Source organism: Solea solea, chromosome 16 (assembly GCF_958295425.1).
Source record: "Solea solea chromosome 16, fSolSol10.1, whole genome shotgun sequence".
NCBI classification, from domain to species: domain Eukaryota; kingdom Metazoa; phylum Chordata; class Actinopteri; order Pleuronectiformes; family Soleidae; genus Solea; species Solea solea.
In genome coordinates, this window is record NC_081149.1 from 1747204 (window position 1) to 1815000 (window position 67797).

Sequence of the window (67797 nt, forward strand, 5' to 3'; positions counted from 1 at the left end):
AAACCATCAGAATGATGGGTGACATACATCAGTTAAAGTGTTGTGCTGGTTGAGAAGTGTTTGTGTTTACAGTGACATGGCCACGCCTCGTGATATATTGTACATGTTTTGGAGATAAAGTTGAAATGCTCGTTTGGAGTGGCATTTTTTAAATTTAAAAAAAGTGGTCATTTGGATTATAACGGGAAGACTCCGAGCAACAAATAGAGTGTGTGTTGTTTTAAAGTTGTTGTTTTTTAAATATTTGGCATTATAGATATGTAATGTTGATTATTTGAATTCAGAAAATAAGACTCATTCTTTGCATAGGTGCATTCTTACTCCACTGTGTTTATTTTATACTTGTCATGATTCATTTTAATTATTTTATTCATATTATCTCTTTGACTTTTTTGGTTTTGTGCAATTAGCAAATTCCTTTTTGCACCTTTAGAAATGATAATCGGTACAAACATACAGTACATACACACCATCAGGAGTCAATACATGTCAATACAGTAAAATACAATACAGAATACAATAGAAAAAACATTTGTAAACTAAAATATTATTGACAAGAGAAATAAAATGTTGCTACAGTAATGCAAATAATTAAAACATAATAATACAGCTACTAAAATTGTGGTTATACTGCATTTAATGCTCCAGCATGCGCCTCATATTTTCATCAAGCACAAACTCCCTGATTTTTCTCTTTTAAAATGTGACGTATCCTCCCAGTTCACAGCTGATGTTTACAGGTATAGTTGGTGCTATAATGAATGAAGAAGTGGAGCTTTAAGGAGCCGGTCCATGTTTTTTAGGAGCATGGCTGTATGAGGCACCGACAGCACTGACAGCGTGTGAACTGCCAGTTTTCCCCTTATCCATATGTCGCTATAAATAAATCAATAAACACTAAATCATACTAGAAGATGTTAGCGATGTTCACAAACATCGATTTCTTTCAATATTTAGTCCATATTAAAATAACTCAACACTGGACTCATGTTACGCTTGTTGCCACCTTATATATTTAGATTTAAAATATTAATATTTAAACATCAAGCACATAGTTGATTATATTTTGTGTCCTGGGATTATGCACAAATGTGGCAAGAGGTCAGTGAATATCACTAAAGATCAGCCAAACGGTTTAAACACTTCCAATATTTCCCGTTCTTGTTTAACGGTAAAAGAACAGGTGGACGTCAGTTAGTGCACGCTGGGCCAGTTAACAAGTGTCCACGTCAAGCACTGTGTGCACAACCAGCCAGTGAAAATAGAACCTATGGGGGACGGTGAGGACACAAGGAAAAACAGATCTTAGTCACTTAACACAGAAAAACATACTGACATTGCGTTAAATGGCTGTCCAACACATTTATGTCGCTATGGTAACCGCTCACTGCCCCTCGACCATAGACTAAATCAGTACTGAAATAGCAGCGTCGTTTTTCTGTGGAGCACGTTATTTAAAATGGAAGCAACGGCCAAAGCAGAGGCAGCTGCTCCTCTGTGGCCACGATGTCGCTTCTGTTGTTGCACTAAGACCACGTCTCTACACCGGGGTTTGTGATTGGTTCCCTTTTTATGGAGATTCTGTCGTTGGCCGAAACGCCGTCTTTGCCAGAAGTATCTGCAGAGTGAAATCAAACCAGGCTAGCAACTTACAAACTTGATTTTCAAATCAGAACAGGGATTTAGCCACAAGAGCAAAGAGTGAAGATAGATTCAAACAGACATACGAGTCTTTTGTTAAGTGACTAAAACCTCGAGGATTCCACGCATTTTTGGATGTTTCTATCTTGGACGAGGAGGGTGGACGCCCATGTTTTTCCTCGTGTCCCCACTGACAGATCAGAGCATCTGTCTCTCAACGCAACCTCAACAACTACGCTTTAAAAAAACAGAACCATCTCCTTAACACAGTCATCACGTAACAGGAGAACCAAGCTGTGGTCCCGGTGTGTTGCTTCCCATGTCCGTACAAGAACGTTAATGCTGATCAAAAACAACATGTCTGTCTGTCCGTCTGTCTGTCTGTCCTTGTACCCACTCATGAGCGCCTCCCGGTGCCGACTCCAGTCCCGTCACGGCACCAATTAATCTACCAAAACACATGAACACACCTGTTAGTTTGGTCAAATACACGTCGCGTCCTCGTTTGTGGAGCCAGCAGCAGCAGCAGCAGCTCGACAGTCAAAGCCTTCACGACGGCCTTTAGTTCAATGACCTTTCAAAATGTCAATGTCATAAAGTATGATCCTGCTTGTCTTCACTGGGTTCACAGGGTGTTACGTCACATTTACACTGTCTTTTGATGAGTAGAACAGAAGATTATTAGATCATTAGCTTTATCACTGTGAAGATCTGAGCTCTAACTCGACAGCAAAGTGTCACTGTTGCTATGTTTCCATCATGGTTGGGTTCAGTTTGGTTTGGAATGGTAAAGCCCTGGTTCCGGCTGAGAACAGTCAGGTGGGGTGTGGGCGGGGCCTGATGGCACCAGTGTGAGGACAACACATAATGACAAACAACAATGGAGGATGACGACGTCCAGGAGCTGGAGAATAGACTAGTTTAGACTTTTATTCTAGTGTTAAATACGTAAAATAACCCGCTTAGTTAACTCTCTGTTATCACTTTCATTATTTCTGTTAATGTGCTGGATCTTCAGGTGGGACAAATGGAACATGGAGGGTCGACACAAACTTATTTTGAGATTGACCAATTTTATGGATCGTTGCAGGTTTTATAATTTCAAAGATGGATTTGTTCAGATTTGACACACACACACACACACACACACACACACACACACACACACACACACACACACACAGTTTCCAGGGTCTAAGTCAAAGTGAGATAAGGATTCGGTCATGGCACGGTTCAGATTGGCACAGTTAAGTACGGTTTGGAACAGTAAAGCTCCTCGACTAAGAGTTCCTATAGACAAGTTCCTATACTCGGTGGGCGGGATGTGGGCGGTGCCTCACGTCACAGTGATGTCGTACCGGTGCGACGATAACAAACAATGACAGTGAACGCAACACATCAGACAATCACAGAGGAAATCCAGCAGCTCAGTTTGTATGAGAATAGACTGCAGGCACTGACGCTTTTCTGTCAACCAATCAGCTGACTGTCGTGGGTGGAGTCAGTCTAGCTCCACCCTGACTGTACCGTATCATTTTACTCTGGTACCCCAAAGGAAGGGTGCCAAAAACAGTTCTTTTGGTACTATTCCTACCATCATTTTCTATTATATAGAAACGCACTGTACAAAACGGAACCGTTCCACTTGCTATTCAGAACTGTGCTAAAGTCTAAGGCCACCATGACATTTGTTTCTCCATAACTTTATTGGAACACATCCAGAAGATACAGGAAACATGCATGTATGTATGTTTCTTACATTTTATTGTAATAAGCTTTTCTGACAGAACAAAACAGCTTCTACATGTGTCAAGTGTTAAGTGTGACCTGTATATGAGACCAACTGTCAGTGACATCGTTCAATCTAAATGACAAAGATGGCAGAGTTAAATAAATAACTAACTAAAAGCTGGTGGTGCCCTGAGACTTTTGCACAGAACTGTAGAATGAGGCAGGATTCGCCTCTTGTTTTGAAAATCTGCCACTCAACAAAGTGAGAGCTGACACTGTGTTGACATATTCAACAGCTGCACATAATCCTCACCACCGCTGCTCTCAGGCTCATCCCATGCAACTGTTCGCTGCTCTAACCTGATAATGTGGCGCTCTAAATAAACAACAACAACAACAGCAGTTTTAGAAGAGGACTTGAAACATTCACACAATGTAACATTTTCAAACTCTTTTCCTCGTTGCTGTTTTAAATGTTTTTGGTTTTCATAATCTATCTTGGTTTTATCCCCTTTAATGAATGTTATGCTCTAAACCTGTAGCACTTATAAATATTATTAATGTATTATTGTTGTTATTATTGTTCATTATTATTACATTATTTGAAAATAGTTGACTTCAAACTCTTGAAATGGGCATCCAAGGCCATTGTTATTGTCACCTTAGCTCTCCTCATTTTAAGAACCAGTGTGTACGTTTTACTGGCCTCTTGTGGTGAGTTTGCAGATTGCTGTCGTGAAAACACGCTCGCCTCATTGACCAGCAGTTAAAATTGTTTTTTTTGGCTTTGTGCAACATGAAGGACGCATTACAAAAACAACTTCTAATGCAGCTATTTTTCTTTCAAAGTATAACATGATAATTATTAGTTTTGGATGATAATTTAATTTTTTTTTAAATTATATACATTAAATACTGAAGAGATGCACAGTATTATTGGCACAATATCAGAAATGGCCGATATTGTGGCCGTTATTTTTGTATAAAAAATATTATGTTTCTTTCACTACAGAGGAGAATACATAAGCTATGCAGTTGTGTGCAGAGAAAAACATAATAGAACAACGGTATCAGTATCGGTTATCGACAAATCTGCAAAAATATCCTGTGTCACATTTATATCAACAGATCTTTGTAAATCCCATATAATGGTCCTTAAAATCGATTGCAGTAAAAATCAGCAATTCAGTTATCATCATAGACAACAGCCTAAAAATGATCTTCTCTAAACGTGATCACTATCAGCCCCACGAGCAGATATGTAGAATCTGGCATTATTTTAGGTTTGTGGTGTGTGAGCAGGCTTTGGTCTGCATTCATGTGCATTCATGTGCATTCATGTACAGAAAGCTGTGAACAGTCAAACACGCGCTTTGCTCGCAGTGTAAATGTAACTTCATTGTCGGATGACAATTGTCAACAATTTACAGCTATTGTGTATCTATTATAGTATCTGACGTGATATTTTATTTCAAAAACCAACGTTAATATTGCATCTTTCATGAATTGTGCCAGACAGCCAGATAGCTAGCTGCCTCCGTCTATTAAGTTTGAATGAGGTGTTTAATTATTGAATTATTGAATTATGTTACACCTGTCATAGACAAACGAGCTGTTGCTAACAGTTAGCACTTCTGAATGCTCACAGGAGGAAACTCATTCTCGTCGTCCAGACACACGGGGCCAGCAGCAAACTCGTGTTCTGGAATGACTTCGCCTTTCTTTGCTCCTCCATCTTCAGAATAACCTGTGCAGAGACAGAGCAGAGAGACACATCGTGAGAACAGAAGATTCATCACATGAAAGCATGAGACGTTTCACACCTTCACACCTTCACACCTAACGCTGGAGGAGACACACATGTTTCACTGATGTCTGAAATTGATCTCAATTGAAAACTTTTCTTTTGAGTCAAAATGAAAACCTGTGGTGAGCTGATGCAAACAGGCAGATGAACTTGAAATGCACTTTTCTTTCTTAAATGTCTTCAACGTTTCTGAGAATAAAAGAAGTCTGCTGCAGGTCACAGATGCCACACACTGAACCAAGCCAGACATTAGTGAAATGGAGAACATGGATCAGCCAGAGCTTTTTGGGATGTGACTGACCCTGATGAACCTCCTCAGACCAGATGCTTTCATGACACCTTTTATGATGGAATTCTTAATGTCTGCAGTAAGCATTTGACGACATCACTAACCAGTAAGTGTGGCAGTGACTGGTCCAGAGGCTGGTAAGGCAGCCGTGGCAGCATAGGACGGACAGGTTTGTGCTGGACCTGTGATCTCTGATCCCTCCCACTCTGGTCCTTCATCCTGGTCATCATCAACGCCAAAGAGCCTCAGAGGAGAAGAGTCAGACGCAAGGAAGGAAGGACATAGGAAGACAAAGGGTAAATCAACTGAACACTTAAGACGATTGGACAGCATATGGGATCCCAGCTCTGTGAAAGGCTCACCTGTGTTTGTGGGCCAACACGCACTCGCCTCCATCCAGTGGATCCACATCATAGATGAACAGCTGGCCGCTGACCGTGGCCACGAGCAGCCGAGGAAGCTTCTGGATCCTGAAACATTAGATAACGTTTCCATTACAGCTGTGTGAAGGAATTAGCCTCTCATATCAGAGAGAAGAACAAGGAATCCATCAGTCAACTCACATCTACTGTACGCCCTCAGCTGGATTCATTCTGAATGACTTTTCTAGTTTTTAAAAGATATTGTAGCCTGGTTAAAGACAGAGTGCATGAATATGAGTCTGAAAAGGGGGAAGTCGTCTCTGACGTATGCAGAGTGACAGACGACAAACGTGCCTGTCGTCATTTTCTAGAAACAGCTGAAGTGACAGACAGTTTCGGTGGTCGCCATGTTGGATGTACATCACCTCTCTGTCAGCATCTCGTCATCATCACATTAATCCCAGGGCACCAGGAGTTTGTGTGCTGGCAGACTGAGGAGGGTTCACCCAGTAAAATTTGTGTTTGTGAGTAACTCAGATCAGTTGCATCAGACTTGGGTTTGGACAGAAAAACACAGCCTGATCCATAATCCAAAACCATGATCAGAACCAATCTCTTTTAAGCCTGGGTCATACTTGCAATGCTCACAGAGGTCCACTAATGTCCATGTGATGTAAGTGTATGTGTGGATGTGAGAGCCCGTACACTTACTGACTCTCTGGAGCACAAGACTTTCCAAAAAAACAGGAGGTCCATCAATAAAAACACCCAAACATGTACGACAAGGACATACAAGCTCCTGACAAGAAGGAGCTGCTACAGGAGGAGAATGTGAGAATGAGTAGACTGACACACACCGACAACATGATCCGGGTCTAAGACGGTGAGACAAAAACAGAAGAAGTCCTCTCCACACTGTCTGTGTTTCCTGTGCATTTGTCCTGCTGTTCCATTCACACTAACATTCAATTGTACACATTATTCTACTTGACACATGCACAGTCATCGTGGACAGCCAGAACTGTGCTAACGCCAGACCACATTTCAGTACCTGTAGTCACCTCCCGTTTTCAAGAGGCGTGACCAGCGGACTTAGATCAAAATTGGATAGACCGACAACCCATCAGACCAATGAACCAGCTGACCTATGATGGAAAACTGTTGCAGTTTTCGGAGCGATGGCTATGAAGTAATAGCGTTAGGACTTTTGGGTGGATATAGTGTGGATATAGAGTGGATATAGTGTGGATATAGAGTGGATATAGAGTGGATATAGTGTGGATATAGAGTGGATATAGTGTGGATATAGTGTGGATATAGAGTGGATATAGTGTGGATATAGAGTGGATAAAGTGTGGATATAGAGTGGATATAGTGTGGATATAGTGTGGATATAGTGTGGATATAGAGTGGATATAGAGTGGATATAGTGTGGATATAGTGTGGATATAGAGTGGATATAGTGTGGATATAGTGTGGATATAGAGTGGATATAGTCTGGATATAGAGTGGATAAAGTGTGGATATAGTGTGGATATAGAGTGGATATAGTGTGGATATAGTGTGGATATAGAGTGGATATAGTGTGGATATAGAGTGGATATAGAGTGGGTATAGTGTGGATATAGTGTGGATATAGTGTGGATATAGTGTGGATAAAGAGTGGATATAGTGTGGATATAGAGTGGGTATAGTGTGGATATAGTGTGGATAAAGAGTGGATATAGAGTGGATATAGTGTGGATATAGTGTGGATATAGTGTGGATATAGAGTGGATATAGAGTGGATATAGTGTGGATATAGTGTGGATATAGAGTGGATATAGAGTGGATATAGTGTGGATATAGTGTGCAGTCATGGACACGGGGATAAGGCAACATTGTATAAATCAGCCTCAACTAGTTCCCACAATGATAGTGAAAAAAGTAAATGCAATTGAAAAGATTTGTAAAGAGCACAGAGATACTCACGTAGCCAAGGTGCACACGTTCCTCTGGTCTGACGAGAGGAGATGGACTGTGGCAAAGGCCCGGTCCTGGCTCATCATGCCAGACACCTGAGCAGGGAGGTAGCTACTGGCTGCGGAAAACACCTTCCCCACATAGGCTGTCCAGGTGGCAGCCTCCTCTGCTCCACTGTACAGTACATGTACACAGGGTAACAAGTTCACGCTACAGCTGCAGTGTTTTCTATAACGTGTAAACGTGTTAAACGTGTTGCAGTGTGTGTTTGTATGTGTACCTTGGTGCCTGTTGTTCCAGTTTAAATATGTGTACTGTCTCCGTGTTGCTGGAAGCACAGAGGAACTGACCATCCGGGCTGAAGGATAGTGATCGTATACTGACGTACCTACAGACAGATAAGTCAGACATAAAGCAGAGAAAGCACAAAGCTTCTGCACCCACATCTGCTCCATTTCCCACAGCGTCCATATAGATGAAGATCAAACACACACACACACGAGGAATAATCAATAATGTCAAGAGATCATAGTGTGCCATTAGCTGAGGATGTCCTGAGGATTTAAACAATAACTGTAACCATGGCTATCCAGACATATAATAACACCTGACGCATGTTCACTAATGTGTCTGCAACGCAGCTCTGGAAGATCGACTGCTGTTAGGCTGCAGTCTTCAGAAAGATCAGATCAGCAGTAAGGATTGTGGGTAACTGAGTTGTCATGTTTGTATACAATAGTTTGTATTGATGCTCTGTCACTGACACTGTAGCTGAGAGAGGAGGTCAAGTCTGACCTCTTCATGCCTCGGCGGAACTCAAAGAGACGCGTGCCCTCAGGAATGGAGAAGACTCGGATGACGGTGCCCTGTGGAGACAGTTGGACTTTGGTTTACAAGAGCTTCAGATGTAGCGTACTCCTCCATCCTCAGGTCAGGAGGTCAGGAGGTCAGGAGGTCAGAAGGTCAGGAGGTCGTCACAATCACAAGGATTCATTCTCTGATGACCATGAATATCATTATGTCACCAAAGTGTCTCCTGCTTTATCCTCTTATTGAGCGTTGCGGTGGGCTGGAGCTAATCCCAGCTGACGTAGGATGAAAGGTGGGGTTCACCCCGGACAGGTTGGCAACATACAGAGACACTCACCTACGGTCAATTTAGATTAGATTAACTGGAGCTACGGTCCCATGTTTCGGGTCTGTGGGAGGAGACTGGAGCAGCCGGAGAGAACCCAGTGATCTGGGGTGAATCTGAAGCCTGGGTCATACTGTATATACACTCATGTGTACGGATGGGTGCACAGACCTCATGCACCTGCACCTGCACCTGCACCTGTACCTGCACCTGCACCTGCACCTGCACCTGCACCTGCACCTGCAGTGACTGTACACACAGACTGTTAACACTGCGTGACCGGTTGTCCACTAAATAGACGGTAACAAGGACATTTGTGTGAGGAGATCCACTGATACTGACACATGAACAACCCATCGCTCAAAGAATACATGGACGTACAAACTCCAGGTGAGAAACTGCTGCTACTGGAATGGAGCTTTAGTCGGAGCCTGGACTTACCCTCTCTGAGGCGCTGGCGAGTTTGGTGGCCGAGGCGTTGAAGGTGAGAGCTGCCACAGGACTGTCATGAGCTGGAATCATTGCCACTGTGTTCTGAAAAGACAGAGACGTTGAGACAGGAGACTATTCCACGTTATTGTCACACAGTCAAGTCTCTGTGGACGTGTTCATGTCGAGGCCTGACATATTTCATTCCTTGGTGCTGTCCACAGACGAGAGATAGGGAGGTTCTCCTGTTCAAGTGAAACCACAACATCCATACTAAGATGTTTCTATTTGCTGATCTGCACCCAAATGAGTTTCATCTCTGTTTTAATCTGTTTTAGAAGCTGTTAATAGAGCTAAATAATAATAATAAGCTCATCAAGGGTGTTCATCTCAATTCACTAATGTTTGATTTAATACAATTTGATTACATTCAATTATTAGTTTCATGTAGAAAATCATTTTCAACTGCAGATCAGAACAAACCAAATCTATAAAAGTATCACTGTTTCACATTCATAGATATTTCTTCTTAATTTTGTACTTCTCCAACACTGAGAACAAAATGAACAAGACGATCAGACGCAAGCTTCAGTCCATTCACACACAGCCACCAAACAACATAGTTCAGTCCTAATGCACATGTGGTAGAAAATGACACTAAAAGTGCTCAGTTCTTCAGGTCATGGTCACTTCAGGAGTAAAGCTACAGGCTCAGCTGAAGATGTTCATTCATCCAAGAGGCTGCACGGTGTGTGTTTGTCATTGAGTTAGTGTGGAGCATGAGAGGCACAGTGAGGCATTCATGTGTAATGTTCCGTGCCAGTAGGAATAATTCAAGGCCAAAACATCCTCCAGATGAAGCCAGTGTGGCTGTAAATAGTTTAGACCTATTATTAGGTCAAATTCCCTGGAGAAACGACCTCCCCTGTACTTCCTGACCGCGGTCCAGCAGCAGGAAAGTCCAGCACTCGAGGAAGATGCTATCAACTCTTGTGACGACACGATGAGGAACAGGAAACTGAATCATACAGTCTTGGATGTATATTTATCTTTTTCTTTGATAACTGATTACCAATGTGCATGGAGGAGGTCGGACAGTTAATGTCATGACATCAACAGGAAAAGCTCTGCACAATTCACAGTGAGTGAGTGAGTGGGTGAGTGAGTGAGTGAGTGAGTGGGTGTGCTGCTTCCTGCATGTGGGGCCCTGTCTGGAGCCTCTGACTCACGACCTGTGACAGATTATGAACCACAGACTGGAAAGAGGTCCCCGCCCCACACGCATGCCACCCCGACGGTGGCGGTAGCTCAGTGGCAGAGCGAGTTGTAAGTTGAGGGTTCGATTCCCGGCGCTACGCTAGTCTACGGCGTGTCCTTGGGCAAGACACTTAACCCCACGTTGTGAATGGATATGAATGATGAGTAATAGAAAATGATGCTACACATAGATGTGTTGTATGAAAGTGTGTGTGAATCTGTGGTGAATGCACAACTGTAGTGTAACGCTGCTTTGAGTGGTCATCAAGACTAGGAAAGCACTATTATATAATATAATATATATTATATAATGTATAATATAATATAACACAGACCGTTTAACATTTACCCCGATACACACGTACAATTCAGTAGCAGTACAAAGGTCGCACATAAGAAAAAAGATGAAGTTAAAATGATTTTGGTGGTTATTGAAGGAATCTCATAGATTCTCCCGGTTAAGACCTAACAATAGATGAATGTGCTTTTGTCAGGCAACGCCTGGCTAATAATAACAACAACAACAACAACAACAACAACAATAATAATAACAATAATAATAATAATGATGATGATGATAATAATAATAATAATAATGATGATAATAATGATGATGATAATAATAATAATAATGATGATGATGATAATAATAATAATAATAATGATAATGATAATAATAATGATAATGATAATGATAATGATAATAACAACAACAACAATAATAATAACAATAATAATGATAATAATGATGATGATAATAATAATAATAATGATGATGGCGATGATGATAATAATAATAATAATAATAATAATGATAATAATAATAATGATGATGATGATAATAATAATAATAATAATAATGATGATAATAATGATGATGATAATAATAATAATGATGATGATGATAATAATAATAATAATAATGATAATGATAATAATGATGATGATGATGATAATAATAATAATAATGATAATAATAATGATAATAATAATAATAATAATAATGATGATGGCGATGATGATAATAATAGTAATAATAATAATGATAATAATAATAATGATGATGATGATAATAATAATAATAATAATAATGATGATAATAATGATGATGATAATAATAATAATAATGATGATGATGATAATAATAATAATAATAATGATAATGATAATGATAATAATAATGATAATGATAATGATAAGAATAATGATAGTGATAATAATAATAACAACAATAATAATAATAATAATAATAATAATGATGATGGCGATGATGATAATAATAATAATGATTAGATATCAGGGATGAATGTATATGATTGAGGGGCCATAGTAAGATTATGTACTGTAGGTAACCAGTGGTATTTGGCTTCAGTTCTCTGAGCATTTGTCTCCAAACAGGTTGAGAGCACGATGATGCTGGAAGACGTCATGAGAAACTGCTTCTACTCTGATCAGGTATCTTTTACTCACAGTTCAGTGTACTGTGATCTCTCAGTACCCAGCTCTCTTTAGTACCAATGGTCAATACAAAGTCTTGTCCACAACAGTCCCCCATGCTGATGTCCGAGGGCCGGACTCTGCAGCAGCTCGAAATTCAAACTTAAAACTCAGCTTGCGCCGCATTCTTTTATTATTCAAGGCTTTGTAGCAGTTACCATTCTCCCAGCAGACGTTAGGTCTCAGCCTTACAACACTAACATCCATGTTGACATCAATGTCACCTGATACATACTTTCATACTGTACACTACGCAGAAGAACAAGTGTTTATTCTTCCATGGTTACATTTGAGAAGAATTTGAGAAGGCAGCGATCTGCACCATCACAGTTTTTGCAAGTGCAACTAGACACACTGCGGTCTGGACGACAGAGAGTCGTGGTGGACTTGAGAGAAATGTTGAGTACTGGAGCAGTCACAAATCTTCCTCTGGCCGCTCATGGAGCATCCCTATTTATCATCTGACCTTTGTTTTTATCATTCCGTTTAACAGTTCTAATCGTTTCTACTTTCCCTTTTTTTAAAACCTTTGAGTGGAGGATTTACAAACTCCTTCTCTGACTGGTTACATTGTGTCACATTATCACATGTCATTTTATCCCATAATTAATAGTGCTGTAACGTAGGGTACTTGGTCATTTTAATGGTGTCGTTCAGGCGGCGTCTTTCTTACACGCCCACTTTATTAACAGTCTCTACAGTAACACACAATAGCTACTAACTTTACAGTAGCACACAAACATTGTTACACACGATGGACCAGAGTGCATTTATAAGCTTGAGAATGGTCACTTTGGTGCAGCTTCAGCAAAGCTCGTCTTCTGTGATTAACACACGCTGAAAGGAAATAATACCAAATGCTGGATGAGCTCCATTGTTAACTGTGCTGCATTTTTCTTCCTGGAATCTAATCCATGGGCTGGTACAATGTCACCACCAATGACTGCTCGCTCTATTTACACCAGTGTAGCTGTTAACGTCCCTGATGACTGACTGTTCTTCCCACAGTTCAAATACATGCAGATTACAGTTCTGTTTTCTTTTTCTTCAGATGGAAGACAACAATAATTTAATTTTATTAATCCCCTTAGGGAAAGTATTCCTCTGCATTTGATCCTATCCTAGAATTAGGAGCAGTGGGCTGCCACACTGAGTAGCAGGGGTTGGGGGTTGGGTACCTTGCTCAGGGGTACCCCGGCCCTTTTTGGCCAAGTGGGGATTTGAACCGGCGACCCTCCAGTTACAAGCCTAGTTCCCTTTCCACTTGGCCACGGGCTGCACCAACAATGGAAGGACTCCTCTGCTCGCTCACCCCTGCCTTTCCCATGAGCATCAGGAGACCAGGGTGGTCTTTGCATACGTGGAAGTCATCAGTAAAAACACAGAGTTGTCCATCAGGTGACGAGGTTATCTTTTAACACTGTAAACACTCTTTTACAACTGGTTCCACTTTCCTCTTCTTCATCATTAATCTATTTATATTTCCACTCTCCCACTCTCTCTGCCTTCTTTGTTGATCTATTCATCTGACCTGTTCAAGTCCTGGGTGTCCCTGAGCAAGACACCCAATCCTCCATTTTACCCCGGACACAGGAGCAGTGGGCAGCACCATAGGCGCAGATCCCGTGGGTGCTCCAGTGCTTACCCACCGGGGTTAGCACATAAATAATAAAACTGCATCTTTAAAATGAACTGCACCTCTCTGAATCACATTATCCAATGAAAAGTTTTACAGCTCTGTGTGTGAGCATAGTCATGTTGCTTAGTGACAGCCAATAGCCCTTAGCATTGGCTAACGGTTAGCCAATGCTAAGCAAAGGTCCATCACGTGCACACCTTCAGCAGTAGACAGCAGCCAGTGGTGAGTGACTGACTCAAATAGTTTTCTTTCTTTCCATAAAAGTAGGCCACTCTGAAGGCTAGAGATGTCATGTGAGTTTGTGCTGGGAATTAATAAGTGTGTATATTAATAAGTAAAAACGTGTTCAGGTGAGTCCCACCGGTTCAGTGTCACAGCACCATGGACAGCACTGTGTGTGTGTGTGTTTGTGTGTGTGTGTGTGTGTGTGTGTGTGTGTGTGTGTGTGTGTGTGTAGGCGATCGATAGACAGAGATCGTGTCACTCAGTTTAATCTTGTAAATAAAACTTTCGGCCCAAATTCAATTTTCCCTCTATTGACGTAAACGACGTGAAGTGAGGAGAGAGAGAGAGAGAGAGAGAGAGAGAGAGAGAGAGAGAGAGAGAGAGAGAGAGAGAGAGAGAGAGAGAGAGAGAGAGAGAGAGAGAGAGAGAGAGACGGGCGGCGGCTCCTTCCCGACCCAGGAGAAGTAACAGTAGACTACACTACACCTTCATTTACTGTGCACTGTAAACAACACCTTCAATGACAGCAGACGACTCGGAGCTGAATCACTGAGGTGTTCTGTCTGTCATCACTTACCAAATTGTTGGCGTCATACACGACGATCTCTCCAATGGTGACACTTCCAGGATAGGCCAGGTAGGAGTTGGAATGATTGATGGACAGAGCACAGAGACCTGCAGGAGGACAAGGCATTTCAACAACTCAAGCAGCAGGAAGAATAAATGCTATCTATCTATCTGTCTGTCTATCTATCTATCTATCTATCTATCTATCTATCTATCTATCTATCTATCTATCTATCTATCTATCTATCTATCTATCTATCTATCTATCATCCATCCATCCATCCATCCATCCATGTCCATGTATATATGGATAGATTGTTTGTCTTCAGTGGGTGTTTGGCTGCTCTTCCATCAGCATGGACGTGGCTCCACGGCTTGTGTTTTCACAACAGTGAGGATAACTCAACAAACTGATAAAGAAGGCCGGCTCCATCATCGGCTGCAAGCAGGACACCGTGGAAACGGTGGTGGAGAGGAGGATGCTGAATAAACTTTTTTCCATCATGGATAACCCCGATCATTCTCTCCACCACATCCTCCAGGCCCAGGAGAGCACATTCTCCAAGAGATTCAGACAGCTCTGCTGTCACAAGGACAGATTCAGGAAATCATTCCTGCCATCAGCCATCAAAACTTACAATAACTCTCTGTAATAAAAATGTTTTTTAAATAAAATAACTGCTCATTTGCACAATGCACATTTTTCTCTTTGTGACATACGGTATGCCATTGCACTCCTTTATGCCATTCCTTTACTATTGCACTATTTATTTTCCCCACTGTTGCACATTTTACATTTTATGTTTATAATATTTGTTTGTATTGCTGCTATGTTAAAACAATTTCCCCTTGGGGATGAATAAAGTATTTCTATTCTATTCTATTCTATAAAGCCGGACACACCAGAGGACGACACAGGACAGATGAACCAGCTTCCACTGAGCTGCATGTGTCCTCTCAGACGTGGTTCCACAGGACGAGGCGGTTCAGTTCTTACCTGAGGGGTTGGACGGAGTGTTAAGCAGAGTCTTGAGCAGCTTCATGTCTTTGATGTTGTGGATATAAATGGACTCTTCAAGGCACACCACCAGTCTCTGCAAGACACAGCAGCACACGTATCAAGACACTGTGGTCACCCAGGTCACCTGTGCTGAGACTTAAAGGCAAACACGCAGTAAAGGTCCTGTGTGGAGTATTTGGAAGGTTTAATCACTTATAGATAAATAATAATAATAATAATAATAATAACGTTTTGTTTCTACAACAGCTCAAACAGACAGACTGGCTCGAGGCCCCTTTCAGACCTGGTTCTGTCCTGAGTGATCCTGAGGTATTAACATCCTGGACGTGTCTCCTGTCCTCAAAGACGTGTCTCCTGTCCTCAAAGACGTGTCTCCTGTCACTGGCTAATGACTCAAAGCGCTACAGTTTTTGTCATTCACTCATTCACTCACACATTCATACAGTGCATCTATTGGCACTTTTCCACTGTACAGTTCTAGCTCGGCTCAGCTCGGCTCTACTCTACAGGCTTCACAGAACCTCCTCCAAGTGGGCGGGTTTGTCATAGAACAGCTTCGCTGAACTGCCATGACATCGATACACGACACAGACAGACGAGATTAACGTCTATTTAAATCATATTTACTATTATTATTATTATTATTAATAACAATAATAATAATGATAATAACATTCATGAAAGAACAATGTGAGATTTTGAGCACAGAAATTAGATTTTGAAGTGAAATTATACGCGAGCAAAAAATAATTTCATTTCAGCAAACAAAAATATTTTCTGCGCTCAATACATGTATTTGCATGTTTGCAATTATTCATTTTAATGTGCAATAATAACCCTCTCACTCACTTTTAATCACTCATTTACCGCTGCACGCCCACTTTCAATCTCTCCCTTCTGTGCACGCTCAGATTTACTCGAGCGCTTGCTAAACTTAGATTAGCTGTTTTTACAGCCAACATCGCGGAAGCACTAAGAAAAATCAAGTCAGTATTTTTATTCTTATTTACTAATAATGCATCACTGATAAGTGATGAGGCAGACGAGACACCACACAGTCAGCATGAGAGTTCAACCTCACATGGAACAATCTGTCGCGGTGGGAATCCAAAGAAGCTTTCCAACATAAACTCACACAATCATCCTGTTTACACTCATGACTCAAGTGTTGCCGCGGTGATCATCAACTGTGTATGATACACATGGAAAACATTGACAACCTCCCGTCCTCTGACGTCACTGGACACATTGTTCACATGTTCTCGTCGGTGAAGCTGAAGCAGCTGGTGTCAGGAAGCATTTCAGCGTCACGTCTCTGACTGCACGTCATCTCTAACATGTATGGAACATGATATAAACATAATATAAACATAATATAAACACGATATAAACATGATATAAACATGATATAAACATAATATAAACATGATATAAACATGATATAAACATAATATAAACATGATATAAACATGATATAAACATAATATAAACATGATATAAACATAATATAAACATAATATAAACATAATATAAACATAATCAACTGAACTCCCGACGACTCACTCTACCACTGAGACAACATGTGTACCGATGTGCTGAATAATTCCAGAGACAAAGTCAGTCAAGCAGTAGTAACAAGGGACACATGAGTCCACATTAGCGGAGTTCATTGAACCTGGTCTCTGGAGGTGAGGTAAGGACTACACGTCCTCTCAGCTCTCCACTGCTGCGCTGCATTCAGGCGTTCAGTGACGGTGTTGGTATCGCTGAGTCAGCAGCTGGGGAATAAACGTCTGAACCTCATCCAACCTGGAGGAGATCAGGTTTGTGGGACTGATGCACGACGTGTTCAGACTTTAGATTGACACCTGATGATTTTCCAAAGGTCGTGTGTGTGTGTGTGTGTGTGTGTGTGTGTGTGTGAGAGGCGGTTGCTCACCTGTCTGTTGAGCTTGACAGCGAGGATGTCGTTGGGGTAGCTGTAGTTGCAGATCTCTGTCCCCTTCTTGAAGTGGTAGATGTTCATTCGCTGCGGCGCGGTGGTGCTCACCACGACGACCAGACTGCTGGAGAAGAGACGCTCCACGATGTAGACATCTGGAGACTCTGCTCAGAGGACACGACGACGCCAATGAAAGGGTAACACAAACATCCAGACGGCTCCCTGTGGCCGGCTGTGCTATACTGATGTGTTTCCATCATGGCACGGTTCAGTTTGGTACAGTAAGGTAGAGTTTGGAACGGTCAGACAAACCGAGCAGGAACAAATAGCTGCTGGTATGACATCACACTGGTATGACATCACACTACGTGGTCATCAGGCAAGCCCGACCCACCGTTCTGTACCAAACCATCATGGAAACAGCATACGTCCCTAAAGCCTGGCGTTGGAGCTGGAGTTGGTCCAGTGCCTCTGTGACACTCATGTGGAGGACGACGCGGTACAAAATGAATGTGTCACATAATATTCATTTAATGAGAAAAGTAACAGCTGTCGTTTTTCTTTCTTTCTTTCTTTCTTTCTTTCTTTCAGTAATAATCTGTCAGGTTTAAATAAACACACACACACACTCATTCTGAGGAAAGTCTGTTCTTGTTCTTCTCCAACAGACATAAGTGTACAGTGAGCGCTGTGATGTGGAGACATGTGTGTGTCATGTTTACATGCACACACACAGTTTCCTTCCTCACCCACTGCTTCCTGTTGGGTGCTTGCACGTCTACTCAAGTCTATGAGTAATCTCAGTGGATTTATGACTGACTCATAATCAAGGACAAATCTGTTTGATGGCATTTGTTGTCAATTCAAGAGATGAACCCACAGTGTGTAGAGTCACTGATCCACTCACCACTCTCATGGACGCAGTCCAGTTTTTCCACCATGGTCAGAGAAAACAGCTTGTAGCCAGTCTTTGTTCCCACAGCCAGTGACCTGTAACACACACACGCACGCGCACGCACGCACGCACGCACGCACGCACGCACACACACACACACACACACACGCGCACACACACACACACACACACGCACACACACACACACACACACACACACACACACTCTGGCCGTAAATACTTGGAAAATATGACATGACATTGATGTAAGCCGTAAACTTCTTCTCTACACCATCGCCACCCAGTGGTGAAATGGTGTAATACGCGTCAAAGAAAGGATCAGATATGGGCTGGTGAACACAATTCAGGTGTAATGGAGATGCAGCAGGTGATCACATGACCTCCGTGTGGTCAGGTCATTGTTTGACTGTTCACAGGTGTGAGGGTGAGGAGGAACAGAGGGTGTGGTTGTCAGTGAATCATTGAATCTGACAATTATTTTCTGGATTGAATGAGAAATCGTCCATAAAATGTCAAAAGATGTCAAACCAACATTATCAAATGTCATGTTTCGTCAACAACTTTTAAATGATTCCGTTTTAATGATTTCTTTCTTATGTGAAGCAAAGAAACCAGAAAATATTCACTTTTAAGAAGCTGAGAAATATGAAAATGATAAAAAATAAACATTCAAAGTATGAGTATGTCTTAGTAATGGTAGTTAATGGTCGTAGTTAGTAGTAATAGATTCAAATTTCGGACTCTTTTACCATTAATATCACTTCTGTCATATTTATCACAGTAAATCCATCAAACACATAATAATGTTTCATTGTTATCCACAAACATGTTTGTGTGAACAAACATGTTTGTGTGAACAAACAAAAAGACTTAGTAATAACACGTTATTACTAAGAATGGATTGATATCCATGTTTTCTTGTGACTTCTCTCTGGAACACGGTGAAGTCGGAGCTGATGTCACTCACAGCTTTAAGTTCTGATGGAAATCAAACACAAATTTAAGCCTCTTTCACAGTAAAATTAGTGGGTAAATGCTGCAATTTTAACCAAGAAATAGGTTGAATACTTATGGCCCCTTTTCAATATGAACTTGTAGCACTACTCGACTCAAGTCTACCCGGTCTCTCCATCAGTGACAGGACCTGGTACCCATGGTCCGAACCACCGGGGAGCCAGGGTCGTTCAGAACTCAACGAGTCTCTCCATCAGTGACAGGACCTGGTACCCATGGTCCGAACCACGGGGGAGCCAGGGTCGTTCAGAACTCAACGATTCTCTCCATCAGTGACAGGACCTGGTACCCATGGTCCGAACCACGGGGGAGCCAGGGTCGTTCAGAACTCAACGATTCTCTCCATCAGTGACAGGACCTGGTACCCATGGTCCGAACCACGGGGGAGCCAGGGTCGTTCAGAACTCAACGATTCTGAACAAATCTTTTTTAAACAAACTGATTCCAGTGATTCACTTACACCCATTTTGTGTCGCGTATAAAACGACATCATGGCAGTTTTGGAAAACGACGTGTCGGATACCAAGAGTCTGATAATCTGTCCGTGAGATACCACTAGTCTGTGTTAATCCAGTCACGAGCTGAACATTTATGACAATAATAACCACGTATTATCGCCCATTTCATATCTCGTCAAACAGGCCAATCAACTCTCTTTCAACACCTCAAAGTGATGAACACTGACCTGTTTCCAGCGTTGTTAACGAGCACTTGTGCCTCTGCACATTCCTGTCCGGTCTCACCCTGTGTGTGAACAGGAGAGAACCTGCACAACTATGCAATAAATACTGTATCTCTGTTTTCCTACTGTACAGCGGGAGAGTGTGACACTCGCAACCTTTTCACCAGTTTCTGAGTCGACTGCTGTTTTACATTTAAACAGAGGCAACAGGTGATAATTACATGCAGGAGGGTTAGAGTAACAATCATGAGTCAGCATTCTCCTGCTGTCTGAAAACTGTTAGTGCCACAGTAACACTGACTGCATGACTTCACATGAATCCACGACACAAGGATACACCTAATAAAACATGTGCATGCTTCAGTGTACATGTTTGCTTCTGTTAGACTGAACTTTGTGTCACTTGAAAACAGCTTTTCCTTCTGCACCAAAATCCATAGATAAAATGAGCATGTTTAGCTGCTAAACTCGCTCAACATGGAGCTGCTGGTCTACTGCTGACAAGGATTTTAACAGACAAAAGAATATATTTGAATGTACTGATGGAGGCAGCAGTGGGTAAACAACTTCAGTGTGTCGTGGTGCACAATTGGACTTTGGTGTGGGCAGTGAGAGGTTTACAAAGTCATACAAACAGAAGAGGTTGTCAAATGGTGACATAAGTGGAAACATATCCTTAAGATATTGTAGAATTAACTGGTTTTATGAGGTGAGCCCTTTGACAAGTGGCTCAAAATAAGTGGCCCATGTCACGTCTTGCTTCTGATTGACCCGACTCTGTCTCCTTCCTCTTGTGGTGACCCTGTGAATACCCTGTGAACTCAAAGCCTTTTCTATCCACTGACAATCCCTGTTGCACCAGCTACGTTGCTGTAACAACCGCGATTAAAGGGTCATTCCAGCAAACGGGAAATATATCCAGACATAGATTTTGTCCAACATGAAGTGACCTTTAGGCCCCGAAGCTTGAAAAACACTGAGGATGATAACGTCAAGAAACATGAGTCCAGAGGTGCTTCACTAATGCTGCATTAACAGTTTTCAGAGAATCTAGTCTACTTACAATTTAATTGATAACCAACTCATTGTTTCTGCTTGTCATAACTAATTTATACTGTTGTGTTTTGTCTGTGTGAGTGAGGGGCTGCAAGCTACTGTCTTCTTTATTAGTTAGAGTCTTTATGAGTAAAAGCTGATTCATGCTTTCTGCATCCATGACTCTGCATATGTCTATGCTAAGCACAGACTGCAAGCAGCTCAAACCCTAAACTTTGACTGAGTATGCTTCAAGACTATACATTAGAATGGAGTGTGTGGAACACACACACACACACACACACACACACACTAGTGCAGACCCTCATTTTAGTATGAATGGAACATCATTCAAGAGCAAACATGGAACATGGAATTATGGAGAGGCCTTTAAACCAGTGCAAACGGGTTATACCAAGTACTAGCTGGGAAAATATTGGACTCTCTAAGTCCCAACATTAGGGCTGCAAATAACGGTTGTTTTCCAGATTAATTGACTACTTGTTTGATCCATAAAATGTTTATCAGTGTTTAACAAACCGTGAAATGATGATGTTCTCAAATGTCAAAGCAATTTACCATGTTTTAAGTATTGAAAAAACTCTCAAAGCGATTCATCGCTGACGAATCATTTAGTAATTGAAAGAATAATCGTTGCAGCTCTAAACACCTTCTCACCAACGTTAAAATACACTGGTGTAGAGTCTGCGACAGACTTTCACAGATTTATTTATTCCCAATAAGATCATTTGTTTTCTTATCATCCTCCTGTTCCTCACATATACTTCACACAGAGGACGCTCGCGTAACACTGGTGCTACATGTACCCCAGTTTGAGAACCATGGTTTAATCTGAAATTTACAAAAATGTTTACTGTGATGAACATTGATAGCAACGTTTGTCATAACCAGAGATGTATAGTAACAAAGTAGAACTAATTCACTACTGTACATAAGTACTAAAATGCTGTATCTGTACTTTACTGGAGTATTTTTTATTTCCTCTTGTACTTCACTACATATTTCGATACGTTTGATACTTTTACTCCGTTGTTACGAATCATTCCAAAGCCACGGAAGCCACATGGAGAACACTTCATTTACCTGTTAAGTTTGTTTCGAGATGGAAGAAGAACCAGAAACGCCATCTTCAGCTTCTTCAATGATCGTGGTGTTGAGGAAGGAGACCACCCCTGTAGACCACCCCAGTCTATGGACTATATATGGCGCATTTCCACCGGCTCTACTCGCTATGTTTTCATTAGTGGGTGTAAAAGACTGTTCATATGGAATGAAATGCCTACGCTGCCTCCCGAAAGATTGTGAAATAATGACCTTCAAAAATCCCCCCTATTGAATTTGAAGAAACATATCAAAGGAAGTTATAAATATAATACACAAATGGCACACTAGCTTGAGCTGTCAGTAAGTGCTAGCTACGTAGCTAGCTACCCGCACTTGGTGACATGCAGTATGTTCACTTAGCAGCTAGCCTCTTCCCTGACGCCCCCGGTACCGGAGGCCGACTCACTCTGTGTGACTTTGCTAAAGCTCTTAAAACCATTCTTATGTTCACCAAACCCAGATTAAACACCAACTGATCGAACCAGCACGAGCCGAAAACACCAGTGTAAACATTGAAAAGCTGCACCGGAGAATCAGTGTAATTGTGTTTAAAATAAAACCAGAAACTCCACAGATCACAACGGTAGCATTTCTATCACTCTACGACCAAAACTCACCAAAACAACAACTCACTTTCAAGAAATACAACCAGAAATGTTGTCTTATCTTTGCTGTTCACCAAAACACGCTGTTTTCACCGGAACAAAACCGCTTCTAATAAAGAACTACACTTCCCAGCATGCTCTGGGGCCCGTTCCTGGTCTGATTGGTCATTCCAGAGCGACATTATCTCATTCTGATTGGAGAAGGGCACATGTCCGTGCGTCATACGTATTTGCAACCTTCTGACACGCTAAGGGAGGGAGTTACGTGCATTGGACCCCAATCTGGGGTCCAAGCCCCCCTAGGGGGGCGCCAGAGATCACATGGGGGGGCGCAGAGCTTTGACAGCTCTGAGTTTGTGAGGTTAATATAATTATATTTGTGCATCCCAATCAGACACTCTATTGTGGGTGGAGTGGCTCAGTGGTTAAGATCCCCTGTGTGCGAAAAACATCATGGTCGCAAGTTCGATCCCACCCCTGGCTGATTGTACTCAATTCCATTCTAAGTCGCTTTGGATAAAAGCGACTTACAATAAAATTAGAAGTCCGTATCAGCCAAATAAAAACTATCGTTTCAACCTTTCACTTTATAAAGCTATTTATCACCAACAGCTGATCACGTTCCTGTTGTGTGAGAAACGTAAAAGTACCAAAGACTCAGCAGGATCAAGAAAACAAGACAATACCTTGGTTTTGATTCAATGGAAGGACACTTTTTATCTATATAATCTGTGACAATAGGAACAAAAACCTCCAACTGCTGTTATTTTTGCACATGAACCTTTTACTTTATTCTTTTAGTGTGCGACAGGTTCGGGTCGGGGGGGCCTGGTTTGTCCTGGACACAAGCAAGGGGGGCTTCAAGGAACCACTGGTGTAGAGGATTAAAACGAGCTGTCAATCACCCAGAGAGGCCATGTTAGCCAGAGCTGTGGCCCTGACTCCTGAACAAGCTGAGACGCTCCAGAGAAAACATTTATATTTAAATAAAGTTAAAAAACATAAATACGTCTGAAATTCTGAGGTAACTTCTACTACTGAGGTTAGTGTGGATGGCACTCCAGAATCTTTGGACTCTCTATACAACTCTGAAGCTCCGGGTTAGAACCAGGCGACTCCTGTGACGTCACTACGCCGTCTACTGGGTTATTTTGCAGTTTTAAAGTAAAGTTTCTCCACAGGAACACAACAGTGCCTGCGTCAGCGGAGTGTCCCGTTACCTGGAAGTAAAGGTGTTGTGTTGGGAGTGTGTTACATTACAGCAGGGCTGAGACTGTGGCTGTGGGTGACTACGGAGGCCGGTGAGCTTACGTGGAGTCCTGGTTGAAAGAGGCGCAGCCGAAACTGAGCCCCGGCCCGTCCGCTCCTCTCGGCCCGGGAGCTCCCTCTGCAGCTCCCTCTGCAGCTCCCTCTGCGACCTCCATCCCGATACCCAGCGACCTCCTCCCCTCCCTCCGCCCTGGACTGGAGGCCTGGGATCGGCTGCACCTCTTCGCTCGATGTCGGCGGAAGACGACTCCAATGTGGAAGAATAAAGGATCAGCCGATGTGGAAGAGAGAAAGAGAGGAAGAGGAGGAGGGCGGTGAGTTTTCTCCGCTGGATGTGGATGAAGAGCGGGGCTTTCTTCGGAAACGTCTGTCGGTCCAGAGCCCGCGGGGGGAAAAAAAGAAGCACAACAAGAACAGCTGACGGGAGACGTCACGTGTCCGCCTCTGGTGTCTGATGATTGGCTGAGCGCGAGGCCATGTTGCCGCTGTCTGCTGCTCTGATTGGTCAGACGCACCGCTGTGTTTTGATTGGCTGAGCGGCCTGTGTTTGTGTCCGTTCATTCATGGATGTAGTAACATTGCACACATTCTTCTTCTTTTCTTTTTTACAAGATACATCTGTTAAAAAAAAGATGGTTGGAAACAGTGACGGACACAGACATTTCAGGGGCTTATGTGGAAAAAGGGGGCACCCCTCATACTAACTGAAGAAAGAACAGTAACAGTAGTGTAGTTACACATTTTGCTCTTACTTACATATCAACAAATGCCACTATACAAACACTGCTAACACTGCTAACACTGCTAACACTGCTAACACAGCTAACACTGCTAACACAGCTAACACAGCTAACACTGCTGACACTGCTAACACAGCTAACACTGCTAACACTGCTAACACTGCTAACACAGCTAACACTGCTAACACAGCTAACACAGCTAACACTGCTGACACTGCTAACACAGCTAACACTGCTGACACTGCTAACACAGCTAACACAGCTAACACTGCTAACACTGCTAACACAGCTAACACTGCTAACACAGCTAACACTGCTAACACAGCTAACACAGCTAACACTGCTAACACTGCTAACACTATCATTAAAATGACTTCTGTATTTGTTTCCCAGTAAATCAGTCAATGTTGACATGATGCTACACAGTGTTCTGCAGAAACTCCTCACTCCTCAGGACGAGCTCATGTAGACGCAGCGGAGAGAAGCAAAAACACAGCAGGACAAAACAAACAGCGATGAGGGGAAGAGGAGGCGGCCTGAAAGCAGCAGCTAACTAGCATGGCTAGCACTAGCATTCCTTCCTTGCTGTGCATCCATGAAACCTCTGTGGCGTCAGGGCGACTGTTGTCTGCAGGGCAAGCCTGAGCATGTGGTTACTGTGTTAATGTGTGAACCTTCCTTCATTTTAAGCACATTATAACTTGAACCTCACACACTCATACACACTCACAAGCACCTGAGCATTATACACAGTTAACAGACCATAATCTGCTCAGTAGACAGAAACTGTGAGGAGTTTGTGTTTAATCCTGTGACTTTACTCAAGTGTTTTAAAGGTAAGGCTCATGTTAGACTAAGATTCACAAGCCAGCGTTAAAAAATTTGTATTAACATGGGTAACTGGGTATTTTGTGGGACTGGTAAACTTCACAGAAGAGTGGGTGGAGTACTGGAAACATCTGGAAACATCTGTGTGGTACATGTCCTAAGCACCCTGGAGATGTCATCAGGCCCTGGGGCTTTGCCTAGCTTGCACCTACGAAGTTGTAGTTGCATGTCTCTCTCTGAAAAGGGCACTACCTGGTGGTCAAAAGCATGTTTGCAGGAATAACTCAGAATAACTCACAGATACTGTATACATACCAACTGCATACATCACATGTGTGAAAACAGTGATTAGACAACACAGAAATGCAATCTTTGTTCATGTGAACGATTCTTTATTCACAGACATCACACAGCACATACGCTGATGATGTTTAGTTCCACACAGTATTGGTTGACTGGCAGATAGATTCCTTATGTCTGCAATTCTCATATTCTTCTCACTTCAGTGCTGCAAAGTCAGAGCAGAAACAACAGTTGACATGGTTATGCTGACAGCTCAGAGTCAGTAACAGTGAGTTTGATGCTGAGACCAGGACCTGAACATTTGATCAGTACTTCTTCATCGCCACAATATTCATGTGGTACTGGCTGTGCTGTCTGACTGGATGACGCCATTGTATTAGAAATGGTACGGTATGGTTTGGAACGGCGAGGACAGCGAACGCAACGTAACAGACAACGATGGAGGACGTTCTGTTGTGGGTGGAGCTCCACCCTTACCAGACCGTAAATGACCTCACTTTCTTATACTTGACATTCAAAGTAAGTCTTTATTTAATCAGAGTTTGACATGTACCTTGAATTCCCACAGGACCATGGCTCCATCCAGACCCACGCTGCTGTACTTCTCCACTTTATCTTTCTGCCCGGACATGATACGCAGCTGCCTGCAGGGACACGACACACAAGCACAGACCAGCAGGTTCAGTCAGTCGCCTGTGGTATATCCAGAGTACACCACAGCACATCATGAACATGGGCATGAATCTGGTACTGTTATGGATGTTTGGAAAGGTGGTGCAGTCCCTGATGGTCTTGTGGACTGTCCAGTTGCCACAGACAGTGTATATGTTTAGAAGTCTTTCTTAAAGGTTATTGCTCCACCTGAACCAAGGACTTGAGCCTGGGACCCTCAGATTACAAGTCTGATGCTTTACCCGTATATCCATTCAGTCTGACAATGTGGGTCCCAAGAGGGTTTGTCTACGGTTTCCATGTGGGGCCCATGTAATGGAAACCAAATGGGACATGCGTAATTTGCCTACTTCAAGTCCATGCCAACTTAGTGCCCACTTAATTCCCAAGTAGCTTGGAAAAAGGGAACGAGTGGGGATGGGCTTGAAATGTGCAAACACAGGTGAGGCCATCATGGAAACTATTGAGCTGAACATTAAAGAGAGTTCATACACAGTTGCATACTGTATTTGGCACACACAGGCATTTTCTCAGCAGTTACAGGAGCAGGTAACAAACTGTGGACAAAAGTGCAAAACTATCTAATTGTATGAAATTTACACTGTCAAAGCTTTTTAAAGATTTTGGGTTAATCAGGTGACATCTGAACTTTGACAAATAAAGTCTAAGCAGGTCATTTCCTATCAGACAAAACATTTCTGATAATCCTGAGATAAACGCTTTGTTTTTGAGTTTCATGAGTTATTTCTTTATCAGAAATGCCTGGAGGTCATTTCATTACATCTGCACTTATTATGACAAAGTAAATACAATAAACCAGAGGGATTGACGTCATATTTGCTGCAAATGAAATGCTCGGCAGAGGCAAACCATCTCAAAATGGTGCCGAGTTGAGCTACATGCAAACATATTCCTGAGATAGTGTATATATAAATATGGACACTGGTTTTACTAAGTGAGCCTTTGGTGAGTGGCTAACAGCTGTTTCCAGTGAATGTACCTGCACACAGGTTCAACCAGGTACAGCCACACTTAAATAAACATGCAGTAGCCCTTTAAACTTGCAGTCATGATTGTTGAGTGTTTTAGAATAGCCTCTCTGTCTCAATTGTCAGACAATAATTATTTTGGGTGACTACTAACGCTGAAATTGCAACCATTGAACGACTGCTGGAAGTGAAAAGGTTCCTGGTGGACGTTGTGGAAACAGCAGCAGTGTCTCTTACGTGATGCTGTTCTGATGAAGGGTCTTCAGCTCGTTGCTGTCGTCCTCAGTAGCTCTCTTGTCCAGGTTACGGAAGTGCTGCATGGCCGACATGCTGGTCTTAGACGTTTGTTTGGGGACGTCAAGCTTCTTCACAAACTCCAGACCTCCAGGACCTTTATAGGTGAACTGGTATGGGCAACAGTCATGACCCTGGCGTTGACACACAAACATAGAATTATACATTTAAACATCATTACAGCTACTTGCAAGGTCATTAACATGCATGTGCATAACACAACGATGGGTTGTGATAGAAAATGTGCTGTATGAAAGTGTGGGTGAATTGTTGTGAATGGGTGAAGACTGTAGTGTAAAGCAGGAAAAGTGCTAACCATTTACATTTCTAAAATTCCAAATAAAGGCATTTCATTCAATGTTCTTCACCAAGACAAACTAGCTTTGGTGAACAGTGATTGGGTTTCGCTCTGCAGACACGTGTGGCAAAGACAACTACAACGTCGACCCTGGAGGTGAGCTCAACGTGATGACAACAGAGAAGCAGCTTTTGTATACATGCAACATGGTATAGTGGAAAAGTGCTATTAGAGGTCAGGTGTGTAACTTTTTAATGAATGTGTTGGTTGCACTTGAAAATATGACCCTGTGTAATTGTTGTAAATAAAAGTTTTATAGCCTTAGTTTAAACCTGTACCTGTAGGAAAGGGCCATTCTACGCCAAGGCCCTACGCCTTCAGACGTTTACGTGGTTTGCTGTCACATTTTGAAATCAGCAGATGTAAATTTTAATGTTTCCCATTTTCAAACGTAGTTTGTTTTTATGTAAAGCACATTGAGTTGCCTTTGTGTATGAACTGTGCTATACAAATAAAGTTGCCTTGCCTTACTATGCAAACAAAGAAGAACAACATCCTTTCTGGTATGAAAAGGCCACCACAGTTCCCTGACACCTGCCTCTCTACACCTGTGTGATCCCATCACACAACACGATTATTAAAAACATGCATAAAACAGGTCATAGTTACCGCAGCAACAATCTCAGTGGGGCTGACATAGAGGACACTCGACAGCGGCAGATGTTCAGTGGTCAGCTGGGTAACCCTGGAGAGACAAAGGTTACTTCTATCAAAGCTGATGATACATAAAGACAGACGAGCAGGTCAAGAACAAGAGCAACTCTGCTTTTAAGTTCAGGTAATGGCGGGACGTTATCCCGTGTTTGCTGTTCACGTTCACAGATTCATGTTCTCAACAGCAAGAGAACCTTCAGAGATGAGGAGGTGGACGAAGGCTGCAACAGTTACATCAGAACTTCACCCCTGACTTCACTACATTCCAGTTGAGAGGTCGGAAACTCAAACACTATCTCGGGCTAGCCATTGTTTGCTATTGTTAGCAATACCAGTCAATAAGAATGTTGTACATGGTATTAGCAACATGTTTGAAGTGATTGTTAACTCTGGTCACACTGATGGAACAAGAGGCTGAGCAGTAGAACTCACTCCTTCTTCTGGGCAGCGTCCGCCACAGTGATGCTGCTGTTGTGGGCCACCCATGCAAGCTGGTCTCCACTGGGGGAGAAGGAGACACTGTGCACCCAGCCCCCACAGTCCTTATGCTCCAGCAGCACCTCGCCAAAAGGCATCTTGGCCCCCCAGGCAGTGGGTCCAGGCTTGTCCTCAATGTCCTTAATGTAGGCAGAAAAGACCCTGAGACGCAAAGACATCTGTTAGACAGTAGTAGTGTTTGGATCATGGCATAGTTCGGTTTGGGACAGTACAGTACGGTTTGGAACGTTAAAGGCCCGGGTCAGGCTTGTGTTTCGACTGAGAATAGTTCCTTTACTTGGTAGGCGGGGTGTGGACTGTGCCTGACGACAGCGTAGAACATAGCGTAGAACACATAGAACACAACAGACAACACAACAAAGAACACAACAGAGAACACAACAAACAACACAACAGACAATACAACAGACAACACAACAGACAATACAACAGACAACACAACAGAGAACACAACAGACAACACAACAGAGAACACAACAGACAACACAACAGAGAACTCAACAGAGAACACAACAAACCACACACCAGACAACACAACAGAGAACACAACAGAGAACACAACAAACCACACAACAGACAATACAACAGACAACACAACAGAGAACACAACAGACAGCACAACAGAGAACACAACAGACAACACAACAGACAACACAACAGAGAACACAACAGAGAACACAACAGACAACACAACAGACAATACAACAGACAACACAACAGAGAACACAACAGACAACACAACAGAGAACACAACAGACAACACAACAGTGAACACAACAGACAACACAACAGACAACACAACGGACAACACAACAGACAATATAACAGACAACACAACAGAGAACACAACAGACAACACAACAGAGAACACAGCAGACAACACAACAGACAACACAACAGCCAACACAACAGAGAACACAACAAACAACACAACAGACAATACAACAGACAACACAACAGACAATACAACAGACAACACAACAGACAATACAACAGACAACACAACAAAGAACACAACAGAGAACACAACAAACAACACAACAGACAATACAACAGACAACACAACAGAGAACACAACAGACAACACAACAGAGAACACAACAGACAACACAACAGAGAACACAACAAACAACACAACAGAGAACACAACAAACAACACAACAGACAATACAACAGACAACACAACAGACAATACAACAGACAACACAACAGAGAACACAACAGACAACACAACAGACAATACAACAGACAACACAACAGACAACACAACAGACAATACAACAGACAACACAACAAAGAACACAACAGAGAACACAACAGACAACACAACAGCCAACACAACAGAGAACACAACAGACAACACAACAGAGAACACAACAGAGAACACAACAGAGAACACACAACAGAGAACACAACAGCCAACACAACAGAGAACACAACAGACAACACAACAGACAACACAACAGAGAACACAACAGACAACACAACAGACAATACAACAGACAACACAACAGACAATACAACAGACAACACAACAAAGAACACAACATAGAACACAACAAACAACACAACAGACAATACAACAGACAACACAACAGACAATACAACAGACAACACAACAGAGAACACAACAGACAACACAACAGAGAACACAACAAACAACACAACAGAGAACACAACAGACAACACAACAGACAACATAACAGAGAACACAACAGACAACACAACAGAGAACACAACAGACAACACAACAGAGAACACAACAGCCAACACAACAGAGAACACAACAGCCAACACAACAGATAACACAACAGAGAACACAACAGACAACACAACAGAGAACACAACAGACAACACAACAGAGAACACAACAGACAACACAACAGAGAACACAACAGACAACACAACAGAGAACACAACAGAGAACACAACAGACAACACAACAGAGAACACAACAGACAACACAACAGCCAACACAACAGAGAACACAACAGACAACACAACAGACAACACAACAGAGAACACAACAGCCAACACAACAGACAACACAACAGACAACACAACAGAGAACACAACAGAGAACACAACAGACAACACAACAGACAACACAACAGAGAACACAACAAACAACACAACAGAGAACACAACAGAGAACACAACAGACAACACAACAGAGAACACAACAGAGAACTCAACAGACAACAATGGAGGACACCCAGCAGCTCTTTGGTTCCTGCTCGGTTGGAGACATCATGTTTAGTCTGAGAACTGCAGGCGTTTGCTTTGACGTCCATTCCAGATATTTACACCGATCACAGAGGAGGGTCATTTTGTTATTATTGTGAATGGACATGTGCACTGTACTGTACCAAACTGAACCATTCTACTCTTAGAGGGTCTTAGATCTGCTGGTCTCACCTGCAGTGAAGGTCTGCAGATCCAGCAGCCAGCAGGATGTTGTTGGGATGCCAGTCCAGACTCAGGACTGTGGAACGAATAAGCTTCTTGATGTGCTTACTCAGCCACCTGACGAGGAGAGAGACAGTGGTAAATGGATTTAAATGTGTTCATGATGAATGAATATATGAAAACACTGTATATTATGAAGAGTATGCCAAGGTCCAAGCTTTAGTAGATCAAGGGGTAACAGGCCCCAGAAGAAATCTGATTGGCCCTTGAAGAGCCACTTACAGTCAGTAGTTTTTTCTTCTGTATGTTGCATTAACATTGTGGATGACACATATTTTAGTAGTAGTTTATAGTTCTCATTATAATATAACGAGACATTTTTCTCATTATAACAAGGATGGAAACAGAGACAGACCCTAATCAGAACACAGGCAACAGTGTTAGTCACATGTTCTAGCATCAGTGCTACACTGACGTGTAAATGGAACTCTTGTTTTGCTCACCAGTCGTTTTCCTTCTCGAAATAGCAGACAGAGATGAGGCGAGCTCCGCTGCCCAGGGCGAACTTGTTCTCCAGCGGTGACCACTTCACACACGTGGCTGCACGGTTGATGCGCACCAGGACCAGGGTGGGCTTCCACACGCCGTCCTTCAGAGTCCACACATAGGCATTACGGTCAGACGCACACGTAACAATGCGGTTGGTCTCTGGAGCCCAGTCAACACCTGGGAACAGAATTATGAGACTGTGTCAAAGGGTCCAAGATGAAGGGCCCTTTCAGACCTGGTTTTAACAGCACTGCCTATCACTGTTCTCACCTAAGGCGTCGATGTGGCATAAACAGCTGTTGTTTCTCTGGACTCATGAAAAGTTCTCTTTTGAGATGTTTGTGCTTCTCAAAGGAGAGTGACAGTACACTGGAAATACACTGTTTATGCTCCGTATTAAAACTTAAAATATACTTATTACCTTTCATTTCTTTGGCTTTTTAATGTTAAATGAAGGATATTTACATTTGATAAATAATTAGGTTTAAGATGAAAGATGTGAAAGATCAATATACTGGCCAGCACTAGTCACAGGTCTGACCATACAGCTGTGTCTGCTGTGACATTAATTAGGATTTTAACCATAAGAAGTAATATTGTCAGTGTCATTATTGTGGTGCTACCTTTTTATTACCATAACAAAAAAAACCTGAAACCGCTGTCAGATGACGTCAGTTAATACCATGGATGTTAATACCAGGTCTTATTCTAACTGTGTACAGCCATAATCATAGGTAAGCACATTCTGTTCACTGAAAAGCCTCATGGTTAAAAACTCTTACAATCAGAAACATTAGACGAACAATGTTCAATTCACCAAGGTCAAAGTTGAACTTTGAGTCCAAAATTGTACGTTCAATGGTAGAGTATTAGGGACACATTTAAAAAAAACTGAAAGAAAGAACAAAATAAAACAGCATGGATTCTGAGAAAAAAGTCAGAATTCTGTCTATTTTTCTCAGAATTAATGCTGTTTTATATTATTCTATTTTTTTTAATGTGGCCCTAATAGTCGTCCGTGCATTTTTGACGCTTCAGTTGAATTAATAAAAGGAGTTGCTGAGTAACTAGACATCTTTCTGTCTTGCTGCTCAGGATAAGTCATGTGAAAAGCAGCTGTTGGTTATGAGGTGCAGTACCTGTGATTCGTCCACTGTGCTCGTTGAGCTCATGGATCTTGACCCAGTCTTTGCCTTTTTTCTCATAGATGTTCACCATGTTGTTGTTAGGACTCACTGCAATCTCTGTGGAGACATGTTTCACTTCAAGTTTCAGTTCAAGAGTCTCTGCTTGGTCTTCACTAACAGAGACAGTAAAACACTCATGTCTTGACATAAAACCCCATCACGTCCTGTGCTCAGCATGGACGACACAATACTTACAATACTACAATATTGAGAATCACAGAGTGAGAGATGTGAGTATAATAACTTTGTTTTCTTAATGTCACGTAAACACATTTGTCCGACTAAAATTGAGCTTGTCTTCATCGGGTCTAACATACCTGGATAATGTGATTCATATACCAGTTGCATGTATATATATATATACACATATATATATATATATATGTATATATATATATATATGTATATATATATATATATGTATATATATATATATATATAACTACGGGGGCCTTCGCATGCCAGAAAGGACGGTGTTTCTTCTTCACTTATGTAGTAAGTGAAATACTCGGTCTGGATTGTCCGCCTCCATAAAGCCAAGTACATATGACACGTTTTTTCTTATTATAACGTGATTATACTTTAACACAAACACATTTCTGCCAATAAACCCTCCACACTGTTACACACAGGACCTTTAAACTACTAGATCTTTGCTTTTAAAATGGACTTCATAATGGAGTGATGTTTATACATATTTATTGATTTTTTTTATCTCTCTCTGTGGCCAAGTCCTTCTTAGACAACTGTTTATTTGCTTTCTTTTGTACTTTCTTTTGTGTGTTAAGCAATTTGTTTGAATGTATCTTACTTGATTTTAATTATTTTACTGTCAGATACCCAGATGGACTTTGTGCAACCAAAGTACAGCTGGTCGCATTAAAGCTCTTTGTGCCCACTTCCTGTATTGATAATCAGATTCCCCAGCATCCTCCAGGCAACATTAATGCAATTAGAGGAGGGAGAAGATGTATCAGCAGGCTGTGTTGCAACTGTAGCTTGTGTTAAAGCTGCACTAGGCAAAATCTGGTTTTGTGAGTCTCATTCCCAGTCGGTTAAATATGACTTTCGATCAGAAATGAGATGTTTTCCATGACTGCTTAAAAATACAAAACAAGTGCAATTACCATGTGTACATGTCTGAATTTAAGTGGGAAATATAGACTTTTATTCAAAACCCTAAACACTTAAAAGCTAACTTAAGAGACTGTGTCAGGCCTCAATCAGCACCTATTCCAAAACCCACAACAGAACCAAGCTCACTGTGAAACAGACAGAAATGAAACTGAATTCAGAAGTCGACTATGGTCATATGGCCCAATAACATCTGCCGTTATTACCTCTATCCCTTATCTAAGCAGACTTGATACCATTCAACAAATCTGAGTCATAAAAAAACTGCTTTTTTATTTACCTGCAGCCAATCAGAGACATGTTGGAATATCAGTAGACAAGTTTATGGTATGTACAATAGACTGTGAACAAGTTTTGTTATGGCTAGCATGGCTACACAACATGCTAAGTTAGCTTTATGACTGTAACATAAGTTTGTTTGGATATATATATATATACATATATGTATATATACATATATGTATATATATGTACATATACATATATATATTTGACATTTTCTCCCATTTACATTTTGCTAAATGATTTTTATGCAATTATTGCTCAATAACACTAAATAAAATACACTGTACACACAAGGTTGTGATATCAATATTGGACAACAAAAAGTGGCATTGAGCCGTTCCAAGCTTGTACTCAGGCAGGTGAGCAGGTCACTTACGGGTCCTGTCTTTGTTCCAGGAATGACAGGAGAGCGGCTCCAGGCCGAAACTGTGGAGCGACATGTCTGAACAGGGGCAGAGGAGGCTGCTGGAATGCGGCTGTGGTGTCGGCTGTTGTGGAGAGATGTGCTGCTACAGGTCAGGGATGAGACAGGAGACAAAGACACGGAGGCATTTTGTTAAAAATCAAGACTTCACACACAACTCTTAAACGTGGGTGAATGTGCAGACTACAGGCACATATAGTTTGCTGTGTGAGAAATGACTGTGGGCTAACGACACCTCTTATCAGCTGAGGTGCACGACATGCAAACATGCTTTAACTGTGACGTCGGTAGTTCTCTCTCCCTTCACCTCTAACAGGTAACTAAACTTGTCCTAATCACCCAAACCTTTAAGTCATTATATGTCACTTTTACATTATTCTCATAATGCCTAATAAATAAGTACTTCCTCAGACTGGTACACAGAAATACACTCCCAACATTCCTTTTGTTGGAGTATTTGGCTCTACCCCTTCTACGCCTTCTTACACAAACAATAAAGCATTGAGAAACTGATGAGAAGCAACGAACACTGCATTAGACAGAATGAATGCTTGTAATAGAGTAATAGACTCCATTACAAGTGCAGCAGATGGAAAGACAAAAACCAGTTTGACCTGCTGTCAGAGCCTAAACTCTTACCTTTGCCGTGTGTGATAATGATTATGTGGAGTTGTTGTGGTTGCTGGTGGTGGTTGAAGGTGCAGTGCTGTTGTATTCGTGGACTCTGGGCAGTCGACACGAATGGAGCTGTGCAGTCTGCACTTTGTGAAGGAAGTGACTGTTGTATGACTGAAGGCAGGGAAAGAGAGGTGGGTGTGTCTGCCCCCGAGCTGTTGAGCAACCATCTCGTCTGTTGTGATAAAGCCAAGCCTGTCACTCTCAGGTTGGTATGCCACCAGTTAGTCTTCATGCAAAGATACAACCTCCTCCATTTATAGCCTTGTTTCCTCATTTTGTTTTTTAAATATTATTTTTAACACTTTATATTCTGGTTTCTGTCTAAATGACATTAACCGTTTGCTTTCTACTGATTCATGGTGATATAAAATATGTGGTGTCGTATAAACCCATGAGGGTTGGGCACTTGTGTGCAGGACATAAAATATACCAGGGTATGTGACGGAGTGGAGCTGAATAATTTTGACCAGAGTGTATAGAAAATTAAACAAAAACCAAACAAAAAACCAGAAATAATAATAATAATAATAATAAAATAATCTCATTTTATCTCTCGTGCCATCTTAATCTAATTTCACTATATCAGTGTCTGAATATGTGAGGAAAAGGATAATGAGATAACAAATGAGCTCATTGGGAATAAATCTGCCTCCTATAAAATATTGTCTACTTTGGTGGATTCTGTGCAATATATACATATATATGTATATATGTGAGGAAAAGGATATATATATATATATATATATATATATATATATACATACATACATACATATATGTCCTTTTTTCAGTTCCTCAGTCGTTTGTATTTCGTGTGGGGGTGCTTTTATTGTGAAAGAGCTCTCTGTGATGGACTGGCGAACTGTCCAGGGTGTACCCCGCCTATCGCCCTATGTCAGGTGAGATTGGCACCCCCGCGACCTTCATGTGGAGGATAAAGCGGTAGAAAATGAATGGATGGATGTTTTATTTATCTTACCAGAGTGTAGAGTTTCTCAGTCCTGTTTGTATTTCCTGTTTTGTGGGGATGCTTTTATTGTGAAAGAGATCAGTCGGAAGCGGAGTATCTGTGCTGTTAAGAAGTAAAAGTAGAAAGAGGACGACGCTTTTGTTTTTGTACACGGTGAGTTTTTTTATTGGACTTCTCAAAGCGTAGAGTTTATCGTTGCATATTCGTACGTTAGTTGAAAGCTTTTCACTTGTATTCTCGCCATGTTCGCTGTGTTTTCCTCTATGTTTTCCTCTATGTTTAGAGACGGTACTGTGGATGGCTACGAGCGCTAAGCTAATCCAAGTGCATTTCGCTTCCCATATGGCTAACGTTATGCATACCGTGTATTTAACGACATACTTTTGTTGTGTTGTGATTAAAACTGTCTGGAGTTGCATTTTGCTCTCAAGTAACGGTTAGCTTTAGCTGTCGCACCCGTTAACTAGGTCATGCAGACACGAAACGTTAGCAGTGAGTAACCTGACTAATAAGCTAACGTGCGCAGCACTGAAGCATCCTGCACTGTTGTTTACTTGTGTAAACTGCTTAGTATACTCATACTGAGTTCTACTGATGGAAACTGGGCCTTTAACACATGTGACGCCCTCATAACAACAGTGTTGAAGTTGGGGGAGGGCAAACAGTCTGTGACTTTAGTGGAGTGGGTCTTTGCTGATGTTGCCAGCCATCTTGTGTGGGCGGCTAACATCAACTGTGTACAGTTAAGGGAGCTTGGCTCCCACAATCCTTTGTGTACTCTTGTCGACCCGTGCCAGGTCTCACTGGGTCTCTGCAGTGCAGCTGGTGAACCACTCCGCTGCAGTAGCAGAGAATGCTCCCTATTGTGCTCTGGTTAAACTTCCCTAAAAGATGAGAGTTTGGCTTTTTTGGTGGTGGGTGGTGTTTCCTGGTTCTCCACAGGTGAGCTTCAGTGTTATCTGTCCCACTATATTGGTGCTGTCACTGCACTTCAATATCATGTTGGGTGTAAATAACATATAACATGGTGCTGCTGTGTACATGGTTAGAGTGAGGCTTTATCCACACGTAACAGGACTTTCCATAAACAAACTTTTTCCTTGTCTTCTTTAGAAAGTTCTCTGTAAACGCGGTATCATTTCAAGAAATGTCTTCATCCCCACGAAACCTCCAAATGACTAAACATTTATGAAGTTTACATGCATAGTGTAGTCGAGCTAAGGCCGTAGTCCGACTAAGACTAAGACTAAGACAGGCAATTGGAGAACTTGCCGAGTCCGAGTATTACATGTGGAGGAGAAGATTGATTTATTGGCTGTGTATGTTTTGACTCCACTTCCATAGGTGGCACTGTATCTCTCTATAAGATAGTGTGTATTGAATCAGTTTCCTGTTGACCTTTATGGAGAAAAAAAGGGCAAATGGTGAAGTGTAATCAAACTGTGACTCACATTTTCCAGGTATGTTAGTCCGATTAAGACTGGATTGATTATATTTGGACAAACCTTTTTACACGATATTAAGAAAACCATATTATTGTCTTAGTCTGACTAAAATCTAATTTTTAACATACATGTAAATGCACTGTTTTACATATGCCAGGCCTGTAAATGACGCTGTAATGCGGCTACACCAAAAACAAAGAAGAGGACATTGAGCATGCACTCAAGGGAAGGAAATAAACGTTACCATGAAGAGAAAGGACCAAACAATCTCCAAATACTAGAGAAGGAAGATGACAATGACGTAGATAAGTGTCAGCAAATGCTATTGCAAGAGAGAGGTGGGATAATGACACAATTGTAATCCTAAAGTAGTGTATTGGTTGTCCACGTGAAAATGCAAGGGTTGCGTTTTGAGATTTCCCCACTCTGGGACCCTAAAAATAGCTTGAAGCTGATACATTAAAACATTGGTGGGCTCATCCTTAACATTTGGTGTGTATGGCCCCTGAATCCCTTTCTCCCAACTATATACTGAACTGTGATGTACCATAGGGATCCATTTTAGCCCCTACTCTTTATTAATCTTTACACGCTGCCTCATGTTGATATCATCAGAAGACACAGTATGAATTTCCATAGCTATGCTGACACTTTACATTCCTGGTCTTTGGATGACCCAGTGGCACTTAATGCCCTTTCAACTGCTTTTTGTACATTTAGTACTGGACAACAGAGAATTTTCTTCTTCAACCCAGAGACACCAAGTTAATGCAAAATTGCCGGCGCTGGCTTTTAATTCAAGTGACCATGTTGAAAATTCAAATCTGAGTCATTTCCACTTACCTGTACAATTGATTATGCTGTTTTTTCTGTATTGTGCATGTCACCAACCTTAAATGTATCTATGCCCATATGTTGACGAAGGCTAGAAAGAGAGCATGCATAACACCAAAGTTAAGGTCTCTGTACTGGCTACTGGGGTTCTTTAAAATCAATTCTGAAATCCTTTAACTGGCTTTTAAAGCTCCAAATAGACTAGACTAGACTCTTTCTGATTTCCTTTTACCCTATCAGCCCTCGGGAACCCTCAGGTCTTCTGATTATAGTCTCCTCATGATCCCAAAAATGGCTGTTCAGTGTATTTCCTATTCCGCATAGAACCAGAGCACTATATCCACTTTTTATGTATGGTCCATGGCAATGTCTTACAAATATTAAAGGGATTTGGACTGCAGTTCAAGTAAAATTGGTTATATGAATACGTCATGTGGGTATTTAACCGTTTACTGCTTTTTTAAATGGTAAAACTGTTACAGCGACTTTTGTTTCATTGTCTTACTTAGTTACTTACCGTTACTTGGCTTTTTATTCTGTAAATCAAGGAACAAAAATGATTGACAGCACAAGAAGCTGAAAAATGCCTTCCGCGGTTCATCAGTGTGATTTCCTCTCTTTTAAGGTCCAAAGACAAAGATGGCATCAAGCGGTACGAGCGGCGCGGAAGAGCGGAGCCTCCTAGAGTGTGAGCAGTATGTTCAGAAGCACAACATCCAGCAGCTGCTCAAGGACTGCATCATCCAGCTGTGCACGTCCCGCCCTGAGCGGCCCATGGCTTTCCTCAGAGAACACTTTGAAAGGCTGGAGAAGGTGAGCGCAAAAGCTCTCTTATGACATCATACTGTCATTCATTTCACTGCCAGTTGGGCTGATATTTATTGGCAATTGAACCACTTTTATACCATATTACATCACGTTATTATGAAAATAATTGTTACTTGTAGCCCTAATATGAACAGTGACACGGGTGTGTTGTTGGTATCTGTCGTCAAACAGGAGGAGGCTAAGAAGATGGCTTCACAGCAGAAGTCCAGCTCATGGTCAGACTCCCGCGAGGATGAAGTTTCTCCCCCGATGAACCCTGTGGTGAGGGGTCGGAACCGCAGAGGAGCCATCAGTGCTGAGGTGTACACTGAGGAAGATGCCGCCTCCTACGTCAGAAAGGTCAGTGGTGTCTTAAATGGCTTCAGTGTGGCAACTGCAACTACCACTGATGACACTCTCATGGGCCAATGTTATGTAACTTTCACCTTGTAATCCCTCCCGCTCAAACTGAATTATCTTAATATGAGAGGGTGAGTCATGGTTTCTTTTATTATATGATTTTAAAAGTTATTTCAAGATTTATTGCCATCATTTTTACTGAATAGCAGTAGTGATGTGTTGTTATTAGGAATACTGACGTCAGTCTGACACAGTTGTTTTAGACTGAATTAAACAGTCCACAACATGACTGTTTCTAATTTTCATTTACATTTTTACACTATGAACATAGTGAAGCATGCAATACATAGGATTTTCCATTTTTATCTGTCCGATATTCAATCCAGTAATTTTGACCAGCCTCATCCAAACAACTTGTGACTAATTACTCTTTATGTGGCTGAGTTTATGAAGATGTTCTGCAGAAGATGACTCTTAAAACTGCTGTTTTTTTTAGGTTGTTCCTAAAGACTACAAGAGCATGGCGGCTCTGGCCAAAGCCATGGAGAAGAACGTGCTGTTTGCCCATTTGGATGACAACGAGAGAAGGTAATGATAATAATCGCATGAAAATGGTTAAGAATTCCCCAGAAAGTCTCAGGTCATCAGCTAATTTCCCTTTAATACCTTTCCAGTGACATTTTTGACGCAATGTTTTCTGTCAACTACATTGCTGGAGAAACAGTCATTCAACAAGGTGAGTTTAACACCATGTTTCATGAAGACGGTCACATTTCTCTGCTGTTCATCCATTCATTCATTCATTCATTCATGGAACTCATAACTGCTCCTGTTATAGGTGATGAGGGTGACAACTTCTACGTCATCGACCAGGGAGAGATGGATGTAAGATCTCTCGTCTTTTTTTATCGTAAACCTAAACTCCAGAAAACACCTGCCAGTGTTTATTAAGAATGAATGAAGTTGAATTTATCGCTCACAGTTAAGCTACACATGCTTTGCTGGTTATAGAAACATTAAAACACAAGTAACAAGTATACAGCCATTAATAATTCAATTCTTCTTGCAGTAAAAGCTTACATTTGAGCTTATTCTGATGAACAAATGTATTTTTAAACATTCAGAGGGGGAAATTAAAGGAAACACATATTACAAATTTGGGAAAAAAAGAACTGAAATAAAAAAGTCAATATTTGCATAACCTTGTATATTTATAAGAGGAACAAATATAAATTTCAGCTTTAATCTTTTTTTTTTTAGATAATGTCCCGTTTATTATTGTTTAGTCTAGTAAAAAGACTTTTTCTGATTGGAAAGTGAAAATTATGTCATTTTGTAAAGCGCTCACTCCTAAAGTCTGTCCTCGTGTCTCTGCTGGCTGCCATATGTTTTCATGGAGAACGAGGCCTCCACCTATAAGAGAGGTTCTTAAAAACCCTGAACTATCCCTTTTTAACTAACAAATAACTGCTGTCACCTTAAAGACATGTCATGTCTGGATGTCATTAGTCAACCAGGCTAAGAGCAGCACCTCACTGCTCTGTGGCTTCTTGCAGGTGTATGTAAACAGTGAGTTGGTGACCAGTATTGGTGAGGGAGGCAGTTTTGGAGAGCTGGCTCTCATCTATGGGACTCCCCGTGCAGCCTCAGTCCAGGCCAAGTCCGATGTCAAGCTGTGGGGCATCGACAGAGACAGCTACAGGAGGATACTGATGGTGAGCTGTGCCTTTACCTCCACTCTGCGGAGAAAGAATGAGATTGTTTTGGAGGTAGAAGTAATGACCATCATTTTCCTTACAGGGCAGCACTTTGAGGAAGCGCAAGATGTATGAGGAGTTCCTCAGCAAGGTGTCCATTTTAGGTGAGAGTTTGGGCTTTTCTGTGGTTCTTCTCTGTATTTTCTGGGGTGCAAATTCCAGGGATTTAAAAAAGAATTAATGGGAATAAACAGGACATTTTCAAAATGTGGTGCAAATCAGTTTGGTGGAAATACAGTTGACTATCAATGCTATTCCTCAATCACAGACACAGAGCACACAACTTACTGCAGGGCTATTGAGGCCACGCCCCCTGCATTCTTCCATCACATGATTTGTACAAACCTGAACTATTAAAGTCGCACATTGGAGCCCAAGGACTAAATAAAGTTTTGATGATACAAGATAGATATGGTAGATATTTGATCTATGGTGTTAAAGTTTAACTTAAGAACTATTAAATCAAAATGTATTTACTGTAGCCAACCAGCTGGTAAACCAGACATGCTAAACGTAAGCTAGCGAGCACCATTTCATTGAAGAGGTTATTTCTGTCCGTCTGTCAAAATGTTTATATTTGTATCTGACACACTTTCTTTAAATGATCCAATATCTCCAGTTCAATCTCACCGCGGTCATTTTCCGCCCTTTTCAACCCTACGACCAAGTGAATGTGTTAGCTATGTGTCGTTCCTGAGCAGAGTCTCTGGATAAGTGGGAGCGTCTGACCGTGGCCGACGCCTTGGAGACGGTGCAATTTCAAGATGGTCAGAAGATTGTGGTGCAGGGAGAGCCTGGGGACGAGTTCTTCATCATCCTGGAGGTACAGAGAACCTGTTTACTGTTGCTGTTTGTCCCAAACCGGTCAGTGCAGGATGTTTTGTTGGACGTAGCATTCTCTGCTGTAATACCAACTGTGAACCTGTGACATTTAGCTTTAGCCTCAACTAAAACTCCTTTATTCTACCCTGAAAGTTTGGCTTCCCTTCTGTGCTGCCTGTGAGGATGTAAAGCTCATAAAGCCGCCATTACAGGTCTGATAAGTATTAACAATTATTTTGTTTGGTTTGTGAACGTAGCACAGATCCATGCTGTTGCTGTCGATGGACTGTAAATGTAGTAACAAGTCAAACTCTCTGAGATTAGCTTGACAAACAGATGATGGACATCTAGAGAAACGATGTTTCTAAGGAAGCTGTAATGCACAATTATTCCAGAGCTGTTGACGTCTGTGATATGAAGTTTAAGACGTCTGTGTCGTGTCATCAGGGGACAGCTGCCGTGCTTCAGAGGCGGTCGGAGGATGAAGAGTTTGTGGAGGTTGGAAGACTCGGACCATCAGACTACTTTGGTAAGTCCAACACAAACTGTGACAAAGAAAGTCGTACTGCAGAGAAAATGTGTGCTCACTGTGTGTTCTGTGTTTATACTGCTGCTGCATACTACGTCAATTCTGGTCAAACATAAACAGACTTTGGAACGTTTAGCTCTTTCATTGTGACTCAGTTAAAAAAAAGTGTTCTGACTTAAAACAACTAAACGGAGGATTAATAAAGTATTTATATATCTGCTTTTCCTGTGGTGAAAAGGCCCAAAATCAGAACTCTGTAGCTGCATTTTCTCATGCATGAATGTCATGAGATTTGGTCTTGTTGGGTTGTTGGTGAAAGCTGCCTTCATATGATGTGAAACATGTTTTATATGTTCAGGAGACGTCAGAGAAACCAACTGTTTTGCTCTTAATTCTTCTGTGTGGTTGTTTTTCGTCTACTGCTGATCATGTGTGGATAGCTTAGCTCCAAATGGATGATTTATAGTCATTTCAATATTTATATTATATGAGCTGTGTTTGAGCAGAGAGAATCTCATCCCTGAGGCTGAGATGCTTCTCTGTGTATATGCACAATGCTGTTGTCCTGTGTTTTAGCTGATGTGTGGATTATGTGGTTAAAACAATCAAAAATGAATGCATTGAAACACCTTCTGTTTTAAAGTTTGCAGCTCCACTGTTTCTGTACTCACTGACACACTCACATTACCCTTTACCATATTTAAATTGTCATTTGAATGCATGATTAACAAAAATGCATATGAAATGCCATATAATATAATAGCAATTAGAGATGTAACGATATGAAAATTTCATATCACGGTTATCGTGACCAAAATTATCACGGTTATCAATATTATCACGGTATTGTTAGATGTGTTCAAAATGTTCCAAAAGTACTGAACACACACACTGAAATCTTTTAACCAAGTTTTATTTAAAAAAAGATATTTTATATTATATGATTATTATTATTATTATTATCATTATTATTATTATTATTATTATTATTATTAATAATAATAATTATCATCTGACTGACTGACTGACACACACACACACACACAGGTCCTCACTCTGTGTCGGATAATAATTAAGTAGCAGCGGTCGTACACAGCATAAAAATTAAATAAAAAAACACAGAAACAAACACATTTTGGTCTGCTACGGTATGTGTCGTCTGCACACTACTCGCTTTCGCGAGACAAACCATGACGTTTCCCACTATTCCGAAATCCCGTTTTTGTTAACTTACCCGCTGAAAAGTTGTGTGTGGTGGTCACGGAGATGGCTCATCATATTGGAAGTGGCTTCGCGGAGATTTTTTTTTTGCATTTTCTGCACAAGGATTGATTTTCTTCAATTAGTTTACCCTCAACATCCTTTAAAAATACAAAATATGTCCAGACTTCTGATCTTACGGGGGGGGGGTAATCTCTGGAGCGCAGGTGGCTTCAGCCGTGTTGTCGCTGGACAGACAGTGCAAACTGCGCATGCGCGCCCGCTTGAGCGAGTGCCGTTCAGGTGCTGCTGCTTCTCCAGGAAATGAGCAGTATCACTGTGAGTTTTTCGGTAATCAGTTGCGGTAATCAATCACGGTTTTAACGATAATTAAAATTTGAAACGGTATGATAACCGTCGGGAATTTTACCGCGGTTTATCGTCATACCGGTAATCGTTACATCCCTAATAGCAATGATCATTTGAAGCTGCTGTACTTGAGCTGGAAATAAAAAATGAGGTTAGAAAATAACAGTAGAAATATGAGTAATAATGAATGTAGTATTTTACGTGATCCTCCCTGTGTCCTCCAGGTGAGATCGCCTTGCTCATGAACCGGCCCCGCGCTGCTACCGTCGCAGCCTGTGGACCCTTGAAGTGTGTGAAACTGGACCGGCCCAGGTTCGAGCGAGTCCTGGGCCCCTGCTCTGACATCCTGAAGAGAAACATCGAGCAGTACAACAGCTTCGTGTCCCTCTCCGTCTGAGCTCCGATCCGTCTCCTGCAGAGTCTGCTTCACATGTAAACCACACCCACACCATCACTTCTTCTGCTGTTTATGTCCTATTTTATGTTGGGGCTTTTTTTTTTAATGTGTGTTCTCGGAGGACAGAGGACTGAGAGAGGACACAGGTGAGTGTTACTGATTGACCTGAAGCTAAAATCCCAACACAATAAAATACAATAACAGGTGTTTGCATACAGGTGGAAACAGAACAATGGAATAAAGGTGTTTGCCTGATTCATTTGAATAAGAGTGTGAACACAGCCAAAGCAATGAGAGAGAACTCTTGTGTTTGTGTCAGATAAACTGCAAAGATGCCGCGCTTTAGACTGTGATGGTGTTAACGATGATAACATGTAACCTAATTGGTTTTATAGCATCAAGTTAAAACACTTTAGTGGGAATGAGACACTCAGATTAGGGCTGCAACACTTCATCAATTATTAATCGATGACTAAATTCATTGTCAACTCATTTTATAACGGATGAATTAGTGAGTGTTTCGCGCCTTTGCAGCTTCCATCCCCGGCTGGAACACGGGTCTTTCTGCATGGAGTTAGCATGTTCTCCCCGTGTGTGTGTGTGGGTTTTCTCCGGGTCCTCCCACAGTCCAAAAACATGCAATATGCAAAAGTTGTTTGTTTAATTTGATCATTGAAAAAAACAAAAATGTTCATGTATGCAAACATAAACGCTGTGTCCTCCTTCAGTCTCTCACTGGAAATATTTAAGATTTTCCACAGTCCCTTTTCCCTCAGTGGTTTTTAACTCGCGTGCCTCATAAAATCATGTGTCATCCCCACCCATACAAGCTGTAATTTAGCTCTGATGATCACCAGGGAACCTTTGTTTTTAAGCTTTATTTGGGCTGCTGCTCTTTCCCGTTTATCCACACCAGCAGATGGCAGTGTTGGTCAGTTGGAGGCCACAGTGACTCAGAAGCATCAGCTGTAACATTTTCCATCATTCTGTCAGAACTGTGGTGATCCTCTTGACGTCAGGTCAAAAATATTAGTTTATTTATGACCAAACACCAGCAGATCTGATGTCATTCCAGACAGACGGACGACTCGTGATAACATGCTCAGCCCACATTCAGGGTATGTTAGCATGCTGTCATTAGCGATTAGCTCAAAGTATTGCTGTGCCTACGTCTACAGCCTCCGTGGCTGTTTACACTTCACAGTCCTGGTTTGTTTGTTTATTGCTTTTTATGTATTTATAAAAATCCGTTGTGCTGTTGTACTTTTTGAACACTGTGATTCTCATTCCTGTTTGTTATCACACACACACACACACATTTATCTGCGGAGGTCTTAAGCTTACTCGAGCTTTTATTTCAGTTTGATGCATCATGGTCTGACATGTCTGTACTTCTTGTTTTGTCTCAGCCGGGTTTTCTAGAAGAATGTTGAATATAAATGTTTGAATTTGGCAAATTGTTTCATATCGACATAACAATTAGAATCTCAACAAATTGAAATCATTTTCAAGTATTTGAAGAAATAGGTTGGTTCAAATAGAGGTCGAGGTGCAACAGATCACAGTTCATTTTTACCCCAGTATTATGAGGAGCATACAGCCTGTGCACTGTATGGTTTGTATGGAGAGGATTTCTTGATGCTAGGAGTACGGCCATGATCCTTTCTTAGCCCGAACCTGGTGCTTTTTCTACCTAAAACATCATCATGTTGATAACAAACATGTAAATAACATCATTTTGCTTCAGAATGGTACAATGGCAACATCATGTATTCTTGTGGTGTCTTTTATCTTAGTTTTCTTTCTGCTCCGTGTAAAACCTCATATGAACTGTTCTGTCTGCATATGTAAATCTCTTCAACACAACCATATATATGACAAATGACTATATTTTTTGCACATTTTGTGACAATATTATAGAATCAGAGATTAAAAAAAAGTTTTTATGCTGTTAAATATGATATTGAGTGTAGTTTTGATGGTCAGTACGTCTGTATATTCTGAGGTCTTAAGTGAGGTCTTAAGTCTTAAGTGTGTTCCAGTTTCCACACAACTTTTCAAATCCCACATTTGATCGTTATTTTTTTACGAGCATGTCTATCAGGTCCATTTGATAAATATGTGGTGTTTCATAAGTAAACACCACAGCAACATGTGTAATTAAATTTAACACAAAGTTAAAGATCAAAGGTCAGGGGGCGTTCCGACTACAAAAGAAAAGCAGCGCTAATACCGTTGATGTTCCGAGCAGCCGTTTTGATTTGAAAACTCTGGGCATGAGCATTTCATCAGTTGACAACGTTGATTCTTGAAAATTCCATCTTGTAACTGAGAAATGAACGACCTCGTAATACAACTGGAACACACCGTTAGTCCCTGGTTTGGTTTGTCTTGTTAGACTTGAGAACCACAGAGGACGAAGAGCGAGTACGAGTGAAACCTTAGATTGACTGACACTGATGTTTGTCTCCGTTCTCTTCCATCATGGTCGTCCCTGTTTTACTGCGATCAACCAATGTAAGTGTTAAATATGGAATATAAATAAGCTTGTGCTTCCCAAACATACTTTGCAAAATCCTCCACCCTTTTGCGCTCAGATGTATGTGTATGCAGTATGTTTGAAGTAATATGCATAAAATGAAGCTTTAATGATTTATTTAGCGTCAGCCGTACGTTAGCTCGTCATGTTTTATATCACGTTAGTTTGCCGTCTTTTAAAGGTTTGGGAAACTCAGAGTACAGTAGCTAATATTTTGATGCTGTTGAAATGTATGAATATTGCAAATCAAAGTTGGATTCTAAGTACCTGAACTGAAGGGGGCACATGATGACGTGGACACTCTGAATTTTGTGATGTTTTTGTGTGTGTTACAAATAACAGATACTAAATTTCAAAAACTTAAAGGTAGACTGACTTCCTGCTGACTTTATTTCAAGTTTTTTCTTTTCTGTGGAGAAAAACTCTTTCCATTTTACAGTTTTCTTCCTGTTAGTAAGTTAGGTTTTCCATTTCTTCATAGCACCTGGTCAACATCGGCGGGTTGTCATAGCACGGCTGCGTCAAACTGCCGTGACTCCTCCGTTACATATTGAGATTTTAGACATTTCCTTTAAATGTTGGAGGTTAACACGTGCTTTCAGGATTTTAAGTCTTTTTCACTGATCTACAGTTCAGCATAATTCACTTTGATTCACGCTCATGACTCTTCCAGTGACGACGCTCTCTGACCCATCAGTGGCGGGCAGTCTGTTGACGTCATGTTTTAGTATCGGCTCAGCTCGCCAGCGTCGGAGTCGTTTCAACTGAATTATGGGAAAGTGCTGTTTGTGTCGTCGAGGTCTGGGTGCAGACAGACAGACAGACAGACAGACAGACTGTCTGACAGATGCAGATGCAACGTCAGAGAATCTCATGCTGATTCATTTTCGAGGCAAAGTTTTAACCAAAGTTTTTGAGCGACTCATTTAAAAACGATACATTTGCATGTGTGCATTGACTCAGCAGATGTTCACCTGTCTGTCCTGTTGAAACTCCCCTGTCGAAACACATTCTCCACAGATTAGACTTTGAATCCCACTGTACATACACAATGCTGTTGTTTTTGAGTGTGCTGTATTTGACGTGTGCACATACACACAGTGTTCGTGTGTTGATCTGTGCTCTGCTCAGTCACACCTGCTGTGGGTTGTCTTTTCTACACTTTTTATGCTTTTTTCCACAGGTTGTGCTTTAAATTTTAATGTTGTGTCGGATTCTCTCCTTCCAGAACATTCAAGCAATAAACAGATCAGTGTTTTCATTGTGTGTTCGTTTATGTTTTCACTCAACACAAAAATTGTAAAATGTATTGTACATTTTGACCCCAGCTCCTTATATAAAAAATCAAAGGTAACAAATATGAATATTGGACCTTTAAAAAGAAACTATTGTGATATGAATCGTGATGAGCAAATGTGATACATGATGTATCAGCCACATTTGTAACCTGCAACATCATTTTGAGCTAATGAATCATTTCCAAGAGACGGTTGATAAATTATACGTGAGATTTAAAGGCACCGTTTGCCTGGAGCACCACTTCTCGTCACGGTGCAGCTAAACATTCTTCACCTCAACTTCTCCTTCCCTGAGTGTTGGAGAAAGTGTTGCCTTCAGTTATAATGTTGCTCAAGCACCCCCAGATCATGGCCCCGCCCCCTCAGGCTGCTGTGCTAATTTAAGCTTCATATTCCGCTCCCTGACAGAGACTCGCACACAGGACACTGTTTCCTCTTGATATCAGTGCTGGTCAGGAGATAAGGACACTTTGTGTCCACAGCTCTTTGTCTTTCTCTCTGACAGACTCCACGTTCATTCTGTTATGACAGCAAATATTAAACTCATAACACACTATCTGCTTCTCAAACATCCACTTAGGAATTTGTTGTAAATTATCACAATGAAATGGTGATGGCAACATCATGGTGGATTATGAAGACATAATTTAAAATCTCTACTTGCTAAACTGGATCCTGCCGAGAAAAACCTCAACTATCCTTTTATCGTGGTTGAATTTGTAGTTGGTGAAAGTGGAAAAGTTGAAAGGATCTTTAACTTCTTTGGTTTTAGTTTCACAGTAAGTGAGCAGTTATCCACTCACTAGCCCAGGACACCTCAGGGTCAGAGCACAGCACAACGTACTTGTTTTTCCTCCAGTCATGTGACCCCAAAGTTCTCGCTCAGCTGAGAATTAAGACCGAAAAAAGTGACCATGCAAGTGACCAACTCGTCTAACAGTACTCAATATAGGAAAAAACAATCTGGTTCTCTATGGAAGGCCATGGAAACCCAGAGGTAAAACTTAATAAATAAAGAAATAAAAATATCCTCAGTAAGAAAGTCATAATTATGAAATATAAAGTCGAAATTATGAGATAAAAAGTCCAATGTATGCGATAAAAAGTCGAAATAAACGTAATTATTACTTTTTATCTCTTTATCTTTATTCGACTTACTTTGAGGATATAATTATTATCGAGGCTAAGTGTTACCTCTGTTTTTTTCTTTTTTTAAATGGGCTTCGACAGCTTCCATAGTTTTTTTTAGTTTTTCTTCATCTCCAAAGGCAGTTTTCTTGCGTTCTGCCAGTTTTCAGTCTCCGCCTTGTCTTCACTAACTACAGCGGACTGGCCCTTTAAATCGTTCGTTCATTTCCGGAACACTTCGTGTGTCTGTCCGTCAGTCCGAGCAGCAGCAGCAGCAGCAGCAGCTGCACATGTCACAGAGTGAGAAGAGAGCAGGTGACACGACAGACACCGCAGCGAGTCAACTGACCGGAAGTGTGTAAATGCAGGCCATCAAATGCGTGGTGGTGGGCGACGGGTGAGTGACAGCAGGGGGGCGGGGCTAAGATGATTAATGTGACCCTCAAGTAAAATTTAAGAATATTATCAACATAATAAACTAATTATTATTAAGTAATATGGACGTTTATATCAAGCTCAGGTAAATGTTACTAAAGAAGTGCATTGAATATAAAACCATGACTTTTTACAGTGTAAAAAATCACACAAAAATCCAATCAAATGATGAATTAATCGCTGTGCAGTGCTCTGTGTGTGTGTGTGTGTGTGTTTTGAAGCTTGTAATGTGTGTGTTATTGTTTGTTTTATTTTTTGTTTCATCATTTCCTTAATGGTGTAGAATAGCACATAAAAATTACACAAAAAATACACAAACACACAACAACAAATGTTCAGCTGAAACAACAGCAGTTCTCAAAACTCCATCATTTTCATTCATTTGAAGTTTCCACAGAGATAAACACTTAGTCTGGTGTTATCAGCAGAGGACACTCTTCTTTGTCCTGTTTCTTCCTCTTTCCTTCACCCATGTGTGTGTGTGTGTGTGACGGGATAGACAACACAAATGTTGGAAAAACACTGTCATTCTACAGCAGGGACCGTGATGATGTATTCAAATACATATACAGGACTTTAAACTCTAGATTTAAACCTTAGATACCACACTTCCATCTCTAATGGAAGGTTTTGTGTACTTCTGTGTACTTTATTGACCTCTGCTGTTTTCCAGCGCGGTGGGTAAGACGTGTCTGCTCATCAGTTACACCACCAACGCCTTCCCGGGAGAATACATCCCCACTGTGTGAGTACAGCCACAGCTCCCGCTGCACCACCGTGTGTCACACTGTGTGATCGTCATCACTGTGCTTGTGTTGTGTGTTGGTCACCTCAGCTTTGACAACTACTCTGCTAATGTGATGGTGGACAGTAAACCGGTCAACCTGGGCCTCTGGGATACAGCCGGCCAGGAGGACTATGACAGGCTCCGCCCACTGTCCTACCCTCAGACGGTAACACACAGACACACACACACACGTTGATAAAGTCTCTCTGTGTTTGGATCTGGTGTCGCCCGGTGACACTGCTTGTTTTATGTTTGAAGTCAGGCAACGACAGGAAGATTGTGCGAGTAAAGCGAGACGTTTGCGGACATGTAGTATCTAACTATGCAAGTTAGAAAAATGTGGAACATGAGTTCAGTTTGTATTTATTTTAAAATAAGTAGGTTCTGTAAACATCACTCACATCTTTTATTTAGTATCATTGATTTATTTATTTCATCATGTTCTGTTTTTTGTGTGTCACAGTGATAAGGAAAGTCTGTTTGAGTTGGTCTGCATGAGGTCGCTGTTTATAGAGATTATACATGACTCATCCGTCTCTCTCTGCAGGATGTCTTCCTCATATGTTTCTCTCTGGTGAGCCCCGCCTCCTTCGAGAACATCCGAGCCAAGGTACTGATGTTAGATTCTGTCACATGTGTCCGCATTTAAAAACAGTAACTATTGTGATGGTTAAATGTCTTGTTGCGTGGAGATTGGAGGCTGTCTGTCTCGACTGTCTCGACTGTCTCGACTGTCTGTTAGCAGAAAACCAGCCTTGGAATTCATTATTTTGGAGTTAATGTAAGTTATAGCTCAACGGGAAAACTCAGACCACGCTGAAAGGGGGTGTATCGCCACCTAGTGGAAGCAGACACATTTCATCAAATAAATCCATCCCCCACGAGTCGTTGTACAAAGAAATTAGGCCAATTCAGTGGCGTAGTCATGCTACAACTCTAGCTCAACTTAACTGTGCATAAAAACAAAGTTCTCTGACCCTTGAACTTTGCTCCCTCCCTGCAGTGGTATCCAGAGGTTCGGCACCACTGCACACACACACCCATCATCCTGGTGGGCACCAAGCTGGATCTAAGGGACGACAAGGACACCGTCGAGCGCCTGAGAGACAAGAAGCTGTCAGCCATTACTTACCCACAGGGACTGACCATGGCCAGAGAGATCAGTATGTGCAGAATATGTCCTTTTATCTTTGAAGTAACATAAGTTTGTGTTTGTGGAGAATTGTTCCTTTCATTTAATAAGAAGGAGAAATGTGCAAAAAACCTTGAACATTTCAGAAATGAAATGGTGCAATAATGTCCTTAGTGAGCAGAATGTTTTGAAGTGTCAGTTAAGTTTCTGTCAGTAGAAATGGCCAGAACGACATGTAGTGGCTGGGGAAGGATGCCTCCATGTCATTTTTATGTCCAATACTGAAAGCGATATCACAGCCTTGAGTATCTACTGATACTAACATCAGTCACTAAACCTCTCTTTAAACGATTCTCCAGCTGTGTGACAAATATCCATCTTCAATAAAGAAGAAATAAACAGTTTTTACAGTAAGTACATAGTGAAGCATGACATATATTGGATTGTATCAGATTAAAAAAATTCCTTCCAAGTGCATCAAGTATAAAAACAAAATTCTGCCAAATCAAATACTGTATGTGGATCACCTGCTGTGGCGACTCCTAAAGAGGGAGAAGCTGAAAGAAAAAATCTAATATCTGGTCCAGTATTGGGCCGATGCTGTAAAAATAACTCCAGGAAACACACTGTCAACCAGTGGCTGCTAATCTCATGTACACAGAATTAGAACGGAAAGCAATAAGTGCAGAAAAATATGGAAGCCCATTTCAGCTTTTCCACTTGAGAGATACCATCCCATTATTGTGAGATATATTGAGATACTTTCTCATTATTATGAGATACTTTCTCATTATTATGAGATACTGAATCATTATTTTGAGATACTAAGTCATTATTATGAGATACTGAATCATTATTTTGAGATACTAAGTCATTATTATGAGATACTTTGTCATTATTATGAGATACTTTGTCATTATTATGAGATACTAAGTCATTATTATGAGATACTTTGTCATTATTATGAGATACTTTGTCATTATTATGAGATACTTTGTCATTATTATTAGATACTAAGTCATTATTATGAGATACTAAGTCATTATTATGAGATACTTTGTCATTATTATGAGATACTTTGTCATTATTATGAGATACTTTCTCATTATTTTGAGATACTTTCTCATTGTTATGAGATATTAAGTCATTATATTGAGATACTTTGACATTATTATGAGATACTAAGTCATTATAATGAATAACAATATCTTTTTCCCCATCACACTGGTAGAAATGGGCTTCCCTAGAAAACAGATGGATTGAAGTTGCTGTGAAACATGTGCTCTGATGCTCTGTCCCCTCCACGTCCTCACGTCCTCCGCTCTTCCCTGACGCAGGTGCAGTCAAGTACTTGGAGTGCTCAGCTCTGACTCAGCGGGGCCTGAAGACGGTGTTCGACGAGGCCATCAGAGCCGTTATCTGCCCTCTGCCCGTCAAACAGGGTGGAGGAAGGACGTGCACGGTGTTCTGACGGGAGGAAGTTCCAGCAACACTTAAAGCCCTCTTTCCTACAGTTTATCCCTTTAAGCCCTAAGTCTATTTTTTAGGTCTCTGTTTGAAAATTGCACACTCATATTGAAATGAGTATATATCTGCAACCACAAGGTCTATTTGAATACTTTAAGTAAAGGGATTTGTTCAGATGTGTAAATATCAGTGTGAGTGTTACTGGTGAAGAGTAAATGAAGATGGCACACAAAAAAAATAATTCAGCTTCCCTAAAAAAAAGAAGCAATTTCAGGATGAATGTCTCTGTGGAATGATGGAGAATCAGCTGTAAACTCACTCAAATCAAAGCACAACCTGTGAACATCATCTCTGCAAAGTCTGACTCAAGTCTGACTTTGACCAAGTGAAGCAGAACAAAATTAGAGATTTTAGAGCAGAAGTTACAGACGAGGACACATTTTGGAAACATCTGTGCCATTAGTATTTAAACCATGTATTAAACTACTTTCTTCACTTTTATATAACTATTAATGTTCAATAAAACAATTTATGGCCTTGTTTCAAACTTCCTAAAGACTTTGATATGTTTTCATTTCCAAAAACAAACACCAGATGGCTTCATTGAGCCGTGTCTCTCTTTGCTGGCCTGTATCTCAGCGAGGGAATGGTCTACATCAGCGATCCCCAACCTTTTTTGCGGACGTCTCTATTTTCTAAATATAATAATAAACATACTACACAAATACGGTTGGGGGAAAAATGGCCGAGTCCATCAACCAGTTGCAGATACTGCCGCTGACCAAAGGACAAATGTGAAGTCCCGTCTGTTCATTGCGCAGCAGCGGTAACGGAGGACCCAGATGACGCGAGGCAGGAGACGGGTGCTTCGTCACCAGCAGCAGCAGCAGCACCCGCTCACTCTGCTTCACACAGATAGGATGTTGCTGTTGTGTTGTTGTCAGGGTTTTCTGCCAGATGTGGTGAGAGAATCCGGTAATTTTTCAAAATAAAACGTTATGTATTCTTTCTGTGTGGCCCGGTACCAATTGACCCACGGACCGGTACGTGGCCCGGGGGTTGGGGACCACTGGTCTACATGAATGGACGACATCTCATTGGCTTCCTTACAGCCAATAATAGGACGCTGTTGTCTCCGAATTTTGATTGACAGCTTTATTAGCCAATGAGAAGCAACAGAACGCGTGCATGTGACGCGCCTGGGTAATGCTTCCCCAAGGGTCCTTATGTCAGCTAGAGACGCCCGGAATGTTTTGAATGTAACACAGGAAGTCCGTCTAACCAGAGACAGTTTGTTGGTTTAATTGTTGGATACATTTTTTCACGGAGAAACATCAAAGGTAAGAGCAGTGTTACAGTTGTCTGTGTTCTTTGGCTTTGATCTTAGTCGTCTCAGCTTTCATTTGAGCCGTATGGAGTGTGTTTTGGACAAAATGGCAGAAATGTGCTATACATTTTGACACAGCAGTACTTACGAAGTTTGATACGTTGTTATTTATTCAGGTGTTATTTGAGCTGTGTTTGTCACATGTAAAATAGATTTTTACAGCCTTGAAGCCCAGATTCAAAATATTCTCTCAAAATTCATTTTTTTTCACGATCCTTATCAGAAATAGGCTGCACAGACTCTGTCAGGGTCCTCCCATTGGAGGACCTTTGGGTTTACGGGCTTATAAATGGTCCACGTCTAAAGAATGAATGAACACATGAAAATTTAACATTACTTAATAAAGACTGTATTCCACACCATATTGATCTCATCAGGGAGCTAAGACTGAAGCTGACAGTCTGATGTGAAGAGTGAGCTTTCTGTTGTTATTTCTGACCTTCAGTGTAGGTATAATGACATCAACAAACCACTAGAGGTCTCTCTATGACAGGTGGGGTGGGGAAACTTTTTGACTCGTGGGCAACATTGGGTTCTCCGTTCCAGGAGCAGATGGATGTAGTGTTTGTGTGAAGTAATATAAATGACATGTAAAGGTTTTGGCCTTTAATAGGTAGTAAAGCATGGATATGCAAAGCTTTTTGAAAAAAAAAATGCATTTATTAACAGCAGTAAAAAAATATTTCACAAAAAAAATATATACAGCCCAACGGGCGTCGTTTGCCCATGCCTGCTCTATGACCACAGTGTTATTTCTGACCTTCGGTGTAGGTGTAATGACATCAACAAACCACTAGAGGTCTCTCTATGACCACAGTGTTTTCTACTTGTGTCTGAGACATCTTCATAAGAAGTATAAAAAGACACAATAACACAATCTTTCGCATACAGGGTACTGGTCTTAACCACTGAGCTACTCCACCCTTATATATAAAGGTATATATATATATATATATATATATATATATAAATGCCTTTTAATTTAACCACAATAAGGAGAAAAATATGCTAATTTAGAAATGTTCAGTCCATTTGGTGATAGTTTTCTCTACAAACACATTTTTTGAACCAAAAGTAAGTATTAACAAGTATTTGTATCGGAGTAAATGTACCGCATAACTACCTCTGCCTCCCTACTCATGTCGTATATATATACTATATATCCTGCTGATGATAAATGTTGAGTGTTGTTTGTCATGGAGTGTACGTATCATCCAGGTACCAATCATCTGCTCCCAACTGGCCAGATGTTGCTGCCTATATTTACTCTGATGGCTCACCAGAAAATGGTACAGTCTGCCCTACACTGTCCATTGGTGCATTCCATTTGTAATTTGTAATTTCGGAGATCATGGGGTTTGTCTGATATCTGTCTGTTTACATGTTTGCTTGTTCACTTCAATAAAACTAAACTCAAACTGCTGTTTGTTTAGAACAAAAAGAGATTGTTTGCGATAAAGTTTGAGGGGGTTTGTTGGAGTTTTGTGAAAGCGATTCCTCTGAGATTTTCAGTGATTAATCATGACATAAACCTTTGGAAAGGTTTTAATGAAGCTTTGCAAAAGATCACACAAATGACATGGTAGTCATGTGTCCCAGCTGTAATCAGTCAGCCGACACACTCCAATCACTGCAGCCTCTTGCTCCATCACAGTCCATCCTCACTCATTTCTTGCTGCACCAATGATGCCTCACACCGCTGCTGCTGGCAACGCTTTGCTCCCACACTCCAACCTCCACCTTTCAAGATCAGAGTCTAACAGACTCAACATTTTAAAAATGTATTCAATAACGTGCTTGCATGAGGCTTTTCTGTAGGCGCTCGCTGTTCGGCTAAGTGTGCTGTGTGCTGCAATGGCAGGCAGCATCCAAATCTTAAACTTAAAATGACTGCATTTATGATATAGAAGAGTTGTAATATAGTGATGAAATAATTACGTTATAAATAACTGTCAGTTATCCTCCACCATGGACACCATGGCTACTATGGTAACGTCCTGTGAACCAGAACTTTGGAATTCTGGTATATTAAAAGCCAATGAAAGGCCCATGCCTTTGATTCTCCACACCCTTGATCCATGATGTACTGTATGATAAGAGCAGATGAGCTGTGTTTGCAATAATAAATCCTCTCGCCACATTTCTCTGTTAGTGACAGATGCTGCAGGGTGAGACAGACAGTACAAAGATGAATGGACAGGAAAATACTGCTCAATGCAACACCTGCAAACGATGGTTCTTCCTGATGTCCTTGAACACACACGCCAAAATCTGCGAAAAGTTAACATCCAAAAAGAGGCAGGTTTTTGACTCCAGGAAACAGAGAGTTAAGGGCACAGACATTGCAGCGTTCTCACAAAAATCTAAACATTTTTCTGCTACAGTGACAACAGAAGCATCCAAGAAGACTAACAACTGGCGTAAGACACATGAGGACCTAATCGCAACTGTGCGGGCTGCCAGGGCATGCAGCAGAGCCATGAAGGAGGGGGTACCTTTACCCCCGCCTCTTCCTGCTCAGGTTAACCCAGATTATATTCAGTGCCCTTACTGTCAGCGGAGGTTTAATGACATTGCAGCTGGAAAACACATTGAGTTCTGCAAGAAGCAAGCCCTCCGTATGCCCAATAAAAGCAAGATAGGAAGCACCAAGAAGGCCCCCAGTCGCACACAGTACAAGCCTCCTGCCCCTGTGAGGGTGCCCAGTTCTCCTGCAATGTCTTCCATTCCCTCAACCTCTAGTTTACAGCAGCGATCGGGTCCTAGACAGCCCACTAGGATCCCCTCTAGGAGGGTCTCCTCTTCAGGTTCAGATAATAGTAATCCTTCCGGCCCTGCAAGTCCTCTATCAGGTGTGGAAACGAAGACACGATCAGGGCACTCTGGCTTTGGCTCCGTGAGGAACAATCTTCCTGGAATAGGTCTCAGCAAGAAGAGAGTAGACAACGATGTGTATCAGAATTACGCCAATGGTGCAAATGAGGCGGACAATGGTGGAATGAAGGGCAAGTTCTGTTACAAGTGTGGTTCCAAGTATCCTGTCGACTCGGCCAAATTCTGCTGTGAATGTGGGGTCAAGCGGTTGTATGTATGATGGCTGTCAGGAGGAGGAGTCAGGGGAACAAATCCTCACGTTGCAAACTCCAATATAATTTATTATTTGGAAATGCTTAGTCAGCATTTTCCAACTGTTGTTGTCCAGTGTGTAGAAGTTAAAACGATGTGGGCTTGGCCAAGACAAGAAGTGAATGGAACCCTTGTGGGTGGCCGTGACATGGCAGAGCAGCCATGGATCAAAGGCAACAATGTCTGAAAAACTGCTAAATGTTGAGCACAGTTTCAAGAATGATCAAAATTCTGTTGCCCCAGCAACTTGTACAGAGATAAAATGATTTGCCCCAATCAGCAGGCATGTTCAACATGTCTCCACTTTAAATCAAGCCCTGGTGGCTCATCAATACCACACTCCATTGGCTCTCAGTAAAGTTCCCTATCACTTACAAAATCCCCTCATCTACAAATCCCTCCACACTATCACAGTACCTGTCTAATCTTCTCCACCCTGATGCTCCATCCTGGAACCTTCAGTGCACAGATTCATTTGCTCACATTCCCCCATACCACCCTGAAAACCTACAGTTTATGGGCGTTAAGAGTAGCAGGCTCCACCCTCTGCAACTCTTCCCGAACAGAAACCCATCCCGTGACAAAGGCTTGTCACAACTCGACTCATTCCCCCAAAGTATTCTGCTATTTTCTGCCATTTGTTTCATATTTTCCTGCAGCATTCATCTTCTAAATTTCAATTTTGCCTTGGATGAGCCAACTTCAACATAAATGACTTTTCCCTAAATGAAAGGAACCTCGTAGAATAAGCTGCACTCTTCAGCATGCTTCTTGAAATGTTACAATTCCCTGTTTGCTTTATATTTTTTTATTACTCTCTGTAAATAGCAAAATAAAATCTTTATGCAAACAACAGTAGTTCCTGAATCTTTTCAGTGTCCTGCAGATTTTCTCAAATTAACAACTATAACTTTGTCTTTGTAGAATTTGCTCCTGTGTAGCTCTGATTTCTTTTATTCGGTTTTTTCCACCATCCCTTCATTTGTATATCAGTCCTGCCATCCTTCATTACATCACAACTTGGATGTGACCTGGATGGAGGCGAGTGAATTCAGTTGGTGAAGAAGCTGGAGGAGGCAGCTGACCCTGTTTCCTGACAGTGAGAAGAGAAACTTCAAGAACTTTGCTCTGCTCCATTTAATCTTTAGTCGACTGTATCTCTCCACACATCAGTCTCTCTCATATTTACTTCCTCTCTTCATTTTCTATCCCTCATTAAGAGTGGTCTTGCTTTAGAGGACATTGTACCCTAGTTTACAGACAGGCACAGGTCAGCCATTCATTCACATGGCCTCATTTGAGTTACATAAGTGAAAGGCCCTGCGCTCACTCTATTTATATATCTACAGTCTCCCTTTAGTTCTCTCTCTTTATTTCATTCTGCATATTTGATGATTGTTCCTTTCTCAGAAATATCCACAGTGACTGAAACATCTCTATTGCTGGAGTTATTGTGTTAATGTTCCTCTAAGGATCATCTGCCTTGTGAGGCAATCATCAGATCAAATGTGTAAATGTTCCAATGCTGTGACTTTGTCATTTGTTGTGCAGGTCAGTTGTGAATCAGAAGAGCCGCTCCCTCACTTTCAGGGTTCACGTTTACTCCCCACACTAAGCTCTACCTCTCTCAGCCGTTGGTACTTGTTTCTTGGTGTTGCTTTTGCTTGGAACTGCTTCATCTATCACCAGTGCCACAGTCTGCTGTTTGTGGACCAGTATGATGATGTAAGCCAGCACAAGTCGAGACTGGAATGACAGAGCGTTGTAATCATTAATCTCTTCTAGACTCTCTACTCGCACCAGACTCCTCTGTTAAATACAGAGGTTTCCCTGGTAGTTGTTGGAGATTAACCCACGTTTTTAGGACTGTTAAGTAGTTTTAAGTGATCTACAGTTCGGCTTGATTTGTGTGTGGGAGGTCTCTTCCTGTGACGGCGCTCTGGCCAGTCAGTCTGACAGTCACAGTCTGACCAATCATCACATAGTTACCTACTCAGCACGCTTTTGGAACCTCGTCTGAGCAGGTACTAAAAATAGTACCAGGTGATACCAGGTGCTATGCTAGTGGAAACGCTACTTAAATTGTGCTGTGGCGAGGCGTGGCGAGTAGAGCCGGTGGGAAAACTCCATAAGTATTTATGGTAAAAGGATGTTACATATGAACATGAATACCTGAGTTTTTGTTTGTTAAAGAGGTTGTGCACACACCAATGACGGTTTCAGCTGTAGACTAAATGATGCTCCTGTATTGTGATGAAACATAGACATACATTAGTGTATCAGCGTTTACTGAGTCATTATGGGCCATCTGTTACTGAACAGAAAATACAGATACTTTTTTAGTGTTTTGAAAATCTAAAAATACATTAGTTTATTCTTTGGTACGTGGTGGGGCTGCTGTATGTTCTCATTTATTTTCATACATTTATTAATTAGGTATTTGATATTTTATTTTAATATACTCTTAGATGTATTTTTGCCCATTCCTGACTGCAGATCAGAGCTGTAGCTAATAAAAGCCGGCATTTGACCCAGGGATAAATACTGCATTCACTCCCATTGTAGGCAAAAGCCAAATGTTGCACGTGACCACAGGTTTTTGACTAATACCATGTTGGTCAATAGTGATGAAGGTTCTGTACAGGTGGAGAGATTTGTGTGCCAAGCAGGAGAACACCTCAGCTAAAATGTGCACACTAGCACATCCTGCATGGAACTTCAAACACACTCACAGCTGCAGCTTGTGCAGAGTTAGGCCCACGCAGAAACCCACACACTCCACCTGTGTGTGTGTGTGGGTTTCTGTGTGGGACACAGGTAGAAGACAGGAAGAGCTTGAGTCTACAGATGTGTGTGTGAGTTTGGAATGAGTGAATATTGTGTGTGTGGAGGGTTCTCAACATCTGAACTGGCATTAAAAATGAAACTCCACTCTCTGTGCTGACCAAGTTCAAGACTGTGGTGAACTCTTTAAGGCCAGAGCAGCTTATTTCAGGACTGGGTGGACGTGCAGGCAAAGAAACAAAGTGAGGACAGTGAGCTCTCCAGTTCCTCTTTGCTGTGGATGAAAAGCAACTTTTCTTGTGGCTTCTTCTTTCTGGACTTTGCTCAAGTCGTTCAAGTGGTTGTTTTGCTCCATCTGCCAAGCCATCAGCATCAAATACAAGATAAGTTATGGGCAGTAGAATTATGGCTGGAGCTGAGGCCCAGTGTAGCCTGCTGCATTCAAAGAAAATCCCTGCTGGTCATTCATTTCAGTGAGAACTCAACCAGTTAGTGTAGGAGGTTCAAGTATTATTATCCTTTGAGTAACTGCTATAAACAATACAGCTACTATACACTGAACTGTTGTTACTACTCATGTGTCTGCTCGAGCCCCGTCCATGACTTTGTGTTAAAACTACACTGTGTAACTTTTACTTCTGCTTGGTCTTCATGAAAAAAATGATTATTATTGAAATGTGCGATGCTTAATTAAAAACTACCTTAAGAATATGTTCACTGCTTTACCTAGGCCCTGACTATGGGGTCAAAACTTTAAAAACAACCTATGGTATATCTAAATGGAGCCACTATCCATCAAGAAATTCAATTCAATTCAAGTTACTGACTTGTTGGAACATCCTGATAATAAGGAGTTTCAGTAATCTAATCTAGATGTAACAAAAGCATGAACTAGTTTTTCAGCATCCTGTAAAGACGGAATGTTTCTCATTTTCATAATGTTCCGCAGGTGGAAGAAGGCTGTTCTGGAAATGAGTTTTATGTGTGAATCAAATGACATTTCCTGGTCAAAAGTAACTCCAAGGTTCCTCACAGTGGAACTGGAAGCCATGGTGATGTCATCTAAAGTGACAATGTGATCAGAAAGTTTTTCTCTGAGGTGTTTAGGGCCGAGTATAAAAGTTTAAAAGTAGAAAGTTACAGGTCATCCAGGACTTAATGTCTCTGAGACATTCCTGGAGTTGAACAACCTGATTTATTTCATCCGGCCTCATTGATAAATATAGCTGTGTGTCATCTGCATAACAATGAAAGTGTATGTTGTGCTTTCTAATAATGTTCCCTAGAGGAAGCATATATAAGGTAAAAAGTATAGGCCCAAGCACTGAGCCTTGTGGAACTCCACAATTAACTGTTGTTTGTAGTGAGGCTTTATCATTAACATGAACAAACTGGAATCTATCAGATAAGTATGATTTAAACCAGCAGAGGGCAGCACCTGTGATACCAAGAGTCTGCTACAATCTCTGCAGTAGAATATTATGATCAATGGTGTCAAATGCAGCACTAAGATCTAACAGGACAAGTAAAGAAACTAGACCATTATCTGAAGCCAAGAGAAGATCATTACTAACTTTAACTAGTGCTGTTTCTGTGCTATGGTTTAATCTAAAACCTGACTGAAAATCTTCAAACAGGCCATTAATGCGCAAATATTCACATCATTGATTAGCAACTGCCTTTTCTAAGATTTTAGAAACAAAGGGAAGATTAGATATAGGTCGGTAATTAGCTAAAATATCTGGGTCAAGGGTCGCTTTTTTGAGAAGGGGTTTAATAACTGCTATTTTAAACGTTTGGGGCACATATCCAGTTAATAAGGATAGATTAATTTGAGTTAATATAGAGCTGTTAATTAAAGGAAACACATCTTTAAACAGTTTGGTGGGGATAGGATCTAACTGACAGGTTGATGGCTTAGATGATGAAACTAATGATGTTAACTCAGGGAGATCTATAGGGGAGAAACTGTCTAACTGTGCACCTGGTGCTTCTAAAGCTCTTGTGCTAAAAGATGAGTCAGTCCCAATATGAGGGAGGAGATGATCCATTTTTTCTCTAAAGAGCTGTGAATCTGTGTCAGTTTGGCTACAGTGCTGCAAAGAAACCTGTGATTATTCTTATTTTCTTCAATTAAAGAATTATAATAAGCAGCTCTAGCTTTATGTAGAGCTTTTTGTAAGCTACAAAACCATCTTTCCAGGAAAAAAAATCAGGATTGTAAGTAGGGCTGTGCCAATGTCGTATCTCAAGGTTTTAATACAGACTCACACTACAATCCTGACTTGACCTCCTTAGAGAGGAGATAGATCAATGCCTGCATGTGTCTTCCAGCAGTACATTTTATCTGTATGCTACATGGATGAGTCGTTTATAGAAGGCAGCCCAGTCCCTCTGTCCAGGATGTTCCCTCTGTACGGAGGGATACGCTGACTCCTATTTTCAGCTTCTTTGTTACACATGGATGCACTCGAGTTTAAAAGATAAACACCTTGGCACTGCACACTGCAACTCATGTGCAGGCATATGCAGTATAATATTGGTTGGTGCTTGTAATTATAGGCTCATGAAGATGAAGCTGTATCAGGCCAGTTAGTCAGAAAAAAATACAGTGCAATTGTACGTTTCTGTAAACTAGGGCAAATGTTAGGTTTGCAGACTGTGTACAGAGTATGTGACCAGCCACCAGAAAACTAGCAACACGTCGGCCCAGCACAGGCCGAGTAAACAAAGAAAAGTCATGAAGAAGCCACTCCATGCTTCAAATCACAGTATTGTGGGTCTTAAAACCACAAACTCTGTATTTCAATTAGGGTTGTTTGATCGCTGTGAATTGATTCCTAGTTCAGGTGTGGTGATACCACGATCCAGTGCTTTGGTTGTTTTTTCGGCCAATCAGCTGCTTCGAGAAGCTGCGTGTGTTTTCACCGTTGAATGACAAGGAAGACACTTTAGTTTTCATGTGGAAAGGCCGTCCAACAGTGAGGACAGGTGGCAACATAAGATACAGTATCTGGGACTTTGACAGCGTGTCATCAGTGAGAGCTCGTGTCCAGGAACGTTCCCTTCATGGTTGTGTCAGCAGCGAATGTCTCTGGCCCGTTTTAAAAGAAGGTCATACTTAACTTAACCATCTATTTTTGGAGCATGTTGGGGTTTGTGAGTGGAGTTTCCCAGCATGCCATGCATGATGCTGCAGTTAAGTTGTGTTTCAGTAATTATAGAGGTTATTTGGCATATGCAAGTAATGTTTTAATGTTCTAAACTCCATTGTTCATTGTTCTTTATTGTTTATTGTGTTGTATTTTGCAAGCTTCTATCTGTTAAAATGGATGCATGTTGGCTCCAGATTGGGCTTTGTGATCCAGTTGTGTGCACATTACCCTAAATACAGGTCTAACTTAATACACTCCTGATCTACCTCATATGTGTCCTTAGATTCAATCACAAATAACTCATTCTGAAGTGGTTTGAGCCACATTCCTGACCAAACCTAACCTAACCTTACTTAAAATAACCTAACCTAACCTAACCTAAATCATCATCACAGCTAAATGGCTAAGCCTAACTCTTAACCTAAACCATAAACTAACCCTAAAACCAAGTCTTATCCCCTACACAGCCATTTTAAGGTGTGACAGAATTTGAGGAACAACCAAAATGTCCTCATGTATGTTCAAGATGTATGTTCAAGTACACACACACACACACACACACACACATCTTATTGAGGACACATCATAGACATAATGCTTTCCCTAATCCCTTACCTTAAACATCACAATTAAGTACCTAACCCTCACCCTAACTTAAACCTAACCCTAACCCTAACCCTAGCCCAGGTCTTAACCCTGAAAAAGTCCTTTAAACTTGTGGGGCCCTGACAAAATGTCCTCACAAAGATATATATATATATATATATATATATATATATACATATATATATATATATATATATATATATATATATGACATCAGTGTTTATTTGAATGCAGGAAGCTGGATATCAATGTCAAATCACTGAGGACAGATCTTAAAACCAGGTCTGAGCGGGGCTCATACTGTATGTGCTGTCAGTGTTAACTAATGGTGCTACTAACGACTAGCTCATTTGAATTTTTCGGAACTTCCGATAAACACACAATGTGACATGTGACACAATAAAGTTTTTTTGTGACTTGTGCCTCATCCTGGATTCAAGTGTCACGGAACTGCATCGCAGGTCCATGGCTCGTCCTTCATCTCCTCATTTTTCAAAGGTGTACGTGCAGTGTGGAGCCATGCTGCAGTTTGAGGTTTGGCAGTAGCTTTGGAGTCGAGGCCACCGCTTCATCGGTGCTCTATAATCAGGAGGCTTGGACTGAAAATAACCTTCACAGGAAACATCACTGCAGGGAAACCACTGGCTACTGAAGCATGGGAACCAAACATATGGACTGGAATTAAAAAGAATTAGTGATTTTCATTTCCACTGACCATTGTCATTTGCCACATAAATGTCCTGCTAAGTCTGCTAACCTGAGTTACAGCAGTGGACCTGTAGGGGGAGCTCTGCAGAGAAAACGCCGGAAAAGGGACCAGACTTGCAAAGTTCTGCTAACCCTGAGTAAAACTGTTGCACGAAGCGAGGGATTACTGGATTACGATGGATGGATTTCTTATTCTGATTTTATCTGTATAAATACAGATACAATCAAGCCATCCATCCATCTATCTTCTACCACTTTATCCTCCACATTAGGGTCACAGGGCCCAAATACCAAAGACTTGAATTTAAACGTTGAATGTCTTGCATAAGAGTAGAAGAGTAAAAAGTTTCTTTCCACAACTAGAGTCAAATAACATAATTTAAGCTGACATGTGTGACCAGGGGGGATTTTTTGTCCAAGTCCGTTCCTGGCCATAAATAATACATGTGTACAAGAATACACATGTATTATGTATTATGTGTATTACACTACACAAGTGCCAGAAGTTGAATGGTGAGGAGTGCAAATCATCACTGTTTTAAATCACACAGCGTCGGCACTAATGTCCGAGACACAGAACTATAACAGTTTAGTCGTGGAGAGGAGGAGCCAGAGGGACAGTAGCATACATGTCATATGACCTCACCACTGAGGAGGAAGGATGTGCCTGTGAGGAGGCTGCAGTAAACCCCTCTTTGGCCAATGGACCCTCTGCCTCATCAACAACTCCATCAGACTGCACAGGATAAAGAAATGCATCTGATCTGAGAGCACTGCGAAAGCAACTTAATTGTCCGTAAAGGGACATTTTTAAATGAGTTGCAGTGGAGCACAGAGTCACACTGAAATATCATTAGATCTGCACTGTGACATTTACTATATTTCCCATTAAAGATCAACATCTTTATCATTCATTGTCTCAAATTGAAACATAAATTATGAAATGTATATTTGTCCTTTTCCACTCTACGTCAACGAGCCTGTCTCCACAATGAAAAACCTGAACTACCCCTTTATTAAAGGGGCCATATTATGCAAAATCAACTTTTTAATCATTTTAATACTTTTATTTGGGACTCTGGAGGCCCTACCAGTCGCCAAAGTATGGAAAAAGAATACTCAGTCATGTTTTCATGGTCCCCCTTAGTGTAAGTATAGGCAATAAAACACGCCCACCAGTAAGTTTACTTGGAGAGCTCCACCTTAGCTCCACCTTGTCCCTGCGAGAGTGTAGGCGAGGGAGGAAGAGCGGTATTATGTCAACGCAGAGGGACAAGTGTGCTGTTGGTGGCTGCACAGTGGAGCACAGTGTTTTACACAAACTTCCACAGAGGATTTGATATATGAAGCTAATGTGTCGGATAAAGTCAGCAAACGTGTGTTTGTGTGTTCGCACCACTTCACATCAGACTGCGGCCAGCGGTCGCCGTATTTAGTCAGCGACTGTATTTCACCGACGTACAAACACACACATTTTTAAGAAAAGGTCAAATAGAGGTCATAACTGACCATTCTGACACGTCCTAATTAAACATATTTGTTCAGTACGTCCTCCATGACCGGAGCACAGACTCAGTCTGATACAGTCACATACAGCAGCAGT

At 41.3% G+C, this 67797-nt stretch overlaps 5 protein-coding genes across 7 annotated transcripts; 3 read left to right on the forward strand and 2 right to left on the reverse strand.

Annotated features, from left to right (window-relative positions):
* Nucleotides 1-310: 310 nt before the first annotated feature.
* Nucleotides 311-24571, reverse strand: wipi1 (WD repeat domain, phosphoinositide interacting 1). Of its 2 annotated transcripts, none has more exons than XM_058653183.1 (13): nt 24193-24571; nt 18412-18494; nt 17502-17668; nt 15539-15635; nt 14552-14649; nt 9369-9461; nt 8588-8658; nt 8073-8180; nt 7802-7966; nt 5831-5938; nt 5573-5712; nt 5019-5119; nt 311-2089 (listed from the first exon to the last, which is right to left on the reverse strand). In XM_058653183.1, exons 1-13 carry the CDS (start codon nt 24303-24305, stop codon nt 2039-2041), a joined length of 1395 nt encoding a protein of 464 aa, XP_058509166.1. In that variant the 5' UTR covers nt 24306-24571; the 3' UTR covers nt 311-2038. The 2 variants fall into 2 exon arrangements, with proteins under 2 accessions (XP_058509166.1, XP_058509167.1); XM_058653184.1 differs by having other exon boundaries at nt 4967-5119.
* Nucleotides 24572-26089: 1518 nt separating this feature from the next.
* On the reverse strand, nt 26090-36260 carry zgc:86896 (uncharacterized protein LOC415190 homolog). Of its 2 annotated transcripts, none has more exons than XM_058652511.1 (10): nt 36114-36260; nt 35427-35556; nt 33584-33688; nt 32399-32621; nt 31905-32012; nt 29421-29627; nt 28944-29019; nt 27920-28110; nt 26575-26665; nt 26090-26226 (listed from the first exon to the last, which is right to left on the reverse strand). In XM_058652511.1, the coding sequence occupies exons 2-10, from the start codon at nt 35488-35490 to the stop codon at nt 26221-26223; spliced, it is 1071 nt and encodes a 356-aa protein (XP_058508494.1). In that variant the 5' UTR covers nt 35491-35556; nt 36114-36260; the 3' UTR covers nt 26090-26220. The 2 variants fall into 2 exon arrangements, with proteins under 2 accessions (XP_058508494.1, XP_058508493.1); XM_058652510.1 differs by having other exon boundaries at nt 35427-35559.
* An 863-nt stretch (nt 36261-37123) lies between these two features.
* Nucleotides 37124-49442, forward strand: LOC131475413 (cAMP-dependent protein kinase type I-alpha regulatory subunit-like). Its single transcript, XM_058653517.1, has 11 exons — nt 37124-37275; nt 40027-40214; nt 40401-40568; nt 41065-41156; nt 41243-41304; nt 41407-41453; nt 42125-42283; nt 42369-42429; nt 43027-43148; nt 43595-43676; nt 45470-49442. The coding sequence occupies exons 2-11, from the start codon at nt 40041-40043 to the stop codon at nt 45640-45642; spliced, it is 1140 nt and encodes a 379-aa protein (XP_058509500.1). The 5' UTR covers nt 37124-37275; nt 40027-40040; the 3' UTR covers nt 45643-49442.
* Nucleotides 49443-50836: 1394 nt separating this feature from the next.
* On the forward strand, nt 50837-54966 carry LOC131474832 (ras-related C3 botulinum toxin substrate 3-like). The gene is made up of 6 exons (XM_058652524.1): nt 50837-51004; nt 51716-51787; nt 51878-51995; nt 52377-52439; nt 52833-52992; nt 54299-54966. The coding sequence occupies exons 1-6, from the start codon at nt 50970-50972 to the stop codon at nt 54430-54432; spliced, it is 582 nt and encodes a 193-aa protein (XP_058508507.1). The 5' UTR covers nt 50837-50969; the 3' UTR covers nt 54433-54966.
* Nucleotides 54967-55509: 543 nt separating this feature from the next.
* On the forward strand, nt 55510-59726 carry LOC131474831 (zinc finger C2HC domain-containing protein 1A-like). The gene is made up of 2 exons (XM_058652523.1): nt 55510-55768; nt 57968-59726. The coding sequence occupies exon 2, from the start codon at nt 57974-57976 to the stop codon at nt 58907-58909; it is 936 nt and encodes a 311-aa protein (XP_058508506.1). The 5' UTR covers nt 55510-55768; nt 57968-57973; the 3' UTR covers nt 58910-59726.
* The last annotated feature ends 8071 nt before the right edge of the window (nt 59727-67797 follow it).

Coding starts and splice junctions, on each gene's coding strand:
- wipi1 (XM_058653183.1), bottom strand. CDS start 24,305: ATGGAGGTCGCAGAGGGAGCTGCAGAGGGAGCTGCAGAGGGAGCTCCC. Junction 8,181..8,587: donor TTCCGCCGAGGCATGAAGAG/GTCAGACTTGAC, acceptor ATCTGTCTGTAG/GTACGTCAGTATACGATCAC. Junction 5,939..7,801: donor AACGTGTGCACCTTGGCTAC/GTGAGTATCTCT, acceptor CTAATGTTTCAG/GATCCAGAAGCTTCCTCGGC.
- zgc:86896 (XM_058652511.1), bottom strand. CDS start 35,490: ATGTCGCTCCACAGTTTCGGCCTGGAGCCGCTCTCCTGTCATTCCTGG. Junction 29,020..29,420: donor GACGCTGCCCAGAAGAAGGA/GTGAGTTCTACT, acceptor TTGTCTCTCCAG/GGTTACCCAGCTGACCACTG. Junction 26,666..27,919: donor CTTCATCAGAACAGCATCAC/GTAAGAGACACT, acceptor GTGTCCCTGCAG/GCAGCTGCGTATCATGTCCG.
- LOC131475413 (XM_058653517.1), top strand. CDS start 40,041: ATGGCATCAAGCGGTACGAGCGGCGCGGAAGAGCGGAGCCTCCTAGAG. Junction 41,305..41,406: donor AGAAACAGTCATTCAACAAG/GTGAGTTTAACA, acceptor CTCCTGTTATAG/GTGATGAGGGTGACAACTTC. Junction 43,677..45,469: donor CGGACCATCAGACTACTTTG/GTAAGTCCAACA, acceptor TGTGTCCTCCAG/GTGAGATCGCCTTGCTCATG.
- LOC131474832 (XM_058652524.1), top strand. CDS start 50,970: ATGCAGGCCATCAAATGCGTGGTGGTGGGCGACGG. Junction 51,005..51,715: donor TGCGTGGTGGTGGGCGACGG/GTGAGTGACAGC, acceptor GCTGTTTTCCAG/CGCGGTGGGTAAGACGTGTC. Junction 52,993..54,298: donor GACCATGGCCAGAGAGATCA/GTATGTGCAGAA, acceptor TCCCTGACGCAG/GTGCAGTCAAGTACTTGGAG.
- LOC131474831 (XM_058652523.1), top strand. CDS start 57,974: ATGCTGCAGGGTGAGACAGACAGTACAAAGATGAATGGACAGGAAAAT.